A 56154-nucleotide genomic window follows, 5' to 3' on the forward strand; every position below is an offset into this window, starting at 1 on the left:
AGCCGTTGCGGTGGTTTCCCTTGAGAGTTTTTCGGCGTTCTGACAGACACTCCACATTGTAGGGTCGCCTTCGGGCGTACTACTGTTATCTTTTTTGTTTGGACTGCTCTAGACCTGCTCTGAAATTGTATCTCACTTACTAGCACTTATATTAGTACCTTGTATGCTAGTTTTGAATTATTCGTACTTTTATATTACTACTTTACTAGCTTCCGCACGTGCACATGGCTACGTCACCTTTGAGTGACGGCCAGCACACTCCGATCTCGGTCGGGGTGTGTCAGTTTGGTATCAGAGCCTAGGTTTGGCAGTCCTGTGGTCTTGTGAGTATTCTAATGGATTTGGTGTCTTCTGTCAGAACTATGCCGCCTCGTCGGGAACCCCGTCGCTCTTCTGAGCCTAGTTTCCCCGATATTACTCAGTTGGGGGAAGCTTTTACTACAGCCCTTCAGGCAGTGATGCGCCCTCCTCAGAGGACTCCTCTGGAGACCATGTACAATCTGAAGTTGGATAAGTTTAAGGGCAGTGAGGGGCCCGAGAGCGCAGAGCGCTGGCTAGAACACATAGAGAAGACTTTCTGGGTGCTGCATAATCAGGGGAACTTGCCTATGGAGAGGTGGGTCGAGACGACCGCTTGGTTTCTAGATACGGAGTCGGCAGCTTGGTGGGAGCAGGAGCTTCGTAGGTTGACTCCGGATCAGAGGATTGATTGGAATGTTTTTACGGGGTTGTTTAGGAGAAGGTATGTGCCCCCTGAGTATATTGACCGTAAGAAACAGGAGTTTTCCGAGTTAAAACAGCGGAAGATGTCAGCGAATGAGTACTACCGTAAGTTTACGGACTTGTCTCGTTATCACCCTGATGTCGCTGGTAATCCGGCGGAGATGCTCCGTCTTTTCCGTCTGGGCACCAGGAAGAAGTGGCGTTCTATGGCGTCTACGGTCCACAGTGAGACTTACCGGGACTTCTATGAGATACTACTGAGGATCGAGGACTCTGAGAATATGTCGAGCGATACTGATGAAGAGAAGGACGGCAACCAGAAGAAAGATGACAAAGGCAAAGGTCAGGCATCGCTCGGGCCCCGTCAAACTCAGAACTTCAAGAGAGGTGGAGCTAGTTCTAGTTCTTCGAGTGGTGGCTTCAGTGCCACTGGACAGGGTCGTGGAGGTAGATTTTCTGGTGGCGCTAGAGGCCAGAGGCAGGGCAATGGTGGTCGAGGTAGAGCCCCTATTTGCCGCAGGTGTAACAACCGGCATTTCGGCGAGTGTAGACGTGGTAGCAGTGGTTGTTTCACGTGTGGACAGGTGGGACATAGGGCGGCGAATTGTCCCCAGGGTCAGCAGCAGCAGAAACCGCAGCAGACCTTTAGGCCACCACCTGCACCACTCCAGCAGATTCAGGGTACTAGTAGTTACGGCCAGACGAGTCGAGGTGGTGCTTACCATTATCAGGGTGATGCTGTTCCTTATGCTCCGGGGCAGTATCAGTATCCCCAGGATCCCTATTCCCAGGGTGGCTATCCCCAGTATTCAGGCGGCTATATGTCGTATCCTCCAGCTCCAGCGGGTGGTTCACAGTGGTATCAAGGAGGACAATATCAGCAGGGAGAGATTGCCACTAGCAGTGCAGGATCTTCGAGACAGTCAGGCCAGCCCAGTCAGGGGCGTGGTGCTCAGGGACGCGGCGTTCAGGCGGGCAGAGGCCGCGGCGGGCGTCAACAAGGACAGGGGCGTCTTCACAATATTTCTCTGCAGGACGCTCAGAACAACCCAGACTTGATTATGGGTACGTTGAACATTCTTGGTTGTTTTGCTAGAGTCTTAATTGATTGTGGAGCTACACATTCCGTAATTTCTCATACTTTTGCTCAAGTAACGCAACCTCGCCCCACGCCTCTAGGGTATGATTTAGAGGTTGTTATGCCTAGAGGAGAGAGTTGTGTCGTAGATTGTGTGTACCCAGGATGTCCAGTGATCGTAGAGGGAGTTGCTTTGTCAGCCGATCTTATCCCGTTAGATATTGTGGACTTTGATGTGATTCTGGGCACGGATTGGTTGCACTTCTATCGTGCCAACATTGACTGTTACGGGAAAGTAGTTACGTTTCACCGACCTGGACTACCTGTGGTTACTTTCGTGGGTGAGCAGAGTGGGGTGAGACATGGCGTTATTTCGGCGCTGCGAGTGAAAAAGTTGTTATCTAAAGGCTGTCAGGGGTATCTGGCTCACGTAGTGCTAGATGAAGCTGTTTCTAACAGAGTTGAGGATGTGAGAGTGGTCAGACACTTCCCTGATGTATTTCCCGAGGATTTACCTGGGTTACCCCCAGATCGAGACGTAGAGTTCACCATTGAGTTGATTCCAGGTACAAATCCTATTTCTTTAACTCCTTATCGTATGGCTCCCGCGGAGTTGAGGGAATTGAAAGTTCAGCTGCAAGAGTTAGTGGATAAGGGATTTATCCAGCCTAGTACTTCGCCTTGGGGCGCTCCAGTGTTGTTTGTGAGGAAGAAGGATGGAACTTTGAGGCTGTGCATCGACTACAGGCAACTCAATCGGGTGACGATTAAAAACCGTTATCCATTGCCTCGTATCGATGATTTGTTCTATCAGCTGAGAGGTGCTTGTGTGTTCTCTAAGATAGACTTGAGGTCTGGTTACTATCAGCTGAAGATCAGTAGGGATGATGTCCCTAAGACGGCGTTCAGGACTCGTTACGGTCATTACGAGTTTCTGGTTATGCCATTTGGGTTGACGAATGCACCAGCCGCCTTTATGGATTTGATGAACCGAGTATTCCAGCCTTACTTGGATAGATTTGTTATTGTCTTCATCGACTATATTCTGGTGTATTCTAAGTCGAAAGCGGAGCATGTTCGACATCTTACTTTGGTGTTGAAAAGGTTGAGGGAACACCAGTTATATGCTAAGTTTAACAAGTGCCAGTTCTGGTTAGACCAAGTTGCGTTCTTGGGGCACGTCATTTCTACTCAGGTTATTTTGGTTGACCCTCAGAAGGTTGCAGCTGTGGAGAGTTGGGAGCAGCCGCGAACCGTCACCGAGGTGAGAAGTTTCCTTGGTTTGGCAGGGTATTATCGAAGATTCGTTAAGGATTTTTCGGTGATTGCCTTGCCGTTGACGAGGTTAACGAGGAAGGATGTTAAATTTGAGTGGGATGATAGGTGTGAGCAGAGTTTCCAGCGGTTGAAGCATTGTCTCACTCATGCACCTGTTTTGGCACTCCCAGACGATAGTGGTGATTTCGAGGTTTACAGCGATGCTTCCTTGAATGGTTTGGGATGTGTATTGATGCAGCATGGTAGGGTGATTGCTTATGCTTCGCGGCAGTTGAAACCTCATGAGATGAATTACCCTACACATGATTTGGAGTTGGCTGCTATCATTTTTGCGTTGAAGTTGTGGAGACATTATCTTTACGGGGAAAAGTGCAGGATCTTTACAGATCACAAGAGTCTCTAGTACCTCTTTACTCAGAAAGAACTTAATCTTCGTCAGCGGAGGTGGTTGGAGTTGCTCAGCGATTACGATTGCACGATTGATTATCATCCTGGTCGTGCGAACGTAGTGGCTGATGCACTTAGCAGGAAGTCACAGGGTCGTATTAACGCGTTGTACGCTAGTCGTGATCCTCTTTTGGTGGACTTGCGTACTACGGGAGTAAGGCTAGAAGCCGAAGATCGAGATGTGGCATTACTTGCTAATTTCCAAGTTAGGCCGATACTTGTTGATCGGGTGCTTGAAGCCCAAGTAGCTGATCAGGAGACTCAAGAACTTATTCAAGCTCGAGATCAAGGAAAGAGGCGAGACCTCAGAGTTCGTGATTCGGATGGCATGTTGATGCTAGAAGGTAGAATGTTCGTGCCTAAGAGTGTGGAGTTGAAGAAAGAAATTCTCGATGAATCACATATCTCGGCTTATGCCATGCATCCAGGAGCTACGAAAATGTATCATACCATTCGACCGTTTTTTTATTGGCCGGGTATGAAGAGGGAGATAGCCGAGTATGTGAGCAGATGTGCTGTTTGTCAGCAAGTTAAAGCAGAGAGGAAGAAGCCGTTTGGGTTGTTGCAGCCGCTTCCCGTTCCCGAGTGGAAATGGGAAAATATCACCATGGATTTTGTGTACAAGCTCCCGCGTACACATAATGGCTTTGACGACATTTGGGTGATCGTTGATCGACTCACTAAGTCGGCTCATTTTATTCCAGTGAGAGAGAAGTATTCTTTGAGCCGTTTAGCGGAGTTGTTCATCTCGAAGGTTGTGAAGTACCACGGTGTCCCTGTGAGTATTATTTCGGATCGAGATCCACGATTTACATCGAAGTTTTGGGTAGATTTCCAGGAAGCTTTGGGCACGAGATTACTTTACAGCACGGCGTATCATCCACAGACAGACGGACAGTCAGAGAGAACTATTCAGACCTTGGAGGATATGCTGCGAGCTTCGGTGTTGCAGTTTGGTGACGCTTGGCACCAGCGGTTAGATTTGATGGAATTTGCTTACAACAACAGTTTTCATTCGAGCATTAGCATGGCGCCATTTGAGGCCTTGTATGGCAGAGCTTGTCGCACACCGTTGTGTTGGTCAGAGGTTGGAGAAAGAGTCTTAGTAGGTCCAGAGATTGTTGAGGAGACTACTCAGAACGTTCAGGTGATCAAGTCTAACCTGAAAGCAGCTCAGGACAGGCAGAAGAGTCTAGCGGATCGGCATGCTACGGACAGAGCATATGAGGTCGGAGATTGGGTATTTCTGAAGCTTTCACCGTGGAGAGGTGTTGTGCGGTTCGGAAAGAAGGGGAAGTTGAGTCCCAGGTACATCGGACCATACTTGGTCACAGAACGAGTTGGTGAGGTAGCTTACAGGTTGGAGTTGCCTCCGGAGTTGGCTAGAGTGCATAATGTTTTTCACGTGTCCATGCTCCGACACTATGTTGCTGATTCATCTCATGTGATACCTCCTCAACTGCTTGAGATTAACCCAGATTTGACGTACGATGAGGAGCCGGTGACGATACTAGATTGGAAAGAGAAGGTTCTGAGGAACAAGACAGTGAATTTAGTGAAGGTTTTGTGGAGGAATCATTCAGTTGAGGAAGCAACGTGGGAGACAGAAGATCGAATGAGGGATTTGTATCCTCGTTTGTTCTTTGGCCACTAGGGGCTGCTGCTTGGTTGTTTTGAATTTCGGGACGAAATTCTATTAAGGTGGGAAGGTTGTGACATCCCGTCCCGGGATTATTAACACGTACGTGTGGAATTACAATTTTGCCCCTAGTGTGTTTTTCGTCACGTTGTGGGGTTGTTTTGTGTGTTGTGGCATGTGTTGGGCCACAAACACACACCTGCACACTCTCTGTCCTTCCCTTTCCCTCTGTCTCTCTCTCCCGTGTCTCTCTTTCTCTTCCCCGAGCTTCCACTTCCCCTGTAAACGTACGGACACAAACCAAGGACCATTAAACCGTAGCAGATCGAGGAAACCAAGGGTGCAGTTGTGATCGTGAGGTCGAGGGGAGCACGAATATACCACTTTCAGGTAAGAACTTCGACGTTTTCACGTCGATATCGCGATGTCCGTTTTGAGCACTGTTCATGCAACATTAATTTACTTAGTTTTTGGACATTTGAAGCTTGTAGGTGTGTTGGTGAGGTCCTAAGGAGTGTCGGAGTAGCTCGTTGGACGAATTTGGACGTCGGGAAGGCCTGGTTCGAAGTTGGCCGGTTTTTGAGTTGTGAGACAGGTATGATCGCGTAGTTTTTAGCTTTTAAAAGTTGTGTAACGTGATTCTACTAGTTTAGGGCTTTCTTTTGGTCCAAGAATCATAGAAAATGGTTGAGAAACGAAGGAGAATAGTGAGTTTAAACTTTTCCCAGTTTTCCGGCGACCGGAGTCCGGCGAGAGTCGATCGGAGAAGAAAGGGGAATATTCCGTTAAGTTTAACGGAATATTCCTAACGGCAGTAACGGCATCCGGTTAGATTTAACGGAATATTCCGTAAGTTTAACGGAATATTCCTGACGGCGTCTGTTGACACCGTCAGTGTGCCTGGCACGTGGCCGCGCGTGGGGGGCGCGTAGGTCCGTGCCTGTGCTGGCGCGTGGGGGCGCGTGTGGGGTCCAAAAATTATTTTAAAAATATGGTTGTGATCCTGAGGTTGTGTAGAGCACGTTGGTATATTCATTTGTCCATTTTGAGCAATGTATGAGAAGTTATTACGAGAAACGGGTTATGTGCTTTAAAGTTAACGTTTTTATAGTTGTTTCGCATTTAGGTGACACGTACCCTGAGGACGAGCGTGCACACGCGAGGCAGGGGGGCTACGACCCTTCTACATACCAGTGAGTGGGCTTTTGTTTTCCGTATATACCTATATACATATTAATTCCCAGAAATTAGTATAAATGCTTAGTTATATGCCATTTCTTTTATATATAATTGGTGGTTATGCATGAGTAGTGGCATATACGTTTAATTATATATTCAATTATGCATATGTCATATATATTTATATGTGGGTGCTGTGGAGGCATAGGTAAGTGCCAGGTAAGCGTTATTTAACGATTGCATTAAATAGTGGTTAGAGATGCTTAGAGAGCTCATAACCTGCACCCCCGGTGTTAGTGCTCCCGCCCAGAGTAGGGCACAGTCCTTCACGTGTTGTTCACCTCCCGCACCATACGCTCAGCTTGGATCCAAGCTAGGTGCATAGGCCTGTCGTACAGACCACAGTAGGTGGTTCCGACTCGTAGGTGACCCGCGATTATTCGCACAGCCTTCACGTGATCGTAGCACTAGAGCGTATATACATGTTACACCCAGGCCTGTCGTACAGACCCCTTTAGGTGGTTCCGACTCGTGGGCAGGTTTAGATATTGAGATTGAGATTTGAGCTCTATATGCAGCCGTACAGGTCACGTTAGGTGACTCCGGCTGCCAGAGGATTATGTGATTGATATGACTCATACCTGAGCACTTGCATATCATTATGAGATTTTGACATGGCATATACTGAGCATGATTGGCATACTCTTGAGCATGTTTGGTATATCTATACATACGTTTATATGTTTATTTTCTGGGAAGTATACAGGTTTTACGGCGAGGGGTTAGATTGTATTTTGCTAAATGGTTTTCAAAGAGCTTTGTTTTTGCCCACTCACGCTTTTGTTTTGCGCCCCTCCAGGTTCTAGTTGCTTAGCCGTTGCGGTGGTTTCCCTTGAGAGTTTTTCGGCGTTCTGACAGACACTCCACATTGTAGGGTCGCCTTCGGGCGTACTACTGTTATCTTTTTTGTTTGGACTGCTCTAGACCTGCTCTGAAATTGTATCTCACTTACTAGCACTTATATTAGTACCTTGTATGCTAGTTTTGAATTATTCGTACTTTTATATTACTACTTTACTAGCTTCCGCACGTGCACATGGCTACGTCACCTTTGAGTGACGGCCAGCACACTCCGATCTCGGTCGGGGTGTGTCATACCCATCCTAATTATATGTACCCATTCATGTAAAACTTTTTAATCTTAAAATGTACTCATTCTTAAATATACCAATTTGTTAGATGTAAAATGTACATTTTTTTTTTATATAAAATCTATTCAATTTTTTTTCTAATCCATTTTTAAACTTATATGGGTAAATTCTTTTTTCTTTGATTTTAAAATGTATCCATGTCAAGTTTAATCGAAGAAATTTACTAATGTTATTAAGCCTAATATCTTTTTTTTTTTTTGGTGATTTTGAAGAATGTACCCATGTTTTGATACAATTAATTTTTGGTTAATTTTGATGAATGTACCCATATTTACACACACACACACACAATAGTATATTTATATTTTAGTATTTTTAATCCCGCAAATTATGGTTTTTTTATTTAATCAACTAAAATTTCTAATTTTTAATTTAATTAAAAAATATAGTAACGTACATAGAAATAAATTATCACATTAATTTTAGGGGTCTTTGTGACATCCCGTCCCGGGATTATTAAAACGTACATGTGAAATTACAATTTTGCCCCTAGTGTGTTTTTCGTCACGTTATGGGGTTGTTTTGTGTGTTGTGGCATGTGTTGGGCCACACACACACCTGCACATTCACTGTCTCTCTCCACCCTCTCTCTGTCTCTGTCTCTCATCTCTTTCTCACCCTTCCCGTTCACCTTAATACGTACGGACAAACCCACAACCCACCAAATCCTCACAGATCGAAGAAACTGAGGATACCATTGAACTCGTGTGGTCGAGACGAGCACAACCATACCATTTTCAGGTAGGAACTCTAACGTTTTCACGTCGTTTTGTCAATGGCCGAGTTGAGTACTATTCATGCAAAGTTTATTTATTGAGTTTTTGGGATTTCTAAGCTCGTAGGTAGCTTGGTGGTGTCCTAAGGAGCCTCGGAATGCTTCGTTGGACGAATTTGGACGTCGGGATCGTCCTGCTCGAAGTTGGCCGGTTTTGGTTGTTTGCACAGGTAAGATCGCGTAAGTTTTAACCCTTAAAACTTGTTGGGACATGTTCTACTAGTCTAGGGCTTTCATTTGGTCCAAGAATCACGAAAAACGGTTGAGAAACGAGCGAGAAAACCCAAGTTGCAGGTTTTCCCAGTTTCCGGTGCCGGCGACGTCGCCGGCGATTGAATGAAGAAGGCGACAGAATATTCCGTCAATTCTGACGGAATATTCCTGACGCCGTTAACGGAACCTGTTAGTTTTAACGGAATATTCCGTCAGTTTAACGGAATATTCCTGACGGCGTCTGTTGACACCGTCAGTGTGCATGGCACGTGGCCGCGCGTGGGGGGCGTGTAGGTCCGTGCCTTGGCCGGCGCGTGGGGGCGCGTGCGGCGGAGGAAAATTATTTTAAAAATATGGTTGTGATCCTGAGGTTGTGTAGAGCACGTTGGTATATTCATTTGTCCATTTTGAACAATGTATGAGAAGTTATTACGAGAAGTTAGTTATGTGCTTTAAAGTTAACGTTTTTATAGTTATTTCGCATTTAGGTGACACGTACCCCGAGGACGAGCGTGCACACGCGAGGCAGGGGGGCTACGACCCTTCTACATATCAGTGAGTGGGCTTTTGTTTTCCGTATATACCTATATACATTTATATTCCCAGAAATTGTTTATTAAGGGTAATGTATGTTATGCCATGCACTTTATCATTATCGTTTATGCATCATCACATGCATTAGTAGTGGCATACATTCATATATGCATATTGGGTGCCGTGGACGCACAGGTAAGTGCCAGGTAAGAGGTATGCATGGTTATATTTCAGTAGTGGTTTGAGATGATTAGAGAGCTCATAACCTGCACCCCGGTGTTAGTGCTCCCGCCCAGAGTAGGGCACAGTCCTTCACGTGATGTTCACCTCCCGCACCACACGCTCAGCTTGGATCCAAGTTAGGTGCATAGGCCTGTCGTACAGACCACATTAGGTGGTTCCGACTCGTAGGTGACCCGCGATTATTCGCACAGCCTTCACGTGATCGTAGCACTAGAGCGTATATATATATGTTACACCCAGGCCTGTCGTACAGACCACTTTGAAGTGGTTCCGACTCGTGGGCAGGTTCAGTTGTTGAGTTGAGATTTGAGTTCTAGATGCAGCCGTACAAGTCACGTTAGGTGACTCCGGCTGCCAGATGTTATGATATTGATATGATTTATACCTGGGCACTTACATGCATTATGAGGCTTTGGCATGGCATATCTTGAGCATGTTTGGAATATTTATACATACGTTTATATGTTTATTTTCTGGGAAGTATACAGGTTTTACGGCGAGGGGTTAGAATGTATTTTGCTAAATGGTTTTCAAAGAGCTTTGTTTTTGCCCACTCACGCTTTTGTTTTGCGCCCCTCTAGGTTCTAGTTGCTTAGCAGTTGCGGTGGTTTCCTTTGAGGGCTTTCCGGCGTTTCTGACAGACAATCCCCATTGTAGGGTCGCCTTCGGGCGTACTACTGTTGTCGTTTTCGTTTGGGCTGCTATAGACCTGCTCTGAAATTGTATCTCACTTACTAGCACTTGTTTTAGTACCTTGTATGCTAGTTTTAATTATTCGTACTTTTATATTACTACTTTATTAGCTTCCGCACGTGCACATGGCTACGTCACTTTCGTGTGACGGCCAGCACGCTCCGATCTCGGTCGAGGTGTGTCAGTCTTGATCAAAAATTAAAAACTAACAAGATTTCAATCAAAGAATATTCGTAACTAAGGACCGTATCCAAAGTCTCTCCAAAAAAAAAAAAAAATACTGCCCTAGTCTGTTTGGTTGTCAAGCCCAACATGGTCTACTGTCTGGTCTCTTCTTTTCTTTTTTTACTGTGTCAGTCTGTGTGCCCGACAAAAGACCCCTTCCCTCTGAAGGCTGTATTGAGATTCTTAAAAGCTCTAAACAAAAAATCAAATGGCAGAAACCAAACATAACCAATTGTACCGAAGAATTCTTGGATAAATCCAGTTTTGTCTGATCAGTTTTGTTCAAAGTGGAATCGAACCGGTCAAAATCTACTGTTAGATAATTGATTAACACTGAACCAAACTGAACCGTAACCAACATTACATGCAATGGATCGGCTACACCTATTTACTCCAAGGGTCCTAGCTACTACCAATTGCAAAATCCCATTTACACACTTTGCATAATTTTGCAACAAATGCAAACCAAAGAAGTAACAATTCGTCCTTAAGTGAAAACTTCCATTTAAAAATTAGTACATATATATAGTTCATCCAGATGATTATTTAACGGAAGTAACACCATTTATTGACTAATTAATCAAAAAGTTAAAGGCATCCATCACTCTTCAGAGTCTTGAGAGCAGTTGGATTATGCATCATATTGCAAAGCATAGGTCGTCGGGGTCGGGGCAGTGCCTGTCGGATCGCAACACTTAAAGCAATAGGGCTTTGGATTATGCACGCACAAGCAGCATGCACATCTCCCGTCACATTCTACAACATATTATTCAACAAACAAAATTAAGTCGATTAAATGTGTATAGTATATAATTAATTAATAATTAGAGTACTATTAGGGATTCATTAAACTTTTTAATTACATACTGGCGACGGCGGCCTTGGCGGAGGAAGACAGCCTGGTGTCGTTGAGATAAACTGCATATGGTTATGAGAGGTATGGGAGCCGCGTAGTTGCATGAGCCTTCATGGTCGTAGTCACAGTTATAAACAGTACGACCGCCATGCAAAATACAATTTTGTTGACGCTGGCCGTTTCTCAGAAATATTAACAACTTAACAAGAATATAATTGATGGGTGGGTTCAATATCTAAAACTCATCCACCTTAATTTGGATGAGAAACTATATATGCTCGATTGTACAGATATATACACTACTTTTTAGACCAATATTGGAAGGTAAATTAATGATTATTTCAAATGAATATGGGAATTAGGCAAGGTAATGGTTACAACATATGTCATATATTTACTGATTAGGCAAATTAATGATTACAACATATGGTATATTTGATAATTATTTTGATTTTCTTTTGCAAATATAAAAGAAGATTCAAGCGACATTAGGAGAGGAAATCAAGTCAAGCACATGCCCTAGGTCAACTAATGATCTATCGATCAAATATATAAAGCATAAAATTTGCAACTTAAAATACTATTACTCAAAGCAAAATCATTGTCAAAGTGAATCGTCGTAATGCAACATATCAATATAACAAGAAATTTTTTATTGTACCGAATATACGGACGGATAAACTAAATATAATAATATAATTGATTGATGTACCGAACTAGATTCTTGAGATACTTCTCTCCAATATAACATATATTATATATATAAACACAAACAACATAACATATTAATACAACTTACAGAAACACAAACGTCATTTACTAATAAAACAAATAAATTGTATCTCGAATTACGCATCTGCTTCATTCACGCAGCCATGCAGCCAATCCCGTAGCGAGTACTCGGAAACACAAGAAACAAGCCGCTGCACACGATTCCCACCATCAACGGGAAACTCTCCATCACTTCATCCATGTCCTTCTCGTGCCCCGGAAACAAACAGTCCGTCACGCGGCGGTCCGAAAATGCGATCGCCACGAACACCATGACGGACATAATGGCATGAACGAAGTCCGACAGCCCCAACTTGTACCTCTCCTCCTTCGGCACCTCCACCATCAAGCCCGGCTTAAACACCGCTAGCCCTTTCTGCGTCACGAACCCGTAGTACAACTTCCCGTCCGGACCACGGAAACTGTCCGTGAAGTGGAAGAAAAAGCATGAGAGGGCGCACATACCCAAGAGCCCGTACGTCATCATGGTGGTGACACGCGTGCACTCCCCGGTTCTGTAGATAGCGGGGAGAACCATCTCAAAGGTTAGGAGAGTGCCCGTGGGAAGAAAGTTGGCCAGCATTGAAGTCTTGGATAGGGTTTTCTGGACCCCTTTCGCAACGGCACGCCGTTTGCGGCCGTGCAAGTGGTCCGGGTTCAGTCGGAGCAGGGGCAGAGGCTGAGATGAAGAAGAAGGTGGCGGTGGCTTTGGTGGTGATTTGGTGGACTCGTCGTCGTGTGGATCCCCGTAGACTGCATTATTGTAGATTTTGATTCCGACGCCGTCAGTCGTTTGGTCCATTCTTGCAGTTGTTCTCTCTCTGGGAAAGTTCGATCGATTGGTTTTGTGGATATGGATTTTAACTTTGGAACGGTTTCTGAATTATATATATAAAGGTTTTGTCAATTCAAAATTTAGGTAGTCATCAACGGTTATTTGGAGAACTGTTAACTGGTTTATATAATTATCTGTTTTGTTTTTCCGAAATAATTCAAATAATTTACAAACATATATATATTTTCCTGTTAATTCGAGGTCTCTAAATTTGATTCTCCATGTTAGCATACAACAACGATTAGATCATTTCCCCTATGACTAATAAAAAAAAATTTCATGCTCTTGGAACGTCATGACTCATAAGAGTATTCTAAAGCATTGTCATGTAGACAAGTTAATACACATTTCAATCCAGCTACTTAGTAGTACGGTCTAGTTAGTGGTATGTTTTTTCACTTATAAGTAAAGATTTTAGGTTCGATTGTCGCTAAAGACGAATTTGAACCACATTATGGGCTGGTTTGGTATTGCTGTGCATTGAAGAAAAACTATTTCTGCTGTGCTATGAGAATAAACAGCTGTGAAATAAAACAGTAAAGTGTTTGGTAAACTTTTTTGTAAAAGTGCTTTTAACGAAAAAAGCAGTGTTAAAGTGTGTGGTAAATTTTTATGTAAAACTGTTGCAACAGTGTAAACTGACTAACAAAGATATGATATTGAATATTATATAATAATTTTTTTTATCTTTTCTTTTATTATGACATTTATAAGATTTATATAAACTATTTATAAACAGTTGTGAGAGGACGAAAGTGAGACGTGGCGGGGTCGACGATGAAGTCGACGGGTATAATGTATAATTTATTTAATTGCTAAAGGCCATTTTGGGTATTGAAAAATTTCATTAAAGGCCTCAACGCGTCTTGCTAAATCAGTTTGCACAGAAGTTGGGCAAGCAAAAAAAGCCGATTTTTCAAAGCTGGGTTTTATGTTTTTGGCTTTTTTCACCCAAAATTGTGAAAAAAAAGCTGAAGTTGAATGTTTACCAAACCAGGGCTTAGCCTAGTGTGAGACTTAGCCCACTCCCCTACTCCTTTAGTGTAGATAATATCGTTTGTTAATAAAAAAAATACACATCTCAATGCATGATTTTGGAATTATCAAAAAAATAATGCTAGGGAGGAGAGATTTTTCAATATATCGAAAACACGGCCTGGTAAACCAAGTGTAACAATACAATTGGTGAAAACTTTTTCTCAAGGGTGACCACAATTTGAGAATTTTTTCAGTATGCCGGAAACATGGCTTGATACACCAAGTGTTATAATACAAGTAGCTATAATTTTTTTTTTTCTTTCAAATATCCAACCAGTTGTATTATGACACTTGACGTACCGTGTGGTGTTCCCAACACACTGAAAAATCTCTCCACAATTTTAGACCATATTAGCGTACTATCTCATGTGGCAAATTATGCATATAACTATCATCCGATAAGATATATTCGATAATTGATGTGATATGTACATATCACTCGTCCCATCAAATGGTACATTAAATGATACAAAAATGTAATATCTCAATATTTTTTTTCTGAAATTAAGCCTTCGGAACTGTTATTAGCATTTCAAAAATCTCTTTCTACACTCCTCATAAGTGTATTTTTCTTTCTCATTTTAAAAAAATTTGGAGTGCCAATAACAATTCTCTTCAACTTTAAGGAAAACTAATGAAAATAACTTAAGAGATTTGAGTTTTAATCAAAAGGACAAGAAGGTGTTGTGAGTGAATAATACCATAAGTGACTTTTCAGAGTAAAATTATCTTTTTTTGTTAAACTAAATAGTGAGTTTTCGTTAAAACTCTCTAAAACTTCAACCTACAGTATTGCTTTTTACTTTGTTGTATGCCGAGACTCCTCCGTAAATCCCAATCCCCAAATCCAAATGCATGGTTCGGCTTCGAATCCCAACCGCCAGTAACTGTAATTCAAACTTTGGCTCCAAAAAGCAGCAATGTCTCCACCTCCTCAGCCTCTGCTCAACCTACAAACACCTCTCTCAGATGCGGAATGTGTGGACGTGGAGTGCCATGATTGTAGGGTTAGCACAACATTGGTTTGCCAAGGAAGCCCTTGAACTTTTCCTGAAGATGCTGAGCTCTCCAATAAACCCGAATTACGTCACCTTTCTGGGGGTTCTCAAGCCATGCTGGACTGGTGGAGGATGGAGGATGGGTACCGATACTTTAATGATATGGAACACGTACATTGGATTACACCCATGATCGTGCACTATGGTGCCATGGTGGATATCTTAGGTCGTGCTGGTCGTCTCAGCGAGGCTTATAGTTTCATGATGAGCATGCCCCTTGACCCCGATCCCGTGATATGGAGAACATTGCTTAGTGCATGCACTACTCACAGTGCCAAGGATAACAAAGGGGTAGGAAACAAAGTAAGAGACAAGTTGCTTGAATTGGAGCCAAAGAGGGGTGGGAATCTTGTGATGGCTGCAAACATGTTTGCCGAAGTTGGGATGTGGGACAAAGCGGCAAATTTGAGGAAGGTTATGAAAGAAAGACGAATGAAGAAGATGGCGGGGGAGAGTTGCGTTGAGTTAGGCGGGTCCGTCCATAAGTTCTTTTCTGGCTATGATTCCTGTAAACTTTTGGATTCTCATTATCTTTCTCTACAAGGATACAAGGATTTATATACATGACTTCAAGTATCAAGATCAAATCACCCTAAATTAAGGGATACAAGTGTGTAGGTAGGACGGCTTATACTTTGTAGGTAGGACGGCTTATAGGACGGCTTATACTTTGTGGGTAGGACGGCTTATAGGACGGCTTATAGGACGGCTTGTACTTTGTAGGTAGGACGGCTTATGACTACTAACAACCTTATCAACATCCCCCGGCAAACTTGACTCCGGGGAGGAGACAAAGTTTGAACACAGAGATCGAAAACGCGTCGTAGACAGCCCCTTCGTAAAGACATCTGCAAGCTGCAATGTGGAAGGCAGAAACTGAACTCGATGAGTACCAGAAGCAACTCGTTCACGAACGAAATGATAGTCAAGGGCAATATGCTTAGTGCGAGCATGAAACACGGGGTTAGCAGCCATGTACGTTGCACTTAAGTTGTCACAATGCATCAAAATAGGAAGACGAACAGGCACCCGTAGTTCATGTAGTAAACTGAGGATCCAAATGGTATCGGCACAAGCAAAGGCAAGAGCCCTATACTCCGCTTCAGCACTAGAGCGAGACACTGTCCGTTGCTTCTTGGCACACCAAGAAATTAAATTATTCCCCAAGTAAACACAAAAACCAGTTGTAGAACGGCGGGTGTCTGGACACCCCGCCCAATCCGCATCCGAATAGGCAGCAAGCTGAAATGGTTGAGCAGAGGGTGTGAACGTAATTCCCATGCCCAAAGTCCCTTTAAGATATCGCAAGATACGTTTAACAGCATCCATATGGTCAGTGGTAGGACGTCCCATAAATTGAGCAACAATTTGCACCGCAAAGGAGATGTCAGGACGCGTTAACGTGAGATACTGAAGTGAGCCCACAATTTGTCTATAAAGGGATGCATCTGGAAGAGGTGAACCTGAGGTAGCAGATAAAGAAGTCTTGGCAGCAACTGGAGTAGGGCATGGTTTACACTCAAGCATATTACTACGTTTCAAAATATCAAGAGTATATTTGTTTTGTGTCAACCGGAGGCCAGAAGATAGATGGGAGACTTCGACACCCAAGAAATAGTGTAAACGCCCAAGGTCTTTAAGTTCAAACTCCTTACCCAAAACTGCAATAAAGGTTTGAAGTAGAGAAGAAGCATTACCCGTCAACACTATGTCATCAACATAGAGAAGAAAAATCAAAATTGTAGAACCCTGATGAAAAGTGAACATGGAGCTATCCGCCCTACTTTGAACAAAGCCAGAATGGACAAGGAAAGCACTGAGGCGTTGAAACCAAGCACGTGGTGCTTGTTTAAGACCATAGAGTGCCTTGTGCAATTTACACACATAATTAGGGTGAGTGGGATCAACGAAACCTGGCGGCTGCTGCATATAAACCTCCTCCATAAGAGAGCCATGAAGAAAAGCATTCTTCACATCAAGTTGATGAAGAGGCTACCCAAAGTGCACTGCTAAACTCAAAATTGTGCGAATCGTCGTAGGTTTAACCACGGGACTAAAAGTTTCTGAATAATCAACACCGGCTTGTTGGTGAAACCCCTTGGCGACAAGACGCGCCTTATGACGTTCAATCGAGCCATCCGAATTCTGTTTCAACTTAAACACCCATTTACAACCGACGATGTTGGCACGAGGAACCGGAGGAACCAAAGACCACGTACGTTGTTTTAATAAAGCATTGAATTCATCTGACATCGTCTGTCTCCATTCAGGGGACCTAGATGCTTGGCTGTAACATGTAGGTTCAGAATCTTCCCCAACCAAAGCAATGAAGGCGTGAGGAATGGGATGGCGCGATGCAAAGTAAGACCGAGCTTTGGGTTTAAAGATACCCGATTTGGAGCGAGTTTGAGGTCCAATATATGGAACTGGGGCAGTAACAATAGCTTGAGATGGCTCGCTAGCTGACGGGAGTAAGCTACCAGATGCAGGTGGAGCTGTGACGCCAGGACCAGAGGGAGGCACAACACCCTGTCCAGTACCAGAATCTGAAGCAGCTGCTGCAGAGAGAGGAGCAACAGGTGGTTGCAGAGAACTAGTAGATGGCGGTGTAGGCAGAGTTTGCGTCTCAGAGGGCAGCGAGTAAGGTGCATGAATAATTGGCACAAATGCAAAGTCTGATGGTGGCATCGTGGAAGAAGCAGCAAGAGCACCATAAGGATATGAGTCCTCATTAAAAATAACATGACGAGAGAGATATACTCGGCCAGTCGGAGGGTGAAGACATCGATAACCCTTGTATTGGTCACTGTAGCCAAGAAAAACACAAGCCAAAGATCTAGGTTGTAGTTTATTAGTCATATAATCACCAAGATACGGAAAGCAAGCACAACCAAAAGTTCGGAAAGCCATATAATCTGGAGACCGTCCAAATAGCATTTGGAATGGAGAGGCCCACTTAAGAACATGAGAGGGTAACCGATTCAAAACATAAACAGCGGTGCAAAGTGCCTCAGCCCAAAATTTAGGAGGAAGATTGGCAGCAAGTAACAATGTGCGTCCCATTTCAGAAATATGACGGTGTTTGCGTTCAGCAAGGCCATTTTGCTGCGGGGTATGCGGACAAGAAAATCTGTGGTGAATCCCTTTTTGCGCACACAAGGTCCGAAACGATAAATTATCATACTCCTTACCCCCATCACTTTGGAAGATTTTAACCATGGTCGAAAATTGATTATAAATAAGAGTGAGAAAAGTATTAAAGTGAGTAAAAACCTCTGACTTATTACGCATGGGATAAATCCATGTATACCGTGTGTAGTCATCGGTAAACAAGACATAATAACGAAAACCGGAGACTGACAAAATAGGAGACATCCAAACATCAGAATGAATTAATTCAAAAGGAGACTTAGCATAATGTTCAGAAGAATGAAATGACAGACGATGGGATTTAGCCAACGCACAATGATTACAAAAATTTTTATTTGAAACTGAAAAAGACGAGCCTAATACATCACTAGAGGCTAATACATTAAGAACTTGACGAGATGGATGCCCAAGACGACGATGCCAAAGTGATGACGACGCTAAAACGGAAACAAAAGCACGTTTGGGAGCTGACCAATTCCTAGAGGCAAGACCAAGCTTAATGGGATAGAGGCCATCCTCACATGGGCCCTGAAAAAGAACAACACCGGTTTTTAAATCACGGATGACAAAACCCCAAGGAAAGAACGTTAAACTAACAAGATTATCACGTGTAAACTTAGCAACCGACAATAAATTCTTTTTAATTGCTGGAACATGTAAAACTTGGGATAATCGAAAAATAAACGACCCAGACTCAAATGAAATATTACCAGTGTGCGCAATAGGGAGGGCCTCACCACTACCAACAACCACCTTGTCATGAGAACCATACCCAGTAGCCGAAGTCATTGTTCGAGCATCACTCGTCATATGATGAGTAGCCCTAGTATCGGGATACCATGTTGGATCAGAGGGAGAAGTAAGATGCATACCAGCAAAGGCACGAGAGATATCATCATTTGAACGAGTAGCTTGAGGACACAATGCAGCAATGTGGCCAAATTGGTTGCAGGCCCAACACTGAGGACCACGATTGACAGGAGCAGGTCCAAGAATACCAAGGCGTTGTTGTACAGCACCACGTTGACCATATCGCCCAACACCTCCATGTTGATTCGATCGACCACCACTAGGGGTACGGGGAAACCGATTGCCACCAGAAGCACCATTGGGGCGAGAAGAAGAGTGACCACCGCGTCCATTAGACGAACCACCAACCGTATGACGGGCAGAATAGAAAGCAGAATGGGATGATGCAGCAACCTGTTTCATGGCGTGCTTGGACTCAAAGACTAGGAGACGGGTACGCAGATCATTAAAGGATGGCAGAGGTGGAAAAATTGGTCAGGGCCAAGACAAGCATTTCATATTCAGGCCCCAAGCCGTTAAGCACATACGTAACCAAATCATCATTCTGAACAGGTTGACCAATGGAGGCCAATTGATCTACCAAATGCTTGGCTAGACCTAAGTATTCTGCAATTGTTTGGTTCCCTTTCTGAAGAGAAAGCAACTGAAACCGATTATGGGTAGAATTAGCAAGGGATTGTTGAGAAAAATTCTGACGAAGATGCTCCCATATCTCACGAGAAGTGGACAGCCCAACAGTCAAAGAAAGAACGGGCTCAGTAAGCGTAGCACGTAGCAGGCTCACAAGTGTCTGATCAGTCTGGTACCACACAAGGTAATCGGGATTAGGAGTCGTAGTGACCACAGGAGGAACCACCGTAGAAGTAACATCAGAATCAACAGAAGCAGTGGGGGAGGCAGCAGGCGCATGGGTGGTGATAAAGAGAGGAGGACAGGGGTGAGTTCCATCAACAAAACGCCAAAGATTTTGGCCAATCAGAAAAGGCTTAACCTGACTTTCCCAAGGAAGATAGTTGGTTTCAGAAAGCTTAACGGAAACGAGGGTAGAGATATTGGGGATTGAAAAGGTGGAAGATGAAGTTGCGGAAGCCATGAAAAAAAAAAAGGAGGATCAGAGGCTCAATACCATGTAAACTTTTGGATTCTCATTATCTTTCTCTACAAGGATACAAGGATTTATATACATGACTTCAAGTATCAAGATCAAATCACCCTAAATTAAGGGATACAAGTGTGTAGGTAGGACGGCTTATAGGACGGCTTATACTTTGTGGGTAGGACGGCTTATAGGACGGCTTATACGGCTTATAGGACGGCTTATACTTTGTAGGTAGGACGGCTTATAGGATGGCTTGTACTTTGTAGGTAGGACGGCTTATGACTACTAACAACCTTATCAACAATTCCCAACCTGATTATGAGGATGTCTACCAGATACGAGATGTATTGAGCTTGCACATGAAGTTGGTTAACATGTAATCAAAATCAGTTATCATGTAACCTCTTTTATTTCAAAATTCATTAATGGAATAGCACATTGCTGATTTTTCGTAAGTGTTGTCCGACATGGAACATTTTCCTCTGTGAACTCTCTGTATCTCGAATTGTGATTTGTAGGATCAAAGAAACGATGAATTTTCAATCATATTAGATGTAATGCATTACATTCGGGAGAGGGTCTTCTCCGAGTTATGGGATCGTTAATAAATGGAATTTCTTTGATGAAGAAGCCCTTTCGATCGCAAAGAAACGAAATAAAGGAAGCATCTGTAGTTTCAATAACTAAAAACACTCCTGTTTACAAATCCTAGACCTCTCCAACTCTGAGTCTGTTTTTTCATACTATGCAGATTGGTACAAACTGCAGCAGCTTGCTGATATACTATCTCGAAAGAAAGAGAGGACGAATTTGAAAACTGCCACCGAAACAAATATATTGGCCCCAAAGAGAATCCGTTTACAAGTGCCCTATTATTTCTACTAGAGATGTGTAAGTGCCGAATACAACTGCTGCAGCACTCAGTAGTAATATAAGCCCTATAATCAACATCTCACATCCAAGGCGTCGATAAATACCTGAAATTTTAAGGTAGCACAAGCACGGCAATATAATTGAAGCTGTTACACTCAAAAATGCTCCGACGAGTGACATGAGATAAGCGAAAAATGGTATAGCCAAAGCTACTATAACGGTGCTTGTCACCAAGGTGGTGCTGGCTAACATGCCGATGAGTCTCTTGTTGTAGTGACTCGGGAACCTCTTCTTTGCAGCATTCACAATTGGTGTAACCATCAAAGCATATTTGGATATGGGATTGACCAGCGTGGTGTATATCGCGACTTTTGAGCTGATTTTGTGAGTTGGGAGATCTAAAGTTATTTGTGATTGAACCGTAGATCCAAACATTAGGTAACCGAAAACTGCCATTGATGCATAACACATGGTGCACAAGATGAAGCATAGGAGAAGAACCTGCAACGAGGAAACAACAGATTGATAAAAATCCTGAAACAAAATAGAATGAATGTCACTTGGTAACAAGTTTCTACTTACATTGGAAAACTGACGTTTGTTTTTCATTGAAGTGTAGAGAGTCGGGAACACCGGATGCGCGCAGTAACAAAACGCGTACAAGCTAATAGCCGTAGGGATTCCATTCCACTTCAGTGGTGTGCCCTCTTCATGAAATCCAATTCCTTCAAAAGCACCAGTCCACAAAATCGAACAGAGGATGATGGCAGAGGCTAAAACTCCACTTGCAGATACGTAAGAAAGAAGGCTCAGGTTATCTAACCAAACAGTTGGCAGAATAATGAGGGCAACAACGATTATAAAGCACTGTTCTCCGCCAATTCTTAATCCGGCCACGTCTAATTCTACGCCGGGAAATAAATTGTTTAAGTTATCTCCTTCCAAAATTAGGAATCCTGTTGCAACCAAGTAGAGTTCTACATTCATGACAATCGACAGCAGTATTCTTCCCTTCTTCCCGAATGCACGTTCGCCTATGTCCGGATAAGTTATTATATCAGAATCCACGTCCATGCATCTCTGGATTAACAAACCCGAGTAGAAGGCTGCAGCCGCAATTAAGAAAAGGAAGATCAAGCTTAGCCATCCTCCTGATGCTAGTGCATAAGGAACTGACAGTATTCCTACCCCTGAACACCGAAAAGAGCACAATTTTGGGCATTAAAACCTCACTTTTCTTGAGCTAGAAGTGAAGAACATTTTAAATGCACATGTAACGATATGAAATCATACGCAGATCAGAAGTCATGGTTCCACATGAACCTGGGTTGTGATTTTCACACCCCACTTTTCTCCATATCCACTATTCGTTTTTCTAGCCTTTAGATTGAATAAATCAAAGGAGAATGAAGGGACAAAAGAAAAAGGAGAGGTGCAGAAAGGAGAAAACAAGAGTGTGAAAATCACCATCTATAGTCTCAGATGAGGTTAGCTATCATCAGACTAACAGTATGAAATATAAATAAATTTGTTCATAACTAAACTTGCTGAGTGCAAAATGAAGAGGCAATATATTCTAGCAAGGAACACCAAAAAAGTTGTTAAGATGATAAGTTTATGCCTTAATTAAGCTTTCTTAAAAAAAAAAATAATAATAATTTGAGAAGAAAAATTTGGCATAATTAATTAAGAAGTAGATAATTACCTGAGAGTGCATTGAGTCCATTGAAACAGGTTTTGAGGAAGGAGGTTGTGGCTGTAGTTTGGTGATGAAAGCTTGACTCTACTTCTTCTACTACCTTGCTTCCAGCTTGCTCATGCTGCCCCTCACCAAGAATAAGAGGCAAGCTCAAGGATGATGATTTTTCTAAAGGATCAGCATCCATGGAGAGAGAGAGAGAGAGAGAGAGAGAGAGAGAGAGAGTTGTCAAAAGAACTAGGAGTGAAGAGCAACAATGAATCCAGACATATGCAGTACGTGTAAGCAGGGGTAGTGATATGTGTATATATATGGAGTTTTAGAAATAGTTTTCAAATTGTATACTGTTTTTGTTTTCTCCTCATTAAAATTCATTAAGTTAGTTCGGTGGAACTTATAATCTATCTTATATAGAAAGCCAGCGGAAAAGGTTACAGTGCAGCATAGTTTTTTTATGACTAGATACTAATTTACCCTTGCATAATTTGAAATATAATTTTGGGCAGGTTTTGAATTTTTTTTGGCTGACAGGCATTTTGGTCCACTTATTTTTGTCGAAGCAGATGACACCAAAATTTTTGTCTTATGTGTGACCCCAACTTTCACTGTTCATAACAGTGTTCTCCATTGTTCATCAGAGAAAAGAATAAAAAAATGAAAGCCATGGGTGAAAATAAAAATCAAATGACAAAATTGATGGCGCCCAAGTGATATAAAAAAAATCTTTCATATGCGGATAATAATATAATTAAATAAGTTGTCAAATGATTGTTTTTTTCAATTTCCAAAAAAAAACACATGATATCTTTCTCTTTTTTTTTTTTTCCTCTTCTTATGTGTGTTTAGATTAATAAAAACAATTAGGTCAGAGGCCTCATTAGGCGTGCTACTTGCACTACTTTAAACTAGTCAATGGAAGAATAATTAAATCAAAGAATGGCTTTTTAAAATTTCGTCCAGTTTGTGGATCTGAAAATCTTTGATTCCAAAGGGATCAGGAATCCCAATGCAAAGAAAATGTTATTTAGCAAATAATCTATGGAAAATTCAATTTTGAAAGAGTATTTTAAGCATTTATCTAAAAACAGAGAGAACTGATATACACAAAAAAAAAAAAAAAAAAAAAAGGTTTATTTTTTGCCGTCGTCAAATGTCATAGATAAGCAGAAAAAGAAAATTGTTGTGATGAAATAATGTCCCAAAAGAAAAACCCTAACCAGCTAGGGTTTGAACGAAAACATAAATTTAGATTATCTCGATCTCTCTTATTATTGCCTATTGACTTTGAGTTTGATGCACAGAAAAGGATAAAGACGAGGAAAGTACCTGAAAAGGCATTTAGTCCATTGAAGCAAGCCATGTAAAATGAGGTGCGCACGTCATCATCATGTAATTTGTCATGGTTTTCATGCAGGAGAAATCCATCACGGTTTCCTGCCTCCATGATCCAGAGCGAGACACAAATGGACACAGAAAGAGACAAAGAAAAGACTGTAAGTTGTTTAATTTGATGGGCGGCTCTAAAGGAAGAAGAAAAACCTGGACACTGCACAATTGATTAGAAACTTCATACAAATTAATGTATAAAGGGTAGAGTGTATTTTTAACTTGATCAGCTACAATCGTGGCTCTGGTGAATCAGTCTCACCCCACTTCCCCTTTCTTTGGGAGGAGGCTGGAAAACACTCCACAAACAAGGCTCAAGGCCCCCAATCATTGCTGCACCACATCATCAAAACAATGAAGTGGTATGACAATCATGGATTTTGAATGATATCGAGGAAAAAATTTTGAGTGTGACGGTCGCATCATCATATGATATTATTAATTCACGAGTTACAATAGGAGTAAATGATAATATGTAAATAGTTGATCAATAGTGAGGTGTGTCAATCATGTTCAATTAAGTTTAAATTTAATAACATCACTCAACATGCATGAGTCCTATTTAATATCATTTATCATAAAATAAAATTATTGTACGGTACTAAAATATTGTGGAGAAAAAGTGAAAGCCTAGACCATATAATTTGTTATGAAAGGATAAGGATAGGTATCCTATGATTCATATCGTGTTGATTTGGAAAAGAAAATCTAGTTGATAGGGTTGGATTTTCATTGAAAACTCGTATGTGCGAGGGTACTAGTTGCTAGTTGCTACATATAGGAAAGGGATCCTCTCCGAATCCATTCCTCCTAATTCATCAAGTTCGGGGATCCGGACCATTGAAATTTGATCCAAAGGCCAAAGTTATTATAGCTTTTAAAGTGGACCATTGTTTGTAGCCGTTGAATCAAATTTCAATAGCCCGGATCCCTGGTCTTGATGAATTAGGAGGAAGGGATCCGAAGAGGATCCATTTCCCTACATATATGTTCAATTAATCCCACTAGTTCAATCATTAGCAATATTTAGCAATTTCTATTTGCTTTTTTCTTTTATCTTTTTTGTTGTTTTGAGCCTAAACAAGTTAAGAATAGATAGAAGAATGGTTGTACACACATTGATGGAACATACATGTATGTTTTGCTCTTTCTTGTATAATTCTAGCTAAGCCCAAGGGAAAACGATATTCGATGGGCTGCAAGCATATTGTATCAGACTGCTTGTCTTTTTATAGTTGGATCTTTAAGTTTTTGGAATAATTCAATTTCAACTTGAGCATCTAAATCTGGATCAAGCAAAAACATTTCTAAACAAAGTTCTAGCATCGTGCCAAATGCGTCTGAAAAAGAAGAAATGAAGCATGTCCAAAAGTAAACCAACCCCTTGGACTGCTAAGAAAAACACCATCAAATTTCAACATAGCACGATTTAATTCAAAAATCTCACTCAATTGAGCACATCTAACATATTTTTTTCACAGTAGTGGGATCATCATAACTAACTCTTTTGAGTTCATTGCCATAGAATTCAACGGTTACACCTACTTGGTCAACACTATATTTAAGTTCCGCCCTGTCTAAAGGAACATCGGCTCTAACAATTCATTCGCAGTTCATTCTCGGTCTACCAAAACAACCGGAAATGTTCTAAGGAGGTCCTACTCTAAACAACAGGTCTAGGTGAGTCATAACATAACTGATATCTAAGAGGACATTCAAAGACTTACATGCAATAAATTCTTGTGTCTGTACGCGCGTATACAATACATGAGGGTGGAACTGGAAGGTGGTTAATGAGGTTGATATGATGATTGATCGGGAGGGTTCACGAGAAAATCTGATTGACAACTTTCATTCTCTTGGTATGAATTTGAGCAGTTGTAGATCATGTGACAAGACACATAGTAAGATACGAGTTGAAACACATTTTTAAGGGGAGTAGGATTCTTTCCCTTCATATTACCATTTCCTTCATTCTCCTCCTCTCATTTTTCATTTTTGCTTTTTTTTTTTCTTTATATAAAAATTTCTAAACAAATGTTGACGTGGTTTATTCGTAACTGTTTAAATAGAAGAGAAGGGAAGATGAGAGAGATTAGAATGAGAGATAATTCTACTCTGAAGCGAATTATATTATAATTGAAGCTGTTACACTCAAAAATGCTCCGACGAGTGACATGAGATAAGCGAAAAATGGTATAGCCAAAGCTACTATAACGGTGCTTGTCACCAAGGTGGTGCTGGCTAACATGCCGATGAGTCTCTTGTTGTAGTGATTCGGGAACCTCTTCTTTGCAGCATTCACAACTGGTGTAACCATCAAAGCATATTTGGATATGGGATTGACCAGCGTGGTGTATATCGCGACTTTTGAGCTGATTTTGTGAGTTGGGAGATTTAAAGTTATTTGTGATTGAACCGTAGATCCAAAAATTAGGTACCCGAAAACTGCCATTGATGCGTAACAGATGGTGCACAAGATGAAGCATAGGAGAAGAACCTGAAACAAGGAAACAACAGATTGATAAAAATCCTGAAACAAAATAGAATGAATGTCACTTGTTAAGAAGTTTCTAATTACATTGGAGAACTGACGTTTGTTTTTCATTGAAGTGTAGAGGGTCGGGAACACCGGATGCGCGCAGTAACAAAATGACCAAATGGCTCATTTTTTAGTGTAACACGTCCTCAAGTGAAAACTTCCATTTAAAAATTAGTACATATATATAGTTCATCCAGATGATTATTTGACGGAAGTAAAACCATTTATTGACTAATTAATCAAAAAGTTAAGGCATCCTTCACTCTACAGAGTCTTGAGAGCAGTTGGATTATGCATCATATTGCAAAGCAGAGGTCGTCGGGGTCGGGGTTGGGGCAGTGCCTGTCTGATCATCGCAACACTCAAAGCAGTAGGGCTTTGGATTATGCACACACAAGCAGCATGCACATCTCCCGTCACATTCTACAACATATTATTCAACAAACAAAATTAAGTCGATTAACTGTGTATAGTATATAAGTAATTAATATTAGAGAACTGTTAGGGATTAATTAAACTTGTTGTTTACATACTGGCGACGGCGACCTTGGCGGAGGAAGACAGCCTGGTGTCGTTGAGATAGATGCATATGGATATGAGAGGTCTGGGAGCCGCGTAGTTGCTTGAGCCTTCATGGTCGTAGTCGCAGTTATAAACAGTACGACCGCCATGCAAAATACAATTTTGTTGACGCTGGCCACTTCTCAGAAATATTAACAAATTAACAAGAAAATAATTGATGGGGTGGGTTCAATATCTAAAACTCATCCACCTTAACTTGGATGAGAAACTATATATGCTCGATTGTCCAGATATATACACAACTTTTGAGACCAATATTGGAAGGTAAACTAATGATTATTTAAAATGAATCTGGGAATTAGGCAAGGTAATGGTTACAACTTATGTTATATATTTACTGATTAGGCAAATTAACGATTACAACATATGTTATATTTGATAATTATTTTTGATTTTCTTTTGCAAATATAAAAGAAGATTCAAACGATATTAGGAGAGGAAATCAAGTCAAGCACATGCCCTAGGTCAACTAATGATCTGTCGATCAAATATATAAAGCATAAAATTTGCAACTTAATATACTATTACTCAAAGCAAAATCATTAATTGTCAAAGTGAATCGTAATACAACATATCAATATAACAAGAAATTTTTATTGTACTAGATATACAAAACGGATAAACTAAATATAATAATATAACTAGTTAAACCGAACTAGGTTCTCGAGACACTTCTCTCCAATATAACATATATTATATATATAAACACAAACAACATAACATATTAATACAACTTACAGAAACACAAACATCATTAACTAATAAAACAAATAAATTGTATCTTGAATTACGCTTCTGCTTCATTCGCGCAGCCATGCAGCCAATCCCGTAGCGAGTACTCGGAAACACAAGAAACAAGCCGCTGCACACGATTCCCACCATCAACGGGAAACTCTCCATCCCTTCATCCATGTCCTTCTCGTGCCCCGGAAACAAACAGTCCGTCACGCGGCGGTCCGAAAATGCGATCGCCACGAACACCATGACGGACATAAAACGAAGTCCGACAGCCCCAACTCGTACCTCTCCTCCTTCGGCACCTCCACCATCAGGCCCGGTTTAAATGTTGAATAAGTGGCCAAGTGGCCATACTTTAGATTAAACAAACCAAAGGTGGGAAACATCTTTCCTTGTTTTGGGGAGGAAAAATGGGAAAAGATTTTTTGTCCTCTTCACCACCCGTGAGTTTTGGCTCCTTCATAATGGAGGGTTTGGTTGCTTTCTTCCCTCCATTCGGTTGTGTGGTAGAAAGAGAGAAAAAGAGCTCATTTTTCTGCAGAGATCAAGGAGAGTTGCAGAGAGCCCAAAAGGAAGAAGAAGCTGCTGCTTCATTTGGTTAGTAATCATCCACCAAAGTAGTTGTTGTTGTAATAGCTTTGAGCTATATGTATAGAGAAGAAATTATTCTTTATATTTCTTCCTCTATTTGTTTCTTTGGTGTGTGAGAGCTATTGGGTGTATTGGGTTATTTGGGTTGTGAGATTGCCAACACTTTGTAAACTCCCATTTGGTTGATAGTGGATTATTGGGTGAGCTCCTATTGCTCCGAGGACGTAATCCAGTTACACTGACTGTGGAGGAACCTCGTTAAAATCTTGGTGTTATTTTCTATATTGTTCTTGCATTTCATTTGATAAATTTCTGTGGGTTAGCTTGATTTGGTTCCGCGTGGTTTGGTGCTATCCTAGCACAACAATTGGTATCAGAGCACTGGTTGCTCTTGGGTACTGTCTAATTGCCAAAAATGTCAGACGGGCAAGATGAGAATCCTTTTGGAAGCAGCTCCGGATTTGCAAGAACTACGGTGCAAAATGCAAAGTTCGAAGTTGAAAAGTTTGATGGCACAAACAACTTTGGGATGTGGCAATGTGAGGTCAAAGATGTGTTGGCTCAACAAGATCTACTTGCCGCTTTGGGAGAGAAGCCAGAAGCTATGTCGAAGCCGGAATGGGAGAAATTAAATTTGTGGGCTTGCTCTTCAATTCGGTTGTGCCTTGCAAAAACTCAGAAGTATTTTGTGATGCGGGAGACATTGGCAAGTGTGTTGTGGCAAAAATTGGAAGACAAGTATATGACGAAGAGTGCAGAGAACCGGCTACACTTGAAGAAAAAGCTCTACCGCTTCCAATACAAAGAAGGTACAAAAATGATTAGACACCTTGATGCTTTTAATAAGTTGATTGCCGACTTGTTAAATTTAGATGAGGATATTAAGGATGAAGATAAGGCCTTAATATTGTTGAATTCCTTGCCGGACTCTTATGAGCATTTTGTTACCACTATTATGCATGGTAAAGAAACTGTGAAATTTGAAGATGTGTCAAATGCCTTGATGAATTATGAAATGAGGCATAGAGATAAAAATCATGATAGTACCTCTGAAGCTTTATTTGTTAGAGGTAGATCATCGGAGAGAAGATCATCTTCTAGCAGAAAAAAATCAAAGTCTCGACCTAGAGGAAACTCTAAAGGTAGAAAACCTTTGGAAAGGGATGAATGTGCCTTTTGTCGTAATAAGGGTCATTGGAAGAAAGATTGTCCTAAGTTGAAGGCCAAAGGAAAAGAAAGTTCTGAAGCTAATGTTGCTGAAGTTGAAACAGATTTTTCTGATTTTGCTTTAACCACTACCTCATCATTTGATTGTGCTACTAAGTGGGTGTTGGATACGGGTTGTACTCATCATATGACTCCTCACAAGGATTGGTTTTCAAGCTTGAAAGAGTTTGATGGCGGCGTTGTGTTCATGGGAGATGACAATCCTTGCACAACAAAAGGGATTGGTACAGTTCGTTTGAAGTTGCATGATGGCATGGTTAAAGAGTTGACAGGTGTTCGGTATGTACCGAATTTCAAGAAAAATCTTATTTCTTTGGGTACTTTGGAATCCAAGGGCTTCAGATTTCATTCAGATGGACATACATTGAAAGTTACTTATGGTGCACTTGTTGTGATGAAAGCTCCTCGATGTGGCCATTTGTATTTATTGCAAGGAAGCACTGTGACAGGTGAAGCATCTGTAGTCTCAGAAAATATAGGCACATCCGATTCTGATACTACTAGATTGTGGCATATGAGATTAGGCCATGCCGGTGAGAAAGCTCTACAAGGGCTTGTGAAACAAGGTCTTCTAAAAGGTGCCACGACTTGTAAGCTTGATTTCTGTGAGCATTGTGTCTTGGGGAAGCAAACTAGAGTGAAGTTTGGTACTGCTGTACATCAGACGAAGGGCATTCTTGATTATGTGCATTCGGATGTTTGGGGTCCTACAAAGACTCCCTCTTTGAGTGGTAGACATTGGTTCGTGACCTTTGTTGATGATTATTCAAGAAGGTCTTGGGTCTACACTATGAAGCACAAGAGTGAGGTGTTGAGCATTTTCTTGGGTTGGAAGAAAATGGTTGAGAACCAGACTGGGAGAAAGATTAAGATTTTGAGATCTGATAATGGTGGTGAATACACATCCGACCCTTTCTTTAAAGTTTGCAAAGAGGAAGGGATTGTGAGACATTTTAGTGTCCGGGGAACTCCACAACAAAATGGAGTTGCAGAAAGATTGAATCGAACCTTGCTTGAGAAGGTTAGATGCATGTTGTCTCAGTCGGGTTTGAGCAAGTCATTTTGGGCAGAGGCAGTTACTTATGCATGTCACATCATCAACCGATTACCCTCAGCTGCTGTTCAGGGTAAGACGCCAATGGAGGTATGGACTGGAAAACCTTCTAATGATTATGATTATATTCGTATTTTTGGTTCACCTGCTTTTTTTCATGTAACTGAAAATAAACTTGATCCTAGAGCCAAAAAGGCTATCTTTCTTGGTTTTAGTAGTGGTGTCAAAGGTTATAGGTTATGGTGCCCGGAGATGAAGAAACTTGTAATCAGCAGAGATGTGACATTTGATGAAGAATATATGTTCAGAGACTCTGAAAAGAATGTGAAAGATGTCCAACAGGTGGAGCTTGAGAAAGTTGCCTCTAGTACTTCAAATCCTATTTCCGTTGATGTCGAAGCCACTACAAGTGAAGAAGTGGGAGACCATGAGGATGTTGAAGAAGTTGAACTTGAAGATTCTATTAAAGTTGAAGAGCAAGTTTCACCTCAAGAGTCTATTGCCAAGAACAGAGGAAAAAGACAAATTACCAAGCCAGCTCGGTATAGTGACTATGTTGCTTTTGCTCTTCCTATTATCACTGATGAGATTCCATCCAATTTTGAGGAAGCCATTGAGAGTGAGGAAAAAGAGAAGTGGTGCAATGCCATGGGTGATGAGATGAATTCTCTCTTGAAGAACAAGACTTGGGAGTTAGCTAAATTGCCTAAGGGTAAGAAAGCTATTGGTTGCAAATGGGTGTATGCCAAGAAGGAAGATGCTGATGAGAAAAGCAATGTGAGATTCAAAGCAAGATTAATTGCTAAAGGGTATGCACAAAAGGAGGGCATTGACTACAACGAAATATTTTCTCCAGTTGTGAAGCACTCCTCAATTCGTATTATGTTAGCTCTTGTTGCACAATATGATCTTGAGCTTATGCAACTCGATGTGAAAACGGCTTTCCTACATGGTGATTTGAATGAAGAGATTTATATGTGTCAACCGGATGGGTATAAAGTGAAAGGGAAAGAGAATTTGTTTTGCAAGTTGAAGAAATCACTTTATGGCTTGAAGCAATCTTCAAGACAATGGTATTTGAGGTTTGATAAATTTATGAGAGGCCAAAATTATTCTAGAAGTCAATATGATCATTGTGTGTACTTCAAGAAGTTACAAGATGGGTCTTTCATTTATTTGTTGATATATGTTGATGATATGTTGATTGCCTCAAATAATGTCGAAGAGATTGATAAATTGAAGAATCAAATGAAGAATGAGTTCGAGATGAAGGATCTTGGTGAAGCAAAGAAGATCCTTGGCATGGAGATCACTAGAGACAAAGAGAAGGGTTTGGTTTGTTTGAATCAAAGACAATACCTTGAGAAGTTGATTCGGAAGTTTGGAGTTCATGATTCAACTAAACCGGTTAGTACCCCTTTGGCTCCTCATTTTAAATTGAGTTCTCTACAATGTCCTTAAGCTGATAAAGAGAAGCTGCAAATGAAAGATATACCATATGCAAATTTGGTTGGTAGTTTGATGTATGCAATGGTATGCTCTAGACCGGATATTGCTCATGAAGTTGGCATGGTGAGTCGATATATGCATAATCCAGGTAAAGAGCATTGGAATGCAGCTAAGTGGATATTGAGGTATCTCCATGGTACTCGAGATGTTGGTGATGCGAGATTTACTTGACACTCAAATTAAACCCTCGTTTGACAATTGTAGTAGAATGGATAAGTGAGGGATCGTTCTAGACCGGGGATTAGGAGGGCTTGCTAAAACCTTCTAAATTGACTTAAAAACATAAAAACTAAATTAAAATACTCTTAACAAGACTACTATGACTCAGAAAGGCTTTGAAAAACTCAAATTGTCTAAAACAATCAAATTGACTCAAATAGAAGCTAGAACTTGATTTAGACGAATTTGCAATTGTTTATGACTCCAAAAGCTTAAAGATACAAAAATAAAACAAATACGAATGATTAAGACTTAACAAAATAGGGGGGGGGGAATTGTGGTTGGACGATATTAAATTAAAAAGACAGAATATAATTAAAGGCAAAATGTAAATATGAATGTGATGAAAATATGGATGATGGAATAGCCAAGGGGTTCTTCTCCACACATGTTACACTTGCAAACAAAATTGATTCTCAGTTGGTCTTTCGATAAGTTGTGAAACTCAATGCTCCAAGTTAATTAGATCCGCTTAGATTAACTTTCAGATTTCCCTAAATTCGTTGGATTGAATGGAATACGCATTACAACCAAATTATTCTTAATCAAAGTCCCTAACTATGGAATACGCATGATAGAGACATTCAACAAAGATCATTAAGTTCAACGGAAATCATAAACATCGACGAGGCATTCGTTACAATGGAATACGCATGAAACTTATGCCAAGAATTCGTTTAACGCGATTGTTTATAAGCAACCTCCACTACTTGTGAATATAAGTTCATAACGATTAGGTGAAATTCACTTATATTCTAGCGTCATATTTATGCATGAAAATTAAGCTTGCAATCTCAATGAACATACATAAATAAGTTATCAATCAAACAGTTAAACGAATTGAATCCACAACTTATGAAATTCCAACCAAACGTAATCAATTCAAATTGCAAATATAAACATAGTTTCGAATCACCCCCTAGCTAAAGGGGGTTTAGTTCCTCATAACTTTGAAATCAAAGAAACACCCAAACATTCCAACAACTCAAACTTGAATTGTATGAACGTTTAGGCACTCTTATCTTCCATTCGTCATACGTACAAAACAAAGAGAATTAAATTATAACTTTGAAATCAAAGAAACACCCAAACATTCCAACAACTCAAACTTGAATTGTATGAACGTTTAGGCACTCTTCTCTTCCTCTTCGTTGTGTCACAAGGTCTAAGGAGATGTTAAGGGCTTTAGGTGTATGTGGAATGGAGTAGGGAGTGGTTGGAGATGGAAGAGTGAAGAGAAAATATGCAGAAAATGAAGTGACTCACGGCTAGGGAGAAGATGGAAGTGTTTGTGTATGAAAATGAGATGGAATTGAATGGGGAGTGAATGAATGAATGCTAGGGTATTTATAGGGGTAGTGGAGGGAACATATGGCTGTTTGTTTAAGCATTTGTGTGGAGGAATGATGGAAAAACAGCTAGGACACATGTGAAAACTGGAATTGCACAAGGGGAGCAAAGGGAACCCACGACATGGATGGATTTGCATGTGTTTGGGAAGCTTTCTTGCTCATTTTCTGGATGCAATGATGAAGAGTTTAATAATTAATGCATGTAGGTGGTTGAAATGATGAAGAATGAGTGGTGGATGTGTGAATGATTGAATGTGCATGTGGGTGAATGTGAAGGGAATGCATGTGAGGATGCTGGAAATGCAATGGAACTCACGGCACAAAGGTTCTTTGGTGATGAATGTGGTTGATTTAATGGAGGAACAAGTGCATGTGTTGAATTGGTGGTGCATGTGATTAAAGATGGAGAAGGTGGTGTAATGATGAAGTGGAATGGCTGAAAATGCAAGGGGGAGTGAATGCCACGGCAAAGGTGTTTTGGTGCATGTGTTTTAAAGAATGAATGGTGGTATAATGATGAAGTGTGATGAGTGATAAGTGTATGATATGTTGAGTGATATGTTGAGTGGTAAGTGAATGATAAGATAAGTGATAAGTGAATGATATGTTGAGTGATAAGTGAACTAGTTTAAAGGGCTAGGGTTTAAGTACATAGAATGGGCCTAAAATAGGTTGGTTTGTATGGCATAATGTGTTTGATTGGGCTAGAGCCATTGTTTTGTGTCTTCAAGTGCATACAAGGCCTTCAAATTCGTCCATCCTCTTGGCTCCATGGATAAGCTATCCAATCCATGCCCAAAAATGCTCCAAATGGCCTCAAAATGCACTTTCTTGCTCCCTAGGCCCTTAGAACCTGAAAACACACAAAAGAAGCATAAAGGACTAAAATAACGAGAGAAACATAACGTAAATGCACGAGAACAAGCCATTTAAGTCGCATGAATATGCTCCTATCAAATACCCCCACACTTAGCTTTTGCTAGTCCTCGAGCAAAACAGAATAAAAACAAATAAACAAAACGTCACTAAACACGTAAAACACAACCTAAACCTTCCAACAACCGTCTTAGGGATTTCCAATGCACATGACAAGTTAAAAATCATCATTCTCACAGATTTTAGTCATCTTCACACTTAAGTACATTCTTAATCATAGTCACCATATACTATTTCACAATTAAGCATTTAAAACCATGTTTTGAATGTAGTAACATGCCTTAGAGAATTTGCTCAATTCCTTTCAAGATATGCACTCAATTTTTACTCAGATTTTCTAACTACACACCCTAATCTAGTCATATGTGAGAAGATTGATGTAAACATGAAAACGACACTCACATATATGTATCACAAAGAACGCAAATTCTGGAGTTAATAATCAAGTTTAGATATGATCTCATGAATGGAATGCTACTACTTAGACGCGAGAACCAGTGACACCATAAGCTCATACCAAGTTCAAACTCCACAAATTGAAATACACAACACTCAAGATAGAAGTCAAGGGTTGTAACGGGGCTTGGGGTATGTGGATAACAAAGAAGGGATATGGAAAACAAAGGTTCTTAAAGAAATAGTGAGCAAAGCATTTGAATCAACTTAGAATTCACTTTTGAATGAAAACTCAACTTTTGAACAAAAAGGGAGAATTTAGACAATTTACGCCCAGAATTGGTGTTTTAGAACCTTTCTTCAATCACTTATTCTTTTCTCTTTTTTTTTTTTTTTTTTTTTTTTTTTTTTTTTTTTCTTTTCTTTTGAATCTCAAAACAAAAACACTTAAACATTCTCTCCCCCACACTTATTTTCTTTCATAATGTAACTCAAAAGGAATTCAATTAAGTCATGCTCACTATCTTTTAAGAACAAGGGTAAGGACGGTCATATTCTAGGTTAGGTGAAGATAAAGTGGGTTAACAAAGAACATGGGTTAACATGGCTCAACGGGGGTAAAACTTACAACATATACGAAATATGGGAAGCGAGGCTATTTGGCTATGGTGGCAACTACACAACTTCATCTTGATATATGTTATGCAAATCAATAACATGCTTTGAATGAAATGGGCATGAGTTCTAGCATTTGGAACTATATGATGAAACGCCTTCTAAGTAGTAACCAAGCAAAGAATAATGAGATCATGCAACGATTTTAGAAAACAAGAAATCACAGATTATACTCTCCAAAGAACGTTATAGGCTCAAGTCTCTCAGGGTTGTAGCATTTGTTTGAGTTCCTTCCTTCAGGCATGTTACAAAAACTAAATTTTCTTTTATGATTGCATGTGAAGTCATACATTATAACCATAACCAAGCATATACCAAGAGTAAATCAAACTTTTCTCTATGTTAATAACTCTTTTAACAGTCATGCAATTACAAACCAAATCCTTATCATTGTGTTGGAAGGTATCCTAAGACACAAACACACACACAAAAACAACTTTAAAACAACTCTTTTTGGGTTTTTCAAAACAATTTTTTCAAATTTTTATGGGATTTTCGAATTTTTAAGACAAAACACACTAAAACAGTTTTAAAACAGTGAGAAACAACATGTGAAGTGATAGGTGATAAAATCCAACGAATTTGCATCAAATATACTTAGTTACCCCCCCACACTTAAATCAAACATTGTCCTCAATGTTTTAAGCATAGATTCACACAAAGCATAAGTAAATACACAAAAAGCACTTAAACATACTAAACATGACATAATGTAATTAACAAAGAGAAGAGTTTAGAGACGCAAATCTGTTTATAGAGTGTAAATTCCATCTTCTCCTTGGTAATTGCATTGAGGCTTTGATCTTTGTGATTCCACAGGTTTACTCTTGAACTGGTTTCTGCCCATCGTTGATTTTCCTTTGTGCTACTTCTTGAACTGGGCAGCAGGAATCTTTTGGTCTCCTCCACTTGTTGATTTTCCTTTGTGCTACTGGGCTGGAGGATTCTTTTGGTCTTCCCCGAAGGTCTGAGCTTACCCCTTTGGTCTGTTTCTTTGTTCAATCTTTCCAATTCGTATTGAAAAGGGTTGGAGGATAACTCAGCCTATGTTTGTCTCCACATGCTTCAATGTATCATTTTCACTTGCCTTACTCGCTCCCCTTTGCAGAAGTGGTCCCTTCTCCGGAAGTGTATCAACCGTTGAAGATGACTACTCGAGAGCAACGCTAGGTAAGCAATCAGGAATAGATCCCAGGCAGTTGGCTCCAGATCGGAAGACTGACTCCAAGTGCCGGCTGATTGCTTCTTTTACTTTGCCATGCGAGTAAGAACAAGGACAAAGAAAAAGACAGGGAAAGAGCATGATATGAGATACTTTTGCTTTTGACCTTGATGATATGAGATACCTTTGCTTTTGAAGAAGCGGTGAATGAATCAGCACATGTATTTGTTGTGCTGCTTCCTCCTGGGTCATATGTACTCCAGGCATCTGGTATCATCTTTGGGGAAGAAGAAAGAATTGAGTATTTCGAAAGGCTTTGCTGGGAGTGCGCCCTCAGAGGTGAGGGAGAGTTGGGCATTTTCTTCAGGTTTGCCCTGCCATAAAAGACGAAGGTCGACATATATAGAGATAATATCAAGTGGTGGTACTTTTTACCTTTGTCGACAAACGTTTTGATCCCGCAAATCCGGCTTTTTGAAATAATGGCGCCTCTTCGATCTCTGAACACGCCTCTTCGATTTCTGAGCAGGCGCCCCTTCGATTTCTGAACGACGCCCCTTCACTTTCTGAACGACACGTGGTAGTGCAGATGTGGCTCCTTTTGACAAAGCTGCACGCGTCTTCTGAAAAGCTGAGAAAGCGTCGCCGAACTTTGCGCTTGTCGGCTAAAGATGTGTAGTTGTGATGATGGCCTCCACGTGTTGTCAGAAAAGAAGAAATCTTTTGACAAAGTTGAACGCGCCTTCTGAAAAGCCGAGAAAGCGTCGCCTAAATTACGCCGGAAATTCCGGCTTTTTGAATTGGTGGACGCGTCGCCTTGGCTTTTTTATTAAGCTATCGATCACCACAACAAACACATTCTGAAGATTTCCCATTCTTGAAAATCGACTCCGGCCCTTTGAAATTTAACTTCATCCCTTCTCTTTGAACACTTTTGAAAAATGGCAAACTCATCGAACCTTAGCTTGGAATTGAGCCTTAGCAGTGATACGGGCGCGCCGCGTCAAGGTAACGTATGGCGCCCTTCTTTCTTTTCTTCTAACGGTCCTCTCACAGGTGAAGACTCCGTGATGCAGGACGCCACAACAGCTACAATAGTAGCTAGGAACCTCCTCACTCCGAAAGATAGTAGGCTGCTGTCAGGACGGTCCGATGAGCTGGCCGTTCAAGAGTCCCTCGCACTTAGTGTTCAGTGTGCGAGTTCTGTGTCCAACATGGGCCAACGCCTGCTTGCCCGCTCCCGTCAGGTGGAATCATTGATGGCAGAGGTGGAAAGTCTCAAGCAGGAGATCCAGCAGCTGAAGTATGAGAATAGAAGTTTGCACGTGCTTGCAAACAACTATTCGACGGGCATGAAGAGGAAGCTTGATGAGCTGCAAGAGTCTGAAGGTCGGATTCACAGTAACCGTCAAAGGTTCTCTTCTTTCCTCCAGAGGCACCTTTTTCCTGGCTCATCCAGCGCTTGGCCAAGTATTGAGGCCTGGAATGCTCTATCTTCGATGCCTTCTGCTCCTATGCCTTCTGTTCCTACGCCTTCCGCTCCGATGCCTTCTGTTCCTACGCCTTCCGCTTCAAGAGTAAAGCCACGTAGTGGGGCCTCAAGCAAACACCCTTTGTGAAGCACCATCTTTCTTTGTTTAGCAGTGCCTATCAATAAATCAAACATTTTCTCAATGTTACAATCATAAACTCACACAATTAATAAACAAACAAACAATAACAACTAAACAACGTAACAAGGCAGAAACGAAATAGCAACAAAGAGAAGAGTTTTTTTTTTTAGGAATCTGGATTTGGAGTTTTTTTTTTTTTTTTTTTTTTAAAACGTTTTTATCAAATTTTCGGAGTTTTATACCAAGACACTATAAAACACACTAAAACACTCTAAACACGTTTAAAACAGCAAGAAACAACATTCTAAGTGATAGGTGAATAAATCCCACGAAATTCATGCAAATACAAATTGTTTACCCTCCCACACTTAAATCAAACTTTGTCCTCAATGTTTTAAGCAGAAAGTCACAACAGAGCAAGCAAATAAACAAATACGAGAAAGAAAGCAAAGTAAAGGCAGTAAAGAAAAAGAAAGGAATAAAAATAAGTCTCTTAAAGGGGTTTCCAAGTTCTTCTCTATTCGGATGCATGGGTTGCCTCCCACGAAGCGCTTTCTTTTACGTCTTGCAGCCGGACGGTACCTCCGTTTAAGCTTGACTAGGTTCCACGGCATGGAGGGGTACCTCCTCCACGACATGCTCCTCAAACATCTCGTAATAGGGCTTCAATCGATGCCCATTCACTTTGAATTCTTGCTGCGTCCTTGAACTTTTGATTTGCACTGCACCATGAGGGAAAACATTAGTAACAACAAACGGGCCAATCCATTTAGAACGCAACTTACCAGGAAACAAACGTAGGCGAGAGTTAAAAAGTAACACTTTCTGCCCAACTGTGAAGGTCTTGGTTCGAATCATTTTATCATGGAATGCTTTGGTCTTGGCTTTGTACATCCGGGCATTCTCATAGGCTTCATTCCGAATCTCCTCAAGTTCATTCAATTGGAGCTTCCTATGAACTCCCGCTGCATCTATGTCCATGTTGAAAATCTTCACGGCCCAATGTGCCTTGTGCTCTAACTCTACGGGCAAATGACATGGCTTACCATAGACGAGCCGAAAAGGTGACATCCCAATGGGTGTTTTGTATGCCGTACGATATGCCCACAGTGCATCATCTAAACGTAAGCTCCAATCCCTCCTTGTTGGTTCAACGGTCTTCTCCAAAATTTGTTTGATTTCTCGGTTAGACACCTCGGCTTGGCCATTTGTTTGAGGATGGTAAGGTGTGGAGACCTTATGGTTGACATGGTACTTTCTTAGCAACGCCTCAATGGTCCGATTGCAAAAGTGAGACCCTCCATCACTTATGATTACTCTCGGCATTCCAAACCTAGCAAGAATGTTAGTTTTCACGAAATCTGCAACCACCTTAGAATCGTTAGTACGGGTGGCTTTTGCTTCCACCCATTTAGAAACATAATCAACGGCTAGCAAGATATAAGTGAAACCATAAGATGGAGGGAAAGGGCCCATGAAATCAATGCCCCAAACATCAAAAATTTCAACATTAAAGACAGGGGTTTGCGGCATTTGGTCCTTGGTACCTATGTTACCCATTCGTTGGCAACGATCACAAGACACACAAAAGGTTCTAGCATCCCTAAATATAGTCGGCCAATAAAAACCACACTCTAGAACCTTGAGGGCAGTGCGTTGTGTGCCAAAATGACCACCACATGCATATGTGTGACAAAAGCTTAGAATTGAGTGAAATTCAGAATCATGCACACATCTACGTACAATTTGATCTGAGCAATACTTCCACAAATAAGGGTCATCCCAAACATAGAAACGTGCATCATTTTTAAGCTTATCACGTTGGTGCTTGTTTAGTTCATTTGGAATTTGTTTAGCCACCAAGTAATTCACTAAATCTGCATACCATGGTTCACTTACCTCAATGGATAGCAGCTGCTCATCGGGAAAAGTTTCAGGGATAGGCACGGCATGTTCATGCTCCTCGTGGATCATTCGGCTTAAATGGTCAGCCACTACATTCTCGCTTCCTTTCTTATCCCGGATTTCAATATCAAATTCTTGAAGAAGAAGAATCCAACGGATAAGCCTCGGCTTTGCTTCCTTTTTCGTGAGCAAGTACCTCAAAGCTGCATGATCAGAATAAACGATTACTTTAGTACCAATTAAATATGAACGGAATTTATCTAAAGCAAAAACCACAGCTAGAAGTTCTTTTTCCGTCGTGGAGTAGTTCAATTGGGCATCATTGAGAGTCCGAGAGGCATAGTATATGACATGCGGCCGCTTGTCTCTTCTTTGTCCTAGAACAGCTCCTAATGCATAGTCGGATGCATCGCACATGAGCTCGAACGGAAGGCTCCAATCTGGAGGTACAATAATGGGGGCCAAGACTAGCTTCTCCTTGAGTTGGTTAAATGCCGAATTACACTCTTCATCAAACTTGAATGGCACATCTTTTTGAAGCAATCGGCAAAGAGGGTTGGACATCTTGGAGAAGTCCTTGATAAAACGCCTATAGAACCCTGCATGGCCAAGAAACGAACGTACCTCTCTAACCGAAGTAGGAGAGGGTAAGTGACGTACAAGGTCTATTTTCGATTTATCTACTTCAATTCCTTTTTCTGAAACAATATGTCCTAAAACTATACCTTGTTTCACCATAAAGTGACATTTCTCCCAATTCAAGACAAGGTTAGTTTCAACACATCGTTTCAAAATTAAGGTCAGATTATCCAAGCAATTATCAAATGAACTCCCAAATACACTGAAATCATCCATGAAAACCTCAATGATCTTTTCAACAAAATCGGAAAATATACTTACCATACACCTTTGGAAAGTGGCCGGTGCGTTGCATAAGCCAAATGGCATGCGACGATAAGCAAATGTTCCAAAGGGACATGTGAATGTGGTCTTCTCTTGATCATCCGGGGCTATCACAATTTGGTTATATCCAGAGTATCCATCAAGAAAACAGTAAAAAGCATGACTGGCTAACCTTTCGAGCATCTGGTCGATGAATGGCAAAGGAAAGTGATCTTTCCTAGTCATGGCATTTAGCTTCCGGTAATCGATACATACGCGCCATCCAGTCTGAATGCGTGTAGGCACGAGCTCATTCTCATCATTCTTGATAACAGTTACTCCGGACTTCTTGGGAACAACTTGAACTGGAGAGACCCAACGGCTATCGGAGATAGGGTAGATCACTCCGCAATCCAAAAGCTTGATTATTTCCTTCTTCACCACTTCCATCATCGGAGGGTTGAGACGGCGTTGAGCCTCTCGAGTTGGTTTAGCCCCCTCCTCAAGAAGTATACGGTGCATGCATGTGGTAGGGCTTATTCCTTTAATGTCGGCCAAAGTCCACCCTATGGCCGTTTTGTGCTCTCGCAGCACCCTCACAAGCTTCTCCTCCTCCATTGCCGTGAGACTTGATGAAATGATGACGGGCAATGTTTCGCCTTCTCCCAAAAACACATACTTCAAATGGTCCGGCAACGGCTTAAGTTCAAGCGATGGTGCCTGAACAACAGAAGGTAGCATCTTAGTGGAAACTGAATTTGAAAGTGAGAGTGGAACCTTACCATATTGTTGTGGTAATGACTCAAGGGCTGCCACAACCTCAATTATTTCTTCACTAGAACCCATTGCAAAGAATTCCTCCTCATTGCCGTGGCCTTGCATTGGCCCAAATCCTTCATTTTTGCGCTCTATGGCCTTAGTGATGGTTGTTTCCAGGGCGTCCTCGTTCAATTCTTCAAGGTATACCTGCGCCAAAGAATCGATAACATCAATGGAAAAACAAGAATGGTCATCAACGGGATATCTCATAGTTTCAGAAATATTAAAATCAATCACTTCCCCATCGAATTCCATTGTCAAGGTGCCTTTGTATACATCAATCTTCGTTCGGGCCGTCTTCATGAATGGCCTACCAAGGAGAATCGGCAAAGATGTAGAATGGGCTGAATCCTCCATGTCTAGGACGTAGAAATCAGCCGAAAAAATTAAATGGTTCACCTGCACAAGCACATCTTCCAAAACTCCTTTTGGATACGCGTTAGAACGATCCGCCAATTGTATAATTACACCATCTTGTTTTAATTCTCCCAAATTCATAGATGCATAAATAGAATAAGGCATGACATTTATGGATGCACCTAAATCAAGCATGGCATGTTCAAAACGATTATGTCCAATCACACAAGGAATCGTGAAACTACCGGGGTCTTTGCACTTGGTAGGTAGTTTACGTTGCAAAACAGCGGACACATTCTCGCTTACCTTCACTACCTCTTTGTTTGCCCTTCTTCTCTTTGTATTGCATAGGTCCTTGAGGAATTTAGCATACTTTGGAACCTGTTTGATTGCATCGAGAAGCGGTATGTTCACTTGCACCTTCCGGAACGTTTCAAGAATGTCCTTCTCGCTTTCTTCCTTTTTTTCTTGCATGAACCTGCGAGGAAAAGGTACATTGGGCAGATTAGGACGTGAAGTACATGAATTTGAACTTAAATTACCTGATTTGGCCGAGTTAGGGTGATCTGCCTCAGGTTGTGTCGTCTCTTCATCTACTTTCTGGGCAGATTTGGGATTGTTTGGCTCGGTCCCAACTTCTTTTCCACCCCTTAGGGTGATGGCCTTGGCGGATTCGAATCCTCCCTTTGGATTGACTGTGGTTGAGCTAGGAAGCTTTCCTTGCTCTCTAATCTGTCCAAGGAACTCAGAAATTTGCCCTATTTGTTTCTTCATATCCGTCATCTCCTTCTCGTTATTTGCTATCCGGTTGTTTTGATTTTGCAACCCCTGCGAAATAGAGGTTAGTAATTGCATAGCTTGATCACTTTCCAAGGACGTACCTGAATGAGATGATGCCGAAGGTTGTTGAGGTTGTTGGGGTGCATACGGCTTGGAATAAAAACCAGGGGGGTTTGGCCTAAATCCTCCTTGTTGGGCAGTTTGTTGTGGCTCCCTCCATTTGAAGTTTGGATGGTCCCTCCATCCGGCATTGTAAGTGTTCGAGTATGGGTTGTTTTGATTTTGTCCTTGGAAACCAATTGCATTGGCAGATTCCCACCCACCATTCTCGATTAGTTGAGGGCACTTGTCGGATGGATGCCCTTGAATTGAGCACACGCCACAAACTTGGTGTTCTTGTGCTTTTGGACCAATCACAACCTGAGAAACAAGAGAATTAAGATTAGCAAGTTGTGATTGAATTTCAGAAATAGCACTCACCTCATTTACACTTTGTTGCCGTGGGGCTTCCCTTTGGCCCACTCCTTCATATTGTTGAGCGTTGAGCGCTCGGTTGGCTATGAGAATCTTGGCATCCCTTGGTGTTTTGTCCACCAATGCTCCTCCCGCTGATGCATCAAGCATTTGACGTTCGATAGGAATGAGGCCCTCATAGAAATATTGAAGGAGAAGTTCCTCCTTCATTTGATGTTGAGGACATGAAGCTACAAGGCCCTTGAAGCGCTCATAATAAGCCGGGAATGTCTCACCATGATTCTGTTGAATACCACTAATTTTCTTCCGTAGGAGAATCACTCTCGAAGTAGGGAAGAATTTCTCCAAGAAAGCACGCTTCATACTCTCCCACGAAGTCACAGTTCCCGGGGCTAGTTCGTAGAGCCAATCTTTGGCCTTGTCCATAAGTGAAAATGGAAAGGCCTTCATCTTCAATATACTCCCATCCACATTGACGGGGGTCATGCTTGAACAAACCACCTCAAACTCCTTCAAGTGTTTGTTGGGGTCTTCCATAGACAAGCCATGGAACTTCGGAATATGGTGTAACAAACTGGATTTGAGTTCAAATTCCTCAGTCTTCCCCTCTGCAGCCGTGGGGTATTGGATACAAAGAGGCAATGCATTATCCAAACCCGAGGCCGAAAGCTCCTTGATGGTTCTATTATCTGCTGCCATGGCTTGTTCTTCTTCAAAAATCTGATCCGTGGGCTTTTCTTCTACACCTACTTCGTCTTCTTCAAGCCCAGGTTGTGGTGGAGGTTGTGGTGGCTCTTGTTGACTCCTCGTTCTCCTCAAAGTGCGTTCAAAATCACCGTCAAAGTCGGAGATGTTCTCTATAATAGGCCGAGAGCGACGAGTCATACACAGTACCTAAAAAAACAAGGAAACAAACAAACTAAGAATCTAAAATAAGAATGCACGAAAAACAAAAAAAATATAAAAATAAAGACAAAGGATTAGCAAAGTTGCTAATCCCCGGCAACGGCGCCAAAATTTGATGCGAGATTTACTTGACACTCAAATTAAACCCTCGTTTGACAATTGTAGTAGAATGGATAAGTGAGGGATCGTTCTAGACCGGGGATTAGGAGGGCTTGCTAAAACCTTCTAAATTGACTTAAAAACATAAAAACTAAATTAAAATACTCTTAACAAGACTACTATGACTCAGAAAGGCTTTGAAAAACTCAAATTGTCTAAAACAATCAAATTGACTCAAATAGAAGCTAGAACTTGATTTAGACGAATTTGCAATTGTTTATGACTCCAAAAGCTTAAAGATACAAAAATAAAACAAATACGAATGATTAAGACTTAACAAAATAGGGGGGGGAATTGTGGTTGGACGATATTAAATTAAAAAGACAGAATATAATTAAAGGCAAAATGTAAATATGAATGTGATGAAAATATGGATGATGGAATAGCCAAGGGGTTCTTCTCCACACATGTTACACTTGCAAACAAAATTGATTCTCAGTTGGTCTTTCGATAAGTTGTGAAACTCAATGCTCCAAGTTAATTAGATCCGCTTAGATTAACTTTCAGATTTCCTTAAATTCGTTGGATTGAATGGAATACGCATTACAACCAAATTATTCTTAATCAAAGTCCCTAACTATGGAATACGCATGATAGAGACATTCAACAAAGATCATTAAGTTCAACGGAAATCATAAACATCGACGAGGCATTCGTTACAATGGAATACGCATGAAACTTATGCCAAGAATTCGTTTAACGCGATTGTTTATAAGCAACCTCCACTACTTGTGAATATAAGTTCATAACGATTAGGTGAAATTCACTTATATTCTAGCGTCATATTTATGCATGAAAATTAAGCTTGCAATCTCAATGAACATACATAAATAAGTTATCAATCAAACAGTTAAACGAATTGAATCCACAACTTATGAAATTCCAACCAAACGTAATCAATTCAAATTGCAAATATAAACATAGTTTCGAATCACCCCCTAGCTAAAGGGGGTTTAGTTCCTCATAACTTTGAAATCAAAGAAACACCCAAACATTCCAACAACTCAAACTTGAATTGTATGAACGTTTAGGCACTCTTATCTTCCATTCGTCATACGTACAAAACAAAGAGAATTAAATTATAACTTTGAAATCAAAGAAACACCCAAACATTCCAACAACTCAAACTTGAATTGTATGAACGTTTAGGCACTCTTCTCTTCCTCTTCGTTGTGTCACAAGGTCTAAGGAGATGTTAAGGGCTTTAGGTGTATGTGGAATGGAGTAGGGAGTGGTTGGAGATGGAAGAGTGAAGAGAAAATATGCAGAAAATGAAGTGACTCACGGCTAGGGAGAAGATGGAAGTGTTTGTGTATGAAAATGAGATGGAATTGAATGGGGAGTGAATGAATGAATGCTAGGGTATTTATAGGGGTAGTGGAGGGAACATATGGCTGTTTGTTTAAGCATTTGTGTGGAGGAATGATGGAAAAACAGCTAGGACACATGTGAAAACTGGAATTGCACAAGGGGAGCAAAGGGAACCCACGACATGGATGGATTTGCATGTGTTTGGGAAGCTTTCTTGCTCATTTTCTGGATGCAATGATGAAGAGTTTAATAATTAATGCATGTAGGTGGTTGAAATGATGAAGAATGAGTGGTGGATGTGTGAATGATTGAATGTGCATGTGGGTGAATGTGAAGGGAATGCATGTGAGGATGCTGGAAATGCAATGGAACTCACGGCACAAAGGTTCTTTGGTGATGAATGTGGTTGATTTAATGGAGGAACAAGTGCATGTGTTGAATTGGTGGTGCATGTGATTAAAGATGGAGAAGGTGGTGTAATGATGAAGTGGAATGGCTGAAAATGCAAGGGGGAGTGAATGCCACGGCAAAGGTGTTTTGGTGCATGTGTTTTAAAGAATGAATGGTGGTATAATGATGAAGTGTGATGAGTGATAAGTGTATGATATGTTGAGTGATATGTTGAGTGGTAAGTGAATGATAAGATAAGTGATAAGTGAATGATATGTTGAGTGATAAGTGAACTAGTTTAAAGGGCTAGGGTTTAAGTACATAGAATGGGCCTAAAATAGGTTGGTTTGTATGGCATAATGTGTTTGATTGGGCTAGAGCCATTGTTTTGTGTCTTCAAGTGCATACAAGGCCTTCAAATTCGTCCATCCTCTTGGCTCCATGGATAAGCTATCCAATCCATGCCCAAAAATGCTCCAAATGGCCTCAAAATGCACTTTCTTGCTCCCTAGGCCCTTAGAACCTGAAAACACACAAAAGAAGCATAAAGGACTAAAATAACGAGAGAAACATAACGTAAATGCACGAGAACAAGCCATTTAAGTCGCATGAATATGCTCCTATCAGTTGGTTTATGCTTTGAGAGGGATGACTTTGGTATTGGTCATTTTGTTGTTGGTTATGTTGATTCAGATTATGCAGGTGATCTGGATGGAAGGAAGTCTACTACAGGCTATGTATTTACTATGGCTAAAGGGCCAGTTTGTTGGAGGTCCATTTTGCAGTCGTCTGTTGCATTGTCTACTACAGAGGCTGAATATATGGCAGTTGCTGAAGCTATAAAGGAGGCCATTTGGATAAATGGACTGATTAGAGATTTGGGGATTGATCAGAAGCAGGTGGAGGTACATTGTGATAGTCAGAGTGCCATTTATTTGGCTAAGTATCAGGTTCATCATGCGAGGACCAAGCACATAGATGTGCGTTATCACTTTGTTCGTGAAGTTGTTGGTGAAGGAGAAATCATTCTCCAGAAGATTCCAACTAAAGACAACCCCGCTGATATGTTGACTAAGGTTGTTGGTGTAGCCAAGTTTGTTCATTGCTTGAACTTGGCTCACATTTTGCCTATATAAAGAAGGCGTTGAGCAGTAGGAGTTTTGGAGCATTTGACTCGGCATGAGTTGTTCTCTTGCTAGTGATTGGGAGTGATGTTGTGTGTTAATTGTGTTGTTTGGCTTATCATGGCGTTTTTCGGAACTTGGCCAAGGTGGAGATTGTTGAATAAGTGGCCAAGTGGCCATACTTTAGATTAAACAAACCAAAGGTGGGAAACACCTTTCCTTGTTTTGGGGAGGAAAAATGGGAAAAGATTTTTTGTCCTCTTCACCACCCGTGAGTTTTGGCTCCTTCATAATGGAGGGTTTGGTTGCTTTCTTCCCTCCATTCGGTTGTGTGGTAGAAAGAGAGAAAAAGAGCTCATTTTTCTGCAGAGATCAAGGAGAGTTGCAGAGAGCCCAAAAGGAAGAAGAAGCTGCTGCTTCATTTGGTTAGTAATCATCCACCAAAGTAGTTGTTGTTGTAATAGCTTTGAGCTATATGTATAGAGAAGAAATTATTCTTTATATTTCTTCCTCTATTTGTTTCTTTGGTGTGTGAGAGCTATTGGGTGTATTGGGTTATTTGGGTTGTGAGATTGCCAACACTTTGTAAACTCTCATTTGGTTGATAGTGGATTATTGGGTGAGCTCCTACTGCTCCGAGGACGTACTCCAGTTACACTGACTGTGGAGGAACCTCGTTAAAATCTTGGTGTTATTTTCTATATTGTTCTTGCATTTCATTTGATAAATTTCTGTGGGTTAGCTTGATTTGGTTCCGCGTGGTTTGGTGCTATCATAGCACAACATTAAACACCGCTAGCCCTTTCTGCGTCACGAACCCGTAGTACAACTTCCCGTCCGGACCACGGAAACTGTCCGTGAAGCGGAAGAAAAAGCATGAGAGGGCGCACATACCCAAGAGCCCGTACGTCATCATGGTGATAACACGCGTGCACTCCCCGGTTCTGTAGATAGCGGGGAGAACCATCTCAAAGGTTAGGAGAGTGCCCGTGGGAAGAAAGTTGGCCAGCATTGAAGTCTTGGATAGGGTTTTCTGGACCCCTTTCGCAACGGCACGCCGTTTGCGGCCGTGCAAGTGGCGGGTTCAGTCGGAGCAGGGGCAGAGGCTGAGATGAAGAAGAAGGTGGCGGTGGCTTTGGTGGTGATTTGGTGGACTCGTCGTCCTGTGGATCCCCGTAGACTGCATTATTGTAGATTTTGATTCCGACGCCGTCAGTCTTTTGGTCCATTTTTGCAGTTGTTCTCTCTCTGGGAAAGTTCGATCGATTGGTTTTATGGATATGGATTTTAACTTTGGAACGGTTTCTGAATTATATATATAAAGGTTTTGTTAGTAGTTCATAAATTCAAAATTTAGGTACTTATCAACGGTTATTTGGAGAACTGTTAACTGGTTTATATAATTATTAGTTTTGTTTACCTGAAAATAATTCAAATAATTTACAAACATATTTTTTCTAGTTAACTCGAGGTCTCTAAATTTGATTCTCCATGTTAGCATACGGCAACTATTTGATCATTTCCCCTATGACTAATCAAAAGAAATTTCATGCTCTTGGAACGTCATGACTCATAAGAGTATTCTAAAGCATTGTCATGTAGACAAGTTAATTCACATCTCAATCCAGTTACTTAGTATTACGGGTTAGTTAGTGGTATGTTTTTTCACTTGTAAGTAAAGATTTTAGGTTCGATTTTTGCTAGAGGTGAATTTGAACCACATTATTATTAGCCCAGTATGAGACTTAGCCCACTCCCCTACTACTTTAATGTAGATAATATCGTTTGTTAATAATACAAAATACACATCTCAATGCATGATTTTGGAATTTTCAAAAAAGTAATGCTAGGGAGGAGAAATTTTTCAATTTATCGGGAACATGGCCTGGTAAACCAAGTGTAACAATACAATTGGGGAAAACTTTTTCTCAAGGGTGAACACAATTTGAGAAATTTTCAGTATGCCGGAAACACAACTTGATACATCAAGTGTTAAAATACAAGTAGTTGTAAATTTTATTTTCTTTTGCAAATATCCAACCAATTGTATTATGACACTTGGCGTACCGTGTAGTGTTCCCAGCACATCGAAAAATCTCTCCACAATTTTAGACCATATTAGTGTACCATCTCATGTGGCAAGTGATGCATATAACTATCAAATAGATTCGATAGTTGATGTGACATGTACACATCACGTCCCATCAAATGATACAAACATGTAATATCTCAATAATTTTTCTCAAATTAAGCTTTAGAAACTGTTATTAACATTTCAAAAATCTCATTCTACACTTCTCAAAAGTGTATTTTTCTTTCTACTTTTAAAAAGTTTAGAATGCCAAATGAGATTTTTGGAGTGTCACTAACAATTCTCTTAAACTTTAAGGAAAACTAATGAAAATAGTTTGAAAACTTTAAGTTTTAATCAAAATGACAAAAATGTGTTATAAGTGAATAGTACAAGATGTGACTTTTTAGAATAAAATTGTCATATTCGTTAAAATGAACAATATCAGAAGTGTTTTATTAAAATTCTCTTAAACTTTAACCTACACTATTGCTTTTTGCTTCGTTATCTGCCGTGATTTCTCCCTAAATCCCAATCCCCAAATCAAAATGCATGGTTCGGCTTCCAATCCCAACCGCCAATAACTGTAATTCAAACTTTGGCTCCAAAAAGCAGCAATGTCTCCACCTCCTCAGCCTCTGCTCAACCTTCAAACACCTCTCTCAGATCCACGCCCAAATCCAAGTCTCCGGCTTTCAAAGAGACGACTTTCTCCTCACCCAGCTCGTCCGCTTCTGCGCCCTCTCTCCTGCCAAAAACTTCGCCTGCGCCCGAACCCTCCTCCGCCACTCTGAGTCCTCACCGCCGTCGTCATGGAACTTCTTCATCCGCGGCTATGCCTCCAGCGACTCCCCCCGAGAGGCCATCTGGGTCTTTCGCGCGATGCTCCGCAGCGGTGTTCGACCCAACCAGCTGACCTTCCCTTTCCTGATCAAGTGTTGCGCTTCGGCCGCTGCGCTGAAAGAAGGGAAGCAAGGGCATGTGGGAGTTGTGAAGTGTGGGTTGGACTGTGATGTGTATGTTCAGAACAATCTGGTTCATTTTTATGGTGAGTGTAAGAAAATTAAGGATGCGCGGAAAGTGTTTGATGAAATGTTTGAGAGAAGTGTTGTTTCATGGAATGCGATTATAACCGCTTGCGTTGAGAATTTCTGGTTCGACGAGGGGATTGAATACTTTGTGAAGATGAGAGATTGTGGGTTTGAGCCGGATGAGACTACGATGGTGGTTGTGTTGAACACGTCCTCGGAGCTTGGGAACTTGAGCATTGGGAGATGGGTTCATTCCCAAGTAATTGTAAGAGGGTTGGGTTTGAATTGTCAGTTGGGTACTGCACTTGTGGACATGTATGCAAAGTCTGGGGCTTTGGGTTATGCTAGGATAGTTTTCGATAAGATGAGACGCAGAATGTGCGGACGTGGAGTGCCATGATTGTAGGGTGAGCACAGCATGGGTTTGCCAAGGAAGCCCTTGAACTTTTCCTGAAGATGCTGAGCTCACCAATAAACCCGAATTACGTCACCTTTCTGGGGGTTCTCTCTGCTTGTAGCCATGCTGGACTGGTGGAGGATGGGTACCGATACTTTAATGATATGGAACACGTACATGGGATTACACCCATGATGGTGCACTATGGTGCCATGGTGGATATCTTAGGTCGTGCTGGCTGTCTCAACGAGGCTTATAGCTTCATGATGAGCATGCCCCTTGACCCCGATCCCGTGATATGGAGAACATTGCTGAGTGCATGCACTACTCACAGTGCCAAGGATAACAAAGGGGTAGGAAACAAAGTAAGAGAGAAGTTGTTTGAATTGGAGCCAAAGAGGGGTGGGAATCTTGTGATGGCCGCAAACATGTTTGCCGAAGTTGAGATGTGTGACAAAGCCGCAAATTTGAGGAAAGTTATGAAAGAAAGACGAATGAAGAAGATGGCGGGGGAGAGTTGCGTTGAGTTAGGCGGATCCGTCCATAAGTTCTTTTCTGGCTATGATTCCCAAGCTGATTATGATGATGTCTACCAGATACTAGATGTATTGAGCTTGCACATGAAGTTGGTTAACATGTAATCAAAATCAGTTATCATGTAACCTCTTTTATTTCAAAATTCATTAATGGAATAGCACATTGCTGATTTTCGTAAGTGTTGTCCGACATGGATCATTTTCCTCCGTGAACTCTCTGTATCTCAAATTGTGATTTGTAGGATCGGAGAAACGATGAATTTTCAATCATATTAGATGTAATGCATTACATTCCGCAGAGGGTCTTCTCCGAGTTATGGGATCGTTAATAAAAGGAATTTCTTTGATAAAGAAGCCCTTTAGATCGCAAAGAAACGAAATAAAGGAAGCATCTGTAGTTTCAATAACTAAAAACACTCCTGTTTACAAATCCTAGACCTCTCCAACTCTGAGTCTGTTTTTTCATTCTATGCAGATTGGTACAAACTGCAGCAGCTTGCTGATATACTATCTCGAAAGAAAGAGAGGACTGATTTGAAAACTGCCACCGAAACAAATATATTGGCCACAAAGAGAATCCGTTTACAAGTGCCCTATTATTTCTACTAGAGATGTGTAAGTGCCGAATACAACAACTGCAGCACTCAGTAGTAATATAAGCCCTATAATCAACATCTCGCATCCGAGGCGTCGATAAATACCTGAAATTTTAAGGTAGCACAAGCACGGCAATATAATTGAAGCTGTTACACTCAAAAATGCTCCGACGAGTGACATGAGATAAGCGAAAAATGGTATAGCCAAAGCTACTATAACGGTGCTTGTCACCAAGGTGGTGCTGGCTAAGATGCCGATGAGTTTCTTGTTGTAGTGACTCGGGAACCTCTTCTTTGCAGCATTCACAACTGGTGTAACCATCAAAGCATATTTGGATATGGGATTGACCAGCGTGGTGTATATCGCGACTTTTGAGCTGATTTTGTGAGTTGGGAGATTTAAAGTTATTTGTGATTGAACCGTAGATCCAAACATTAGGTACCCGAAAACTGCCATTGATGCGTAACAGATGGTGCACAAGATGAAACATAGGAGAAGAACCTGCAACAAGGAAACAACAGATTGATAAAAATCCTGAAACAAAATAGAATGAATGTCACTTGGTAACAAGTTTCTACTTACATTGGAGAACTGACGTTTGTTTTTCATTGAAGTGTAGAGGGTCGGGAACACCGGATGCGCGCAGTAACAAAACGCGTACAAGCTAATAGCCGTAGGGATTCCATTCCACTTCAGTGGTGTGCCCTCTTCGTGAAATCCAATTCCTTCAAAAGCACCAGTCCACAAAATCGAACCGAGGATGATGGCAGAGGCTAAAACTCCACTTGCAGATACGTAAGAAAGAAGGCTTAGGTTATCTAACCAAACTGTTGGCAGAATAATGAGGGCAACAACAATTATAAAGCATTGTTCTCCGCCAATTCTTAATCCGGCCACGTCTAATTCTACGCCAGGAAATAAATTGCTTAAGTTATCTCCTTCCAAAATTAGGAACCCCGTTGCAACCAAGTGCAGATCTACATTCATGACAATCGACAGCAGTATTCTTCCCTTCTTCCCAAATGCGCGTTCACCTATGTCCTGATAAGTTCTTATGTCAGAATCCACATCCATGCATCTCTGGATTAACAAACCTGAGTAGAAGGCTGCAGCCGCAACTAAGAAAAGGAAGATCAAGCTTAGCCATCCTCCAGATGCTAGTGCATAAGGAACTGACAGTATCCCTACTCCTGAAAACCGAAAAGAGCACAATTTTGGGCATTAAAACCTCACTTTTCTTGAGCTAGAAGTGAAGAACATTTAAAATGCAAATGTAACGATATATAATCAGGCACAGATCAGAAGTCATGGTTCCACATGAACCTGGGTTGTGATTTTCACACCCCACTTTTCTCCATATCCACTCTTCGTTTTTCTAGCCTTTAGATTGAATAAATCAAAGGAGAATGAAGGGACAAAAGAAAAAGGAGAGGTGCAGAAAGGAGAAAACAAGAGTGTGAAAATCACCATCAGATGAGGTTAGCTATCATCAGACTAACAGTATGAAATATAAAATAAATTTGTTCATAACTAAACTTGCTGAGTGCAAAATGACGAGGCAATATATTCTAGCAAGGAACACCAAAAAAGTTGTTCAGATGATAAGTTTATGCCTTAATTAAGCTTTCTTAAAAAATAATAATAATAATTTGAGAAGAAGAATTTGACATAATTAATTAAGAAGTAGATAATTACCTGAGAGTGCATTGAGTCCATTGAAACAGGTTTTGAGGAAGGAGGTTGTGGCTGTAGTTTGGTGATGAAAGCTTGACTCTACTTCTTCTACTACCTTGCTTCCAGCTTGCTCATGCTGCCCCTCACCAAGAATAAGAGGCAAGCTCAAGGATGACGATTTTTCTAAAGGATCAGCATCCATGGAGAGAGAGAGAGAGAGAGAGAGAGAGAGTTGTCAAAAGAACAAGGAGTGAAGAGCAACAATCAATCCAGACATGCAATATGTGTAAGCAGGGGTAGTGATATGTGTGTATATATGGAGTTTTAGAAATAGTTTTCAAATAGTATACTGTTTTTGTTTTCTCCTCATTAAAATTCATTAAGTTAATTCGGTGGAAATTATAATCTATTATATATAAAGAGAACACAAAAGGTAAATAGTGTTTTGGTGTCATAATGCTTTACCAAAAAATAATTGGACAAAAATGCCGCCAAAATAAAAAACTGCAGTGGCATCCCAAAATAATGCATCAAATAAGGTAAGGGTATTTTCGTCATTTAATAGTATTTTTTTAATAATTAATGTTTTTTGGTTTTTTTTTAATTAGTACCTCACAATAGGTTAACAATAATGTGATTCAATTATTTATTTTTAAACACGTTCCAAACATCTGAAGATGCGTGTAATGCCGGTTATAAATTCGCACACGGATAATAATGTGATTAAATTAGTTGTCAAATGAACGTTTTTTTTTTTTTTTTTTTTTTTTGTAGCAAACGATATTATCTATACTTAAAGGGAAAGAAGGTGGGCTTAGTCTCATAATGAGTTAGCAATAATGTGATTCAATTAGTTGTTTATTAAATATTTTTTTCTATATTTTAAACACGTTCAAAACATCTTAAGAGACCTGTAATGCCAGTCTACACGTTCAAAAAAATCTTTCGCACGCAGATAATAATGTGATTAAATTAGTTGTCAAATGAATTTTTTTTTTATTTTAACAAACGATATTATCTACACTGAGTGGGAGAGAGTAGACTTTGCCTCACAATGAGCTAACAATAATGTGATTCGATCAATTGTTTATTGAATATTATTTTCTCTATTCTTAATGTAAATTCTATAGAGATTGATTTTATTATGTGAATTCAGTTGCTTTAATTGGTTTATGAGAGGTTTCTTCTAGCATGATCTAAGATTATTTATTTACTTCAAATATTTGACTTTTCTTATAACATGATTTAAAACGTGTAAGTCGCGTGTAGCATGCCGTGATTCAAAAAATGCCTTCTGCACGCGCGTGAGTCTGTGCATGAAGGCTAGTAATATATAACAAAAGGCTTAATTACAAGATTTTGGGCTTCGATCGAGAGAGCAACTTACATGGAAAGAATTCACAATCACATGACTTTCCGATTTAGTAATACATTGTCATGTAGAGAAAAATTTGCACATAATAATGCATTACTGAAGAAAAAAAAAACACCACGTAACCATAAACCCGTTCTATGTAAATATTTCTCCTCAATCAAAATTGACGTGCAGATTGAAAAGGACCACCACTTACGTTATTATTGAAAGAGACTTATCTTTGCCACTGATAATTGTTTAGGATTTGGATCCTCTCCTGAGCTTAGAAGTCTGAGCCTCCTGATCAAATCACATAGGCCGTTGGATTTTGGATCCAACGGCTACAAACCAAAAGTTATAATAATTGCAGCCGTTAGATCAAAATCCAACAGTCCGTGTGATTTGATCAGGAGGCTCAGATTTTTGAGCTCATAACGGGATCCAAATCCAATTGTTTATATGAAAACAACAAAACAGCATGTGCAACATACTTTGTAAACATTCATAGAAAAACAAATGGAAAGTTGAATAATTTATTGTATCATGCCAACTCTGCTGCTATATAAAAGCCAATATTCTGGGAGCCAGTAACATTGTATTCTACACAAATAATTCAAGTTGCTCTTGCAGTGGAGCTATATGCCGTTCTTGACTCCAAAAAGAAAAGAAAAAAAAATGGAAAATAGTTGTTCATAAAATGCAGCCTGAGATTTGGATACAAAACCCTTTTCATTGGGTATAAAAGGACTAGTGGGTTGGTGAAGCTGCCTACTTTACTTCTTTTTCAAACACATGATATCTTTCTCTCTCTCTTTGTTTTTTTTTTTTTTTTTTTCTTTTCATATCTGTGTTTAGATTAATAAAACGAATTAGGTCACAAGCCTAATTAGGCGTGCTGCATGCACTACTTTAAACTAGTCAATGGAAGAAAAATTAAATCAAAGAATGGCTTTATAAAATTTCGTCCAGTTTGTGGAT

At 40.7% G+C, this 56154-nt stretch overlaps 5 protein-coding genes and 2 pseudogenes across 5 annotated transcripts; 2 read left to right on the plus strand and 5 right to left on the minus strand.

Moving 5' to 3' along the window:
* Positions 1 to 11815: 11815 nt before the first annotated feature.
* LOC137749323 (protein DMP8-like) lies at positions 11816 to 12700 on the minus strand. The gene has a single exon (XM_068489420.1). It carries the CDS (start codon positions 12665 to 12667, stop codon positions 11960 to 11962), a length of 708 nt encoding a protein of 235 aa, XP_068345521.1. The 5' UTR covers positions 12668 to 12700; the 3' UTR covers positions 11816 to 11959.
* Positions 12701 to 14850: 2150 nt separating this feature from the next.
* On the plus strand, positions 14851 to 15363 carry LOC137709259 (pentatricopeptide repeat-containing protein At2g36730-like). The gene has a single exon (XM_068448351.1). The coding sequence runs from the start codon at positions 14851 to 14853 to the stop codon at positions 15361 to 15363; it is 513 nt and encodes a 170-aa protein (XP_068304452.1).
* Positions 15364 to 15459: 96 nt separating this feature from the next.
* LOC137709260 (uncharacterized mitochondrial protein AtMg00810-like) lies at positions 15460 to 16740 on the minus strand. Its single transcript, XM_068448352.1, has one exon. The coding sequence runs from the start codon at positions 16738 to 16740 to the stop codon at positions 15460 to 15462; it is 1281 nt and encodes a 426-aa protein (XP_068304453.1).
* A 3771-nt stretch (positions 16741 to 20511) lies between these two features.
* LOC137708496 (amino acid transporter AVT1I-like) lies at positions 20512 to 22756 on the minus strand. Its single transcript, XM_068447588.1, has 3 exons — positions 22434 to 22756; positions 21311 to 21918; positions 20512 to 21229 (listed from the first exon to the last, which is right to left on the minus strand). The coding sequence occupies exons 1-3, from the start codon at positions 22612 to 22614 to the stop codon at positions 20714 to 20716; spliced, it is 1305 nt and encodes a 434-aa protein (XP_068303689.1). The 5' UTR covers positions 22615 to 22756; the 3' UTR covers positions 20512 to 20713.
* Positions 22757 to 25941: 3185 nt separating this feature from the next.
* On the minus strand, positions 25942 to 48745 carry LOC137709261 (protein DMP8-like; annotated as a pseudogene).
* Positions 48746 to 50111: 1366 nt separating this feature from the next.
* On the plus strand, positions 50112 to 51702 carry LOC137708548 (pentatricopeptide repeat-containing protein At2g36730-like; annotated as a pseudogene).
* Positions 51703 to 51871: 169 nt separating this feature from the next.
* On the minus strand, positions 51872 to 54089 carry LOC137708549 (amino acid transporter AVT1I-like). The gene is made up of 3 exons (XM_068447648.1): positions 53844 to 54089; positions 52731 to 53338; positions 51872 to 52649 (listed from the first exon to the last, which is right to left on the minus strand). The coding sequence occupies exons 1-3, from the start codon at positions 54022 to 54024 to the stop codon at positions 52134 to 52136; spliced, it is 1305 nt and encodes a 434-aa protein (XP_068303749.1). The 5' UTR covers positions 54025 to 54089; the 3' UTR covers positions 51872 to 52133.
* Between the last annotated feature and the right edge of the window lie 2065 nt (positions 54090 to 56154).

The sequence above is a fragment of the Pyrus communis genome, chromosome 11, assembly GCF_963583255.1.
Source record: "Pyrus communis chromosome 11, drPyrComm1.1, whole genome shotgun sequence".
NCBI lineage: Eukaryota > Viridiplantae > Streptophyta > Magnoliopsida > Rosales > Rosaceae > Pyrus > Pyrus communis.

Bases quoted from the DNA above. Each gene is read 5' to 3' on its own strand.
- LOC137709259 (XM_068448351.1), top strand. From the start codon at position 14,851: ATGCTGGACTGGTGGAGGATGGAGGATGGGTACCGATACTTTAATGAT.
- LOC137708549 (XM_068447648.1), bottom strand. From the start codon at position 54,024: ATGGATGCTGATCCTTTAGAAAAATCGTCATCCTTGAGCTTGCCTCTT. The intron at 53,339-53,843 runs GTAATTATCTAC...TTCGGTTTTCAG, and splicing joins TGGACTCAATGCACTCTCAG to GAGTAGGGATACTGTCAGTT. The intron at 52,650-52,730 runs GTAAGTAGAAAC...TCCTTGTTGCAG, and splicing joins ACAAACGTCAGTTCTCCAAT to GTTCTTCTCCTATGTTTCAT.
- LOC137708496 (XM_068447588.1), bottom strand. From the start codon at position 22,614: ATGGATGCTGATCCTTTAGAAAAATCATCATCCTTGAGCTTGCCTCTT. The intron at 21,919-22,433 runs GTAATTATCTAC...TTCGGTGTTCAG, and splicing joins TGGACTCAATGCACTCTCAG to GGGTAGGAATACTGTCAGTT. The intron at 21,230-21,310 runs GTAAGTAGAAAC...TCCTCGTTGCAG, and splicing joins ACAAACGTCAGTTTTCCAAT to GTTCTTCTCCTATGCTTCAT.
- LOC137709260 (XM_068448352.1), bottom strand. From the start codon at position 16,740: ATGGAGGAGGTTTATATGCAGCAGCCGCCAGGTTTCGTTGATCCCACT.
- LOC137749323 (XM_068489420.1), bottom strand. From the start codon at position 12,667: ATGGACCAAACGACTGACGGCGTCGGAATCAAAATCTACAATAATGCA.